The 59,882-nt window shown below is 48.2% G+C and overlaps 3 protein-coding genes and 1 long non-coding RNA gene across 6 annotated transcripts; all 4 read right to left on the minus strand.

Annotated features, from left to right (window-relative positions):
• Window positions 1-11,111: 11,111 nt before the first annotated feature.
• On the minus strand, window positions 11,112-15,153 carry LOC132591393 (uncharacterized). 2 transcript variants are annotated; one of them, XR_009556950.1, is made up of 4 exons: window positions 14,429-15,153; window positions 13,720-13,807; window positions 12,880-12,994; window positions 11,112-12,267 (listed from the first exon to the last, which is right to left on the minus strand). It is a non-coding gene; the product is annotated as an uncharacterized LOC132591393 (long non-coding RNA). The 2 variants fall into 2 exon arrangements; XR_009556951.1 differs by lacking the exon at window positions 11,112-12,267 and having other exon boundaries at window positions 12,822-12,994.
• A 5,468-nt stretch (window positions 15,154-20,621) lies between these two features.
• Window positions 20,622-27,128, minus strand: LOC132591379 (cation channel sperm-associated protein 1-like). Its single transcript, XM_060269846.1, has 8 exons — window positions 25,510-27,128; window positions 24,865-24,978; window positions 24,213-24,372; window positions 23,813-23,904; window positions 23,236-23,379; window positions 22,801-22,864; window positions 21,142-21,214; window positions 20,622-20,627 (listed from the first exon to the last, which is right to left on the minus strand). The coding sequence occupies exons 1-8, from the start codon at window positions 25,817-25,819 to the stop codon at window positions 20,622-20,624; spliced, it is 963 nt and encodes a 320-aa protein (XP_060125829.1). The 5' UTR covers window positions 25,820-27,128.
• Window positions 27,129-27,299: 171 nt separating this feature from the next.
• Window positions 27,300-42,626, minus strand: TSGA10IP (testis specific 10 interacting protein). Its single transcript, XM_060269953.1, has 8 exons — window positions 42,447-42,626; window positions 39,584-39,745; window positions 37,285-38,017; window positions 35,723-35,942; window positions 34,345-34,512; window positions 32,781-32,880; window positions 32,006-32,130; window positions 27,300-30,100 (listed from the first exon to the last, which is right to left on the minus strand). The coding sequence occupies exons 1-8, from the start codon at window positions 42,594-42,596 to the stop codon at window positions 30,055-30,057; spliced, it is 1,704 nt and encodes a 567-aa protein (XP_060125936.1). The 5' UTR covers window positions 42,597-42,626; the 3' UTR covers window positions 27,300-30,054.
• On the minus strand, window positions 37,976-50,695 carry ZDHHC24 (zinc finger DHHC-type containing 24). 2 transcript variants are annotated; one of them, XM_060269952.1, is made up of 4 exons: window positions 50,380-50,695; window positions 48,433-48,710; window positions 47,140-47,452; window positions 37,976-38,021 (listed from the first exon to the last, which is right to left on the minus strand). In XM_060269952.1, the coding sequence occupies exons 1-3, from the start codon at window positions 50,658-50,660 to the stop codon at window positions 47,142-47,144; spliced, it is 870 nt and encodes a 289-aa protein (XP_060125935.1). In that variant the 5' UTR covers window positions 50,661-50,695; the 3' UTR covers window positions 37,976-38,021; window positions 47,140-47,141. The 2 variants fall into 2 exon arrangements, with proteins under 2 accessions (XP_060125935.1, XP_034953689.2); XM_035097798.2 differs by lacking the exon at window positions 37,976-38,021 and adding an exon at window positions 44,196-45,797.
• Between the last annotated feature and the right edge of the window lie 9,187 nt (window positions 50,696-59,882).

Here is a 59,882-nt window from a genome sequence, read left to right on the forward strand (position 1 = left end):
GCGTCATTCGTCTGTGCTTCCTCTTGTGATGATGGCGGCCCTGCTTTGCTAGAGTTAGAGAGGGAGGAAGAATCGTTTGAGGGTGAGGGCAGCGGAGGCAGCTATTCCCCTCACCCAGTTTCTCAGACCGCATGAGGTTGTCCCCTGCAACAAGGGCCTGAGTAGCTCAGTTGGATAGAGCGTGGTGCTGACAATGCCAAGGTTGCAGGTTTGATCCTTGTATGCAACAGCGGCATATTCCTGCATTGCAGAGGGTTGGACTAGATCAGGGTCCCCAAACTTACGGCGCTTCGGGCCGGTCCCTGCAGTGCTGATGCTGCGGTGGGCCGGAGTGCAGGAGAGTGTGCGGGAGCGCACGCCCATACACGTGCATAAACGCTATTTCCAGCGCACTTCCAGGTCGCAGGAGCACCAGAAATAGCTGAAGTGTATGTGCACGGGCATCCTCCCACCCGGGTAAACCTTGCCGACCTCTGATCAAGAGTTTCATGCTGTACGCATGAAAGCACCCGAGACCTGGAGAGAAGCTTTTGTAACTCTGATTCTAAAACCAGAGGCAGATAGAACTCAGATGAAGAATTACCACCCAATCTCCCTTTTAAATGTGGATTATAAAATTTTTGCAAGTATTCTGGCCTCAAGGTTTAAAAGGGTGTTAAACGATTAAATACACCAAGATCAGGCGGGTTTTTTGCCCGCAAAACATATGAAAGATAACATAAGAAATGTGGTTGATGTGCTGGAAAGGCTGGAGGTAAAAATAAATACCAAAGCAGTATTAATTTTTATTGATGCAGAGAAAGCTTTTGATAATGTTTCTTGGAGTTTTATGATATATTTTTTTGGGGGAAAGATGGGGGTGGGGGAGGGGTTTATTAGTGGTATAAAGGCGATTTATTCTGAACAGAAAGTGAAAATTATTGTGAACAATGTGGTACCAGAGGAAATTAGAATAGAAAAGGGAATCAGGCAAGGGTGCCCACTTTCCCCTCTACTTTGCATAACAGTCCTGGAGGCAGGGGCGTACCCAGCACCCGGCAGGTTAGGGCTCCTGCCCCCCTCTAGAAGCAATAAAATTAAAATAAAATAAACACCCGACACGGCAGCTTGCCGACCAGCTCCCTGAAAAGCAGCTCCTGCCCCTCCCTCCCCGCCTGACTGTCAGGCAATGCAGCGGCTTGAGTCGGGAGAAGCAGCCTCCAGGGGCGTAGCCAGGATCAAAACTAGGGGGGGGCAAGCCATGGTCGTTCAGGGGCGGGGCCAAGGCACGGAAGGGGAGGGGCCACGAAGTGGGCGGGGCTAAAGGGCCAGCGGGCCTGATGACATCGTGGCAGCGGCAGCAGCGGCCACCTTGTGCTTCTGGGGCTGGTAGCGTTGGCGGCTACCCTGCTTGGCTGGAGAGGACAGGAGGGTCGGGCAGGCGAGAGGGGGTGGCAGGGCGGGCGAGGGCGAGGCAAGACACGGCCGCAGCCACGACGGCTCCGAGGTGTTGCTGCATATCAGCATAATATTTCAACCATGGTTCAAGCCCCACCTTAGGAAAAAAATCCTGCATTGCAGGGGGTTGGACTAGATGACCCTTGTGGTCCCTTCCGACTACAATTCTACGATTCTATTGATATATTACCATACCATATGCATCGTTCTGCTTTCTTGAATTGTCCTACTCCTAGGCATAGCAGCCAACTCCTAGAGGCCTAGGTGCCTCCCCCCCCCCCAATTACTGGTAAATACCGTATTTGAAAGAGTCATCCCCCCATGTTGATGGGCTTTCTATTTGGGGCTTATCTGCCTCCCCCCGTATTTTATTAAGGATGGAAGAGGGAGGGAAGGAAGGAAGGAAGAAATAGAGAGAGAGATAACTCATATTTGTGGGTGTCTCTGGATGACGCTGTGATGCTTGAACTCTGCATGTACAGGAGCCTTGTAAGCATCTTTCTCTCTGCTTGATTTACAGCAGGCACGTCCAACAGGTAGATTGTGATCTACCAGTAGATCACTGGATGTCTGTGGTAGATCACTGGTAGGTCACTGGCACCCCTAAAAAAAGCTCACCCAAAATTTTCCTCCTCCCTCAAAAAAGTTGAACTATGACCTGAAGCCCTAAACAAAAATGGGCCTCCCTCCCTCCTAAAAGAAGCTCAACAAGTTTGACCTAAACCCCAAAAAACAGGGCTTCCCTTCCTTTAAAAAAAACTCAGCAGCTTTGACCTGAACCCCCCAAAAGGGGGTAGATCACCCCCAGTTTTAAACTCTGAGTAGATCAGAGTCTCTTGGGAGGTGGCCACCCCTGATTTACAGTATACAGATGCAGGAGGAGGGGCAGACTGGAACACCAATGCTTTTTATAAACATCACTGTGTCTGTCAAAGCTACAGCCTCCCCCCTTTCTTATTCACTTCTTTTTAGCCTTGCAGAGCCACCTTAGTCAAATTGAATCCTCTGAGTCTGCACCCTCATTAAATCGCCAATAGAACTCTTAATGCTCCTGAATGCTCATTAACAACTCCCATTTAAGAACAATAGGGTGAAATGGTCAGCTATCGAATCTTGCCTGGGGATATATGCTCCATTGTCTTAACTGCTTAACTACTGGTAGCCACTTTGCTTTATTTATTTGATGTGTTTTTGTTACTGCTGTGTCCCCCCCCCCCCAGCAAGCGGAGACTTAGCTGCTCTTGCTAAAGCAAAGCCCTTTCCACTTCAGTTTTTGGAGGGGAAAAGTGCTGGTTATGGTCTGTAAAATACATTAATTTTTTTGCTTCTAGGGGGGGGCAGCTGCCCCCTCCTGCCCCCCCTGCCTACACCCATGGCAGCCTCGGCAAAGCTGCTGTTCTCCCTTCGGCTCCTTCCCTATCTCGCAGCCCCAGCGGGGCTCCTTCCCTCCCAGCAAAGTGGCTTCCCCTCCCCCTCCCCACCCGGCAAGGCAGCGGCTGGAGTTGTGAGCAGCAGCCTCAGCAAAGCTGTTCCTCTCCCTCCCTGACTCGCTGTCAAACTGAAGGAGGTTTTCCTGCAAGCTCTTCCTTCCTTCTTCTTCTTCCTCCTTTTTAGTTCACTTTGGTCTGGCAAATTGTGAAAATTATTACTGTATGATAAATGGCCTCAAAAGTTTTGCTTTTTAAAATATCTTTTTTGCAGCAGCTCCTCCTGTGCCCAGCCCATTGTTGTTCCTTTGAGCTCAACAGCCACATAAAGAAGGAGCTGTGAGCTCAAATCCAATTCACACCCCAAGTAGATTTGCCTGGGGGCGGGGATTTAATTTGCATCTTGCAAATCCCTGACATTCTTTTGTTTCAAAGGAAGAACCTGTGTATTTCAGTTCTTCACCTCAAAGAAATGCAAGCCCCTCTCTTGAGCTGGTTTAGGTATCCAAAGCTTGCCAAATTATAGCAAACTGTTATTGTCCTTTCTTAAGTGCTCCGCTGGTTCCTGGTTTATGCCTTCTGGGCTGTAGCTCAGTATAGATCAACTGCCTTGCATTGCCCTAGGACGGTTCAGTTGCAGGCATGTCCAGGTAGAGTCAGAAACTCTGGAAAGCTGCTGCCAGTCAGTGTAGACAATACTAAACAAGATTGACCAATTGACTTAGTATAAAGCAACTATAAACAAGCAGCTAAGCAGTTTACATCAAATAATAGGATGAATGGTTGACTCCGTGGATCATGTACCTGTGAGTACCATATTTGCAGTTTTTGTTGTTGTTGTTTAGTCGTTTAGTCGTGTCCGACTCTTCGTGACCCCATGGACCATAGCACGCCAGGCACTCCTGTCTTGCACTGCCTCCCGCAATTTGGTCAAACTCATGTTCGTAGCTTCGAGAACACTGTCCAACCATCTTGTCCTCTGTCGTCCCCTTCTCCTAGTGCCCTCAATCTTTCCCAACATCAGGGTCTTTTCCAAGGATTCTTCTCTTCTCATGAGGTGGCCAAAGTATTGGAGCCTGAGCTTCATGATCTGTCCTTCCAGGGAGCACTCAGGGCTGATTTCCTTAAGAATGGATAGGTTTGATCTTCTTGCAGTCCATGGGACTCTCAAGAGTCTCCTCCAGCACCATAATTCAAAAGCATCAATTCTTCGGCGATCAGCCTTCTTTATGGTCCAGCTCTCACTTCCATACATCACTACTGGGAAAACCATAGCTTTAACTATACGGACCTTTGTCGGCAAGGTGATGTCTCTGCTTTTTAAGATGCTGTCTAGGTTTGTCATTGCTTTTCTCCCATGAAGCAGGCGTCTTTTAATTTCGTGACTGCTGTCACCATCTGCAGTGATCAAGGAGCCCAAGAAAGTAAAATCTCTCACTGCCTCCATTTCTTCCCCTTCTATTTGCCAGGAGGTGATGGGACCAGTGGCCATGATCTTGGTTTTTTTGATGTTGAGCTTCAGACCATATTTTGCGCTCTCCTCTTTCACCCTCATTAAAAGGTTCTTTAATTCCTCCTCGCTTTCTGCCATCAAGGTTGTGTCATCAGTTTATCAGGTAGTAATTGACAGCATGTACATGGAACAAAACTGAAAGGCTATGTTGCTGAAGGTTGGGTCTATGAGAGCATACTTATTGCTATGGCAGCAAAGCACATTATTGGCGGGGCGGGGGAGTGACCAATATGATCCAGGGGTTGGAGCAATTCCCCTATGAGGAAATGTTACAAAACCTGGGGCATTATAACTTTTAGAAAAAAGGCAAGTAATTGGGGGTGGGAATGAGAGATTTTTATCCTTCTCATAATACTAGAACCAGGGAATATCCAATTAAGTGGATGTGAAATTCAATCTATTTCAGCATTTTAACTTTTTGTATGTTTTAAAGTGGGGGGGGATCAAGTTTTGTAAGAACAGAAGGCACCCCACCTATCAAGTCTTTGCTGGAGAGAAAATATGTCTGAAGATCTGCATATGACCTTCTCCACCTGCCCCCCCTTCTTATTTCTCTTCTTCCCAGGAGGGGTGAGGGGTTAAAATTAGGAGCTGGGTTTGATTTGATCACTGGCAGTTTATTAATCTTTAAATCCTACCTAAGATAAAATGAATCAGCCCTATAGATAGGCATAGATAGATCCCCAGCCAAGCTCTCCTGGGCAGCCCCATTGCCACTGCAGAGCACTCCTTCAGCTCACCAGGTCTCACCTGGTGAATGGGGCTTGGGCTAGAGGGTGGTTTGGCAGGGCACATACCAAACTTTCTGTGGGATGGCCGCCCCTGGAGCCCTTTCCAGTGACTGCCACAGAGAAGCCTGTTTGTATATTTCTTGGAGTATTTTAATCATAGGATCACAGAACTAGATGGTTGGAAGGGACCCCCGAGGGTCCTCTAGACCAACCCCCTCCAGTGCAGGAATCACAGCACAAGCATCTCTCCCAAAACAAGTTTGCTCTATCTTTCCTGTGAACAGCCCTTCAGATACAACAGAATCATTCACATAGTTGGAAGGGAACCACCAGGATCATCTAGTCCAACCCCCTGCAATGCAGGAATATTTTGCCCAACATGGGGCTTGAAACCACAACATTAAGAGTCTCATGCTTTACTGACTGAGGTTTGTTTATGTTTCCTGTTTTATTTTCCCAAGCAGAGATTATGTGTAAGCGTGGTGTCAGCTCCCTAAAAAAATGTCAGTTTCACCTGGGCTCCGTAGCCCCGCCCACATTCCCACTTTGTGGCCCCTCCCCTCCCCTGTCTTGGCCCCGCCCCTGAATGACCATGGCTTGCCCCCCCCTAGTTTTGATCCTGGGTACGCCCCTGCCTGGAGGTCTTGCTGAACATGATTAGGAATGAGGAGGAGGTGAAAGGGATAGGAGTGGGATCAAAACAGTACAAATTAAAAGCCTTTGCAGATGACCTAGTATTGACATTACAAGACCCGGAGACCAGTGCAGTGAAAGCACTGGAAATAATTCAGGAGTTCGGACAGCTTGCAGGGTTTAAGCGTACAGCATGAAACTCTTGATCAGGGGTCAGCAAGGTTTACCCGGGTGGGAGAATGCCCGTGCGCATGCACATAAGCTATTTCTGGTGCTCCTGTGACCTGGAAGTGCGCCGGAAATAGCGTTTATGCGCGCGTATGGGCATGCGCTCCCACAGCATCGGCGCTGCAGGCACCGAACCAAAGTTTTGGCAAAAAAATTAACACCAGAAGAAATAAAGAGTTTACAGAATACCACAGGTTTGACATTTGTTAAAAAGGTGAAATATCTGGGAGTGAATATGACTGAGAAAAATATAAATGTATTTAAAAACAATTATCAAAAATTGTGGAGTGAAATTAAGAGAGATTTGGAAACATGGTCAAATTTGAAATTATCCTTATTGGGCCAAATAGCTGTGATAAAAATGAATGTATTGCCAAATATGTTGTTTCTATTTCAGGTATTACCTATTGTTGATAATTTAGGCTGTTTTAAAGAATGGCAAAGGGCGTTATCAAAATTTATATGGCAGGGGAAAAAACAAAGAATTAAATATAAATTGTTAACGGATGCTAAGGAGAGAGGAGGTTTTTCCCTGCCGGATTTAAAGTTATATTTTGAAGCCGCAGCATTTGCTGGATGAAAGAATTGTTTTTACTTGAGAATGTCGATGTATTGGATTTGGAAGGTCAAGATAACGCATTTGGTTGGCATGCATATTTGTGGTATGATAAAGTCAAGGTTCATAAAGGATTCAAATGTCATATTATCAGAAAGTCATTGTATAATGTATGGATTAGATACAAGGATTTATTAGAAAGGAAAACACCCAGGTGGATTTCACCTTTTGAGGCCAAGGCACAGAAAAAATTGAATATGGAAACCAAGTGGTTAAAGTACAAAGATATATTGATGGAAGAACTTTTAACTTTAACTTTAAAGTTAAAAACTTATGAACAGTTAAAAAGCAATGTAAATGATTGGTTACAGTATTATCAAATAAATGAAATGTATAAATTTGATTTAAAAAGTAGTTTTTCAAATAAAAAAGTCAAAATTGGAAACGGAGTTGTTAGAATCTAAAACTAAGAATCTTTCAAAGATGTATAATTTATTGTTGGAATGGCATACGAAAGACGAACAAAAGAAATCTGTAATGATCAAATGGGCAAATGATGTGGGTCGCAATATTATGATAGAGGATTGGGAAAGGTTGTGGAAGAAGAATATGAAGTTTACCGCGTGTAACACTTTAAGAGAAAATATGATGAAAATGATGTATAGATGGTATCTTACACCCGTAAAATTAGCTAAGATTTACCACAAGAATGATAACAAATGTTAGAAATGTAAGAAGCAAGAAGGAACCTTTTTCCATATGTGATAAAAGTAAAGATCTTCTGGGAAAAGATTTATAATGAAATGAAAAAAGTGTTGAAAAACACTTTTGGTAAGAAACCAGAAGCTTTTTTACTTGGGATAGTTAGAGAGGAAATACGTAAGAAAGATGTTACGTTTTTTCTGTATGCCACAACAGCAGCGAGAATATTATTGGTTAGGAATTGGAAGAATGAAGATCTACCTACAGTGGATGAGTGGCAGTCGAAGATGATCGAATTTATGGAACTAGCTGAACTGAGCAGGAGACTCCGTGACCAGAGGTGGAAGAAGATTGGAAGAAATTTAAAATTTATTTGAAAAATAATTGCAATATTGAAAATGTTTAAGATTTGGAAGTACATAGAGGTTGTAGAAAAGAATTTGTTGATATTTTTTATTTTTTAATATAGTAAGATTCAGATATAAGTGTTAATCAAGACTTGAACGGATTATGAAATGTGAAATAAAAGTAAAAATAGGTTATGTATGTAAAAACAAGATTTAGAAATTACTAAAGATGATATATAATGAAACGCAGCTAGGAGGGACATGAGGAAGTCAACAATGTCAGAGATTTAGATATATAAACAGGATTATATTTTTTTGTTTCTTTTTTTGTTGTTTTTTATTGTTTTTAATTTTGAATGTTATTCTTTTTGTATGCCTGTATTCTGTGCATTTTTTTTGTACCCCATATGGGGTATTTCCCATGTGGTTTGTTTTTATGTGCTTTTGTTTTTCTGTTATATATATATATTCATGCTGTACCAGCATGACGGCCTCGGTCCAGTATACCTGAAGGAGTGTCTCCACCTCCATCGTTCTTCCCGGACACTGAGGTCCAGCTCTGAGGGCCTTCTGGCGGTTCCCTCGATGCGAGAAGCCAAGTTGCAGGGAATCAGACAGAGGGCCTTCTCGGTAGTGGCACCCGCCCTGTGGAATGCCCTCCCATCAGATGTCAAAGAGAAAAACAACTCCCAGACTTTTAGAAGACATCTGGAGGCAGCCCTGTTTAAGGAAGCTTTTAATATCTGAAAGACTATCGTATTTTAATATTACCGGTATGTTGGAAGCCTCACAGAGTGCCTGGGGAAACCCAGCCTCGGCCACAGATCTCCTGCCCCTCTCCACATTTTATTTTCACCTTTTTTTCCAACTGACCTTTTCTACATCCGGACAGATACCATGTAAGAATCCAAAACCAATAACAGAAAAGCAAGCCAATCCCTCTGCAAAAAGTGTTTGATCTTCCTCCAGAAACTGGTTGGCAACACAGTACCATACTCCTAATCCTCCAAATCGGACGCTCCTTTTTTTTGGTCCCAAATTCTCACACGTGCGTGTGAACACAAGACCGAAAGATGCTCGTCTTTTGGTCTTGTGAAAACTGGGGCTTTAAAGCAGAGGCGCCACCAACTCCTAGGGGCCCAGGTCCCCCACCTAATAAAAGCCACATTTGGACTTCATTTTGCAAGGAATTTGTAACAGGGTTGTTGGAGGGCAAGAGAGCTGGGATTGGGCACAAACCTCCAACGTTGTTTCTTACAGCCCTTGAGATTGGAGTAAGTCCTAGAGCTCTGCTAGGACAAGAGAGGAAGTGGCTCCTGGCTACTTACCATTTTTTTAGAATTAAACCAGGAGTGCTTAATTCAGATTATTGTTGTTGTCATCATCAGTGTTTGATTTTTTTAAGGGAGGGATAGGTGTCAGTACACAAAATGAAGTTGTTACAGAAAGTGACACATTTTAACCTTGGGGGGGGAATAAGGTGCCGGTAGTGCGTACCATTGAGTACCCTCAGGGGAAAAAAGTTGTTGTTGTTGTTGTTGTTGTTGTTGTTGTTGTTGTTGTTGTTGTTAATGCACCCTTTACCCCAAGGTTCCAGGGCAGGTTATAATTAAAACATAATATTTAAAAGCAATTTAAAGTAACTTAGGTTGATCTCTTCTGTGAACTGCCCTGAGACCTCCAGGTATAGGGCGGTATATAAATAATAATAATAGTAATAATAATAATAATGTCACAGAAATTAGGCAGGCCCTAAAAATTTGCTCAAGCAGGCAAATGCATAATTTTGCAACCGGTAGCTGTTGCTTTGGTGCGAGCTGGAAGGCACCCATATGCCTACAAACTTGGGCTTGGGGAGAGTTGGGTTCATGTCCCTTTTTAGCTTTAAGAATTCAGAGCAGCCCTGGCCAAGTCGCAGTTTCTGAGACCAGTCAACCTCACAGAGCTGTTTTGGGGATAAAAAGTGGGTTGGGTTGGGGGGGGGGATAACCCTTCATCAGTACCAGGGACGTCTATTGCTAAGATTGGGCGCAGGGTTTATCTGCCCCCAAATATGTTATTCAAGTTGGCACCGCTGCTTCAAAGCGTGACATCGCCTGTCATCGTAGGGATGCCAGGTGACTGACAGGTGGCTCCTGCAGCTGGCCTGCCAGGGTTTGGGGAGCTAAGGATCGGGGCCCTGACTAGAAAAGGCTCCCCACTCTTGATGCAGACAACCCTGGGCTCCATGTCCGGTGGTCCGATTCGGTAGAAAAAGCAGCGATGCTGGCTCACCCCATTTTGAAGGAAGTTAAGTAATAATACACATGGCCATCTAAAAATGGGTCTGGTGGGGAGGCCCACAGCACTAATGTTAAGTCTAAATGCACCCCTGGAATCGCCCCCTCACTTTTGGCTCTCGGTCCTGTGTTTACGGCTTTGGATCCTTGCCTTGACCTCTTGCTGCCTCTGCTGCTCCTGCTGCTGTATCTCCTGGACCCTTTCATGAAGGGCGACATGGGGCTGACGGCCAGGACCGTGGAATACTGTGGGTGGGGTGAGGGTAACTGCCCAGGCCCAAAGCTGGAAGTCCCAGGCACTCCAGTGCCCGGACCCTGGGCTTGGCCCTGCTCCTGGGTCAGCATTTTCTCCATCTGAGGCACAGAGGACATGGCGGGCACGGTGAGGTAATTCATGGTGGCGAATTGAAGGAGCCCTCGCGGCTCAGACGCGCCTGCCTAGAAGTGTCCTCCCAGTCTGCTTCTCCAGGCTGCGCTGTGGTGAACCTGGAACATGGAAGGCCCCAGGCTTCCGAATGAGGAGCCTTGGCAGCTCTTTGTGATGCCATCGTGAGGCAAAGAAGGGATGCAAAGGCAGTCAGAAGCAGCGGTGTTAGCAGACAGCCTATGGAGCCTAAGGCCCAGGTCTGTGGGGCAGGCCGCAGATCCCCTGCCCCTCTCCACATTTTATTTTTACATTCCCCCCCCCCCAAACTGACCATGTAAGGAATCATAACCAATAACAGAAAAGCAAACCAATCCCACTACAAGAAGGTGGGGAAAGTTTCAGAAACTGGTTGGCAACACAGTACTGTACTCATGCCCTCCAACGTCATGGGGACCAAAATCGGGGTGCTCCTTTTTTGGTCCCAAGCTCTTGCGCCTGCATGCGAGCACGAAACTAAATGATGCTTGTTTTGTGATCTTGTGGGACAAAACACAAGCAGCTTTCATTCTGGCATGAGTGCTCCATCCACTTTTGCCCTTGGCTCTACTTACCTGTGTATGTGGCCCCTGGAATGTTACCTAGAAGGGAAACATACGCAATACAGCAGTGGAGCCTCCCGCCCAATCAGCGGCAGCTACGACAGAACGCCGTGTGCCCAATGAGGAAGCTTTGAGAGGATGCAAGCCGCGGCGAGTATAGAGTGGCGGCCAATCATATGTGTGTATGTTTCTGGCGCACTCAAAGCACAGCCTTTGATAATTTGCTCACTGGCCATATTTATTAAGTACTGTATCACACAGAGATTTCTGCCTTTTGTCCAAGGGTCTCAAGGCTGTAGTACACAACACACTGTTTTGAACACATGACAGTATCCAAATGAAAGGGAGTTTGCACACTCGGCACACATTTCTCCAGCACACTGGGAAGGACAAGTTAAATACAGTAGAAGCTTCATCTTCACAAGGAACAATCAACATGTGAAATTAATAATAGGAGGCAATGTCTTTTTGGAACACCAAGAGATCACAGTGAAAGTTACCGTATTTATCCATCTATAAGACACCCCCATCTATAAGACACCCCCTTCTTTGGGGACTCAGATTTAAGAAAATGGGAAGGAGGAGATTTATCCGTGTATAAGATGCCCTCTAATTTTTGACATTATTTTTTAGGGAAAAGCCTAGTCTTGTACACGGAAAAATACGGTAGCTGCAGAGGGGCAGATGAACATTTGTCGGTCTGTCGGTCTGTTTGTCACTTTGTTGTTAAATTTGTGTTGCACATTTTCCACGAAGTGGTGCTCAAGGAAGCTGACAGTGAAATCAAGTAAAATACAAAATAACAAAAACAAGCAGGTTAAGCAAATCAATAAGCACAAAGTGCTGGCAAATTGCAGCATGCACAATGGACATAAGAGCCAGCTTGTGAAGCTAAAGACCTGTCTGAATAAAAATGTTTTTGTCCATTGGTGAAAATTCATCATTTCACACCCACACCATACATTTAGAACATCCCTAGCCCTCCAATAATCCTATGAACTGTAATATGCTAAGGGTGCTGAAAACTATTCTGTGAGGAGTAAACTTCACTTCCCATTACCCTCCCTTTTATGGGGGAAAGGCACAACTGTTAAAGTGGTACAAAATATGATTTAAATATATGGTGTAAGTCTAACCTTAAAATATGCCTCCCTTGCTAAGGAAGCTCCCTTGCTTGAGGAGCTTCCTACAGTCCTCTGAGGGGCAAAGTCAAGCATTCTAAACAGATTCTGCAACTTATTTAGGTCAAACCCAGCAAATATAGTTGTACTCAACAGAGAGGTGGAAATTCATTTAATAAACATAACATAATGTATAAAACAAGTGAGAAATCAATAAAATGTCAAGCTAGGTTGACCCTTTAACTGAAGCCTCCAGGAGCAGGTGAAGTCTAGTTTGGGAACACCATGCAAACATCTTCATTTGGAAATGAAATCATGTTCAGCTGTCTGTAAATGGAAGTTAAAGAAAGGAGTCAGATCCTATGATTATTTATTACACTTTATCCCACTCATTCCAGCATGATATAATGGTTAGGGTGTTGGACTAAGGTTTGAGAAACCAGGATTAAAATCCTCATCAAAATATTACCACTGGTGCAAAAAAGATTGGCAACTTTGGTCTATGTTCTCACTGCGAAGGTAGGAAGTTGTTGCCCTTCATTCCCAATTCATTCATAACTCCCATCATTCCCAATTCATTGGCCATGCTGGCTGGGGCTGATGGGAGCTGGAGTCCAGTAACAGCTGGAGGGCCCACACATATCTCCCATCCCTGCTTTAAGAAATGGATATATTTCATTCTCTCCAGCCCCACGGAACAATGAAAAGACCAAGAGGTTAAGCTTGATCTCATTGAGCTCCTTTGAGGAAAGAAAGAGCATCTCTTCATTGGAGGCAAGCCTGAGAAAATGTCTTAAGAGTGATTAATTTCAGTGGACTCTCTTCTCCAGTCCTTTTTGTCCAGCTTAGGGAGGGAGGGACGATACTCTGGCAGGGCCCTCTATTGCATGGGGAATACCAGCACCTTTTATTCTATTGGGGGGATAGCACTGTTCCTACCTCAAAGAAAGTGTCTAAGATCTTGTCAGTGGTGTATGCCTGAGACTGGAACTGCTGCTGGTTTGTCTCAATTGCTGTCATTAGTCGAAAGTAGAAGTAGAGATATTCCCACTCTCTAGACAAAGAAGAAAATATCATTGGGGGTACCAAACAGCTTGGGACATCAGTACTGATTAGAGCATCTCCCCAGTACAGTATTAACTATTTCAGGCCCTAATCAGTGGAGGAGGCCCTGTTGGAGCAAGTGCTACCTAGCTGGTGGTCACTTGTGGCAGCGCCTTCTCAGAGGTGATTCCCTACTTGTGGAATGCTGTTCCTGGTTGAGAGGCATCTGTCCACCTCATAATTAACATTTAGGAGAGATGTTAAACTGTTACATAAATAATAATAATGATAATAATAATAATGTTTATTCTACTGCTAAATTATTTTGTTCTGCTGCTTTTGGTTGTCTGAGGGGAAGGTCTTCCTTATTACTACAGTGGTACCTCTAGTTACGAACTTACAGTAATTCGTTCCAGAGGACCCTTCTTAACCTGAAACTGTTCTTAACTAGAGGCGTGCTTTCGCTAATGGGGCCTCTTGCTGCCTCTGCACCGCCGGCACACGATTTCCGTTCTCATCCTGGGGCAAAGTTCTCAACTCGAGGTTAACTCTTCCAGGTTAGTGGAGTTTGTAACCTGAAGCGTTTGTAACCTGAGGGGTTTGTAACTTGAGGTACCACTGTACTGATATTTTTAAGCCTCTGTGGAACCCCGTTTTCTTTTCTTCCACTGAAGAGCAAGCTAAAAAATGTTGCAAATAGAACATTTTCATCTATTGGCTGCTGCGCCTCCTCACCTGTCCATCAACTCGAGGCTGCCATATTTTCCCATGACCGTCCGTCTGAATAATTCCTCCTCCTTTTCCTCTTTTGCTTGGGGCTTATCTGCAGAAGGGCATAAGGAGACTTGCCAGCATGCATAGCTTGGCTTCAATGTTAAGAACCATCTTCCTCCCTCTGAACAATCAGTGTTTGTCCTACTCAGAGTACTGTATATCCATTGAAATGAATGGACATAACTAACTTAGGCTCATTCATTTCAGGTTCAGTTGATGGTTCAGTTGATGAGTGGGGGACACAAAAAAGCCTGCATTTTGCAAGCATTGGCTGCTTGAAGGAAAAGTCCCTTTTGCAGATGATGCCTTCAAAAAAAAAAAAAAAAAAGACCAGCTGCTTGCTTTGGTTATGCATGCCTGCTCACTCAGCCAAACTGAGCCAAAGCCCACCCTGGTTCACCAGCATGGAAAGGACACCTAATGTGATTTCAGCTGATTGGCAAACAGGTATGGTTTGTGGGTGGGGAATGGCCTTGTGGGTCAAACTGGACCACCTGGTGGGCCAAAACACTCAAGGAGCAGGTGTGGCCTGCAGGGAAAGTCCGAGGGGCTGATAGAAATATTTGGAGGGCCACATTCGGCCCTGAGGTTCCTCAACCCTGCATTAAAGGTTCTAAGCTTGAGCCCAGTCTCAAAGCCTGCTGCCAATCTCCCCAAAGACTCTTCTTACCTGCTACTTTGGCAAAAGCATCCTCTGCCACACTGCTCTCCTTCAGTTCGACCCACTTCTGTCAATTGGAGAAAGAAATACAACTCAGTGATTGGCACACTCATTCTGGCAGTCCCAGCCACAGCTATTCCCTGCCAACCCCGAGTTTGCATGGGCATAACCAGGGGGAGGTTGCGGAGCTGCCCCCTCCCAAATCAAGTAAATCTCTCTCTATATAAAAATGTAAATAGGGCATGGGGGTGGGTGTCCACTTTTCACTGAAATCACTTGACCGATTGAGGAGAAATTTTGACACAACATCTGTCACGGTGGCCGGAGAAGGCTACTTCAGAGTAACGACTCTACACAGCTCTGCATTTTGTCTTTTATTGGTGCTGAGTATTTACAGTGCTAATGGCAGTGCTATTTACAAAGACACATCTGTTCAGCTTGAATCAGAACCTCCAAGTGGCTTTTGGCGCGTCTTGCGCCAGCATAACAACTTGGGGAGACCCATCCTCTTCCCCCGACGCTTTCTGCGAAGTTCCGGAGTTGGGGGGACTGGCCTGCCCCCCTTCCTTCCCCCTTCCTGTCCCACCTGGGACGATGGCTCTTCTACCCTGCCAGAGCCTTGGACACCACTTCCTGTTTCCCCACTTGAGCTGGAGCTTTCCCTCTTTTCAGCCTCGCTCGGGGCTGGGCTGGAACTCAGGAGGGGAGGGGCTTCGCGATATCCCTTGCCCCTCACATCCACCCCCCTCCCAGGCCCCCCTTCTCCCCTCCCTAGAGGCTGCACGGGTGTCGGTGGTGACTGAAAGCCTAAAAACTCCGTGCTGTCCGAGCCGGTTGGTGTGAACACCTCCCCCCAGTCCCGTTGGCCCCCTCCTTCCTCCTGGGAAGAGGGAAAGCCCAAAAAGTCCGTGGCCTCAGAGCTGGTGGGGGTGAAAATCTGCTGCCAGTCCACCTCTTCTCCTGACTGAATGGACCTCGGAGATGCCCATATCTCCTCCTCCGTGTCCTCAAACTCTGCTTCCCATCTCCATGGTGAACTGCTTTCCCCCTCCTGTGCTTCCTCCTCCTCCCACTCCCATTCCATGTGCCAGGGCTTGGGCCTGTGTGGGAAGAGGGCGTGGAATTCTTCCACTAAGAATTCCTCTTGTATCTGGGTGGCTGGGACCCATTCATTTTGGGATGGTGGGGCGTCCTCCCATGCCATGAGGTACTCCAGGCCCCCCACCCCCCTTCGTGAATCAAGGATGGCCGTTGCTTCATTGAGTGGCTCCCTGCCTCCACTCTCCCCCCCTCCCTCGGGGGTCTGTGCGCTGCCTCGGAACCTGCTACTTTCCCTGTACGGAGACAGCAGCAATCTATGAAACACTGGGTGCACCCTCATGTCCTCTGGCAGTGCCAGCCTGTATGCCACCGGGTTTACCTGCTGCGTGACCGTGAAGGGGCCCAACCTTCTGGGTGCCAGCTTCTTGCACCTCCCTCTGGTGGGAAGGCCCTCCGAGGACAACCAAACCTTGTCCCCCACCCTGATGGCCTCCCCCGGTCGCCTGTGGCGATCTGCCCCCTTCTTGTACGCTTCTTTGGCCCTCTCCAAGTGTTCTCTGAGCTGCTGGTGCACCGTCTCCAGTTCCTCTGCCCAATCCTCTGCCTGTGGGCCCTCCTCCTCCTCCTCCCCCTCCCTCTCCGGGAAGGATCTGAGGTCGCGTCCGTAGTTGGCCTTAAAGGGCGACACCCCTGTGGAGATGTGCACCGCATTGTTGTAGGCAAATTCTGCCAGTGGCAGGCGATCCACCCAGTCCGTTTGCCGCTGGCTGACGTAGCATCTCAGGTACTGCTGCAGAATTGCGTTGACCCTCTCCGCCTGTCCATTGGTCTGCGGGTGCCGAGCCGTCGACAAGCTGACCTCCACCTGCAGGAGGTTCATGAGCCGCCTCCAGAACCTGGAAACAAATTGGCGGCCTCGATCTGAGATAACTCTTAAAGGTAATCCATGCAGTCTGAATACGTGGTCAACAAACAGTTTGGCTGTCTCTTCTGCAGAGACCGCCCTGGCACACGGTATAAAATGGCACATTTTGGACATGAGGTCCACCACCACCAACACTGCGGTCTTGCCCCTGGACGACGGCAGGTCTGTGATGAAGTCCATGGACACTACTTCCCACGGCCTGTGCGGTGTGGCTAATGGCTCCAGCAACCCTGCTGGTGGTGCTCTGACCACCTTTGCTCGCTGGCATATGTCACAGCCCCTTACATAGTCCCGAACATCTTCCCGCACCCCTGGCCACCAGAAGTGTCTCATGACTAGGTGAGTGGTTTTGTCCCTTCCAAAATGACCCGCCGTCGGGTTGTCGTGCATCTGCTTGAGGACCTTACCTCTGAGCTGGTTGGTGGGCAGGTACAGGGCTCCCCTGTAAAAAAGCAACCCCCTCCTTTCCTCAAAGTCTTTTGCCTGCTCCCTCCCCCCTCGCAGCTCTCTGAAGATGCGGGTGGCAAACTCATCTGCTGCCGTCAGTGCTGTGACTTCTGCCTCGCTCACCACTGCTGCTCCGCAGGACCATGCGGACGGGGGGGAAATGTGCCTGGGTGCTGGGGGCAACTCCTCCTCCATGTACTCTGGCTTGCGGGATAGGGCATCCGCCCTGACATTCTGCTCCCCCGGTATGTAGTGGATGGAGAAGTTGAAGTGCGAGAAGAACTCTGCCCACCGTATCTGCCGCTGGTTGAACACCCTGGCCGTTCGCCAGAACTCCAGCTTCTTGTGGTCCGTGCACACCTGAATGGGGTGCTTGGCGCCCACCAGGAAGTGTCTCCAGTGCTGGAACGCAGAGTGGATCGCGAGAAGCTCCTTATCAAACACCGTGTAGTTGCGCTCCGGCTGGGTCAGCTTTCTGGAGAAGAAGGCACAGGGTCTCCACTCTCTGTTGGCGTCCAGTTGCAGCAAAATGGCGCCCACAGCTCTGTCTGAAGCATCTGTCTCCACGCGTAGGGGCGCATCCTGCACCACGTGGAACAAGTTCTGGTCTGAGGCGAACACCCTCTTGAGGCTTTCGAACGCTGCTCGCGCCTCTGGTGTCCATCTGAACTTCTGCTTGCCTCTCAGGCAGTCCGTGATGGGAGCCGTAACGCGAGAGAAGTTCTTGATGAACTTCCTGTAGAAGTTGGCAAAGCCTAGTAGGCGTTGGGCATCTTTGCGCGTCCTGGGGCAAGGTGCCAGTCCAGGATGGCCTGCACCTTGTCCTTGTCCATCGCTAGCCCCTTGTCTGACAGCTTGTAGCCCAGGAACTCTACTTCCCTGGTGTGAAACTTGCACTTCTCTAGCTTCACATACAGGTGGTTCTCCTTTAGGCGCTGCAACACCTCCCTGACATCCTTCACATGCTGCTCGGGGTCATTGGAGTATATAAGGATGTCATCTAGGAAGACCAAGCAGTTCTTGAAGAGGAGGGACCCCAGGACGTGGTGCATGAAGGCCTGGAAGCATGCTGAGCCTCCTTGCAAACCGAAGGGCATCACCAGATATTCAAAAGAGCCCAGAGGCGTGAACATCGTAGTCTTCCACTCATCGCCTTCCCGGATCCTGATCAAGTTGTACGCCCCCCTCAGATCGAGCTTGGTGAAGATCTTGCCCCTGCGTGCCGCTGTCAGCAGATCGTCCACTCTGGGCATTGGGAACGCCACCGGTTCCGTCATGCTATTGAGCCGTCTAAAATCCACCACCAGGCGGGGCTGTTGCGTGTCTTTCTTGTCCACCCAGAAGACCGGGTTGCCCCCTGCTGCCTTGCTTTCTCTGATGAACCCCCTCTTGAGGTTCTTGTCGATGAACTCCCGCAGATCCTCCAGTTCCTGATCTGACATGGAGTACAGCTTGGCTGGGGGTAGCGTGGCCCCCGGCACCAGGTTGATCTGACAGTCAAAGGACCTGTGTGGGGGTAGATGGTCGGACTCCGCTTCGCTGAAGACCTCCTGCAGGTCCCAGTACGGCTTGGGTATTGCCTCCCCCCCCTTGATGTGCATGGTGGCCACCGTGGCTATGGGAGGCCCCTCCCCTGGTTGGCGCTGCATGCAATGTTCTAGACAAAAGTCCGATCCAAACGTGATGCATCTCTGGTGCCAACTGATGGAGGGGTCATGGCGCGCCAGCCAGCTCATGCCCAAGACGATGGGGGGGGTCTGAGATGGTGGTGACGTTGAATGCCAGTGTCTCTGAGTGTCGTCCCACCGTCATTCTCATGGGGGGGGTCTGGTGGGTGATGGCCCCTCCCAGCAACTCCCTGCCGTCAATGGTGGAGACGTGCAGGGAAAAATCCAGCTGCAGAAGTTGGATCTGGTGTGCTTCTGCAAAGGTTCTCGAGAAGAAGTTCGCCGACGCCCCCGAATCGATTAACGCGAGGACCGTCAGGGGATAGCCATTTGGGAGTGTTAGCGTCACTTCTAGAACCACCCCTGCTCTGGGGGGTGGTGGTCTGGCGCTGCTCCTCGCTGTGCGGGTGGGCGGGTTGGGGCCGGTTTGTGCTAAATGTGCCTGGCTGCTGCCCCTTGTCTCCTGCAGCCAGGCTGTCTCGTTTCCCTGCTGTGGTGCTACATCAGTGGGGGAGGGCACAACCGTTCCCGCCTTTCCTTGCCACTCCCTGCGATGTGGGCAGTCTCTGACGCGATGCTGGGGGGAGTTGCAGAGAAAGCAATTCCTGCCTCTTCCCTCCTTGCGTCTTGGCGCCGCCGGGGTTTGAAAAGCCCGCGCGCGCGCTCCACCGATCTCCATCGGTTCCGGCTCTGAGCTCGGTCTGGGCGGGACTAGGGGTGGGCCCTGGGGTGGGGTTTGGTGAAGTGGTCTGTGCTGGGAGCGTGGGAACCAAGGCTTTGCTGCGCGCGTCGTTTGTTTGTCATTCCATCTGGATTCCTGTCTCACCCCCACCGCTAGCGCCGCTTTGCTTAACTCATCCATAGTCCGCGGTTTGGGACCTCTCGCCAGCTCATCCTTAACGTCTGAGTGCAACCCCAGGTAGAAGGCTGATTTCACTAGCTCACTGTGCAGATCCCACCCCAGTTTGTGCACTAGCATGGTGAACCTCGCCCAGTAGTCCCGAACTGTCGATTTTCCTTGTGTTAAGTTATGAAGCTCTTCTTTTGTGGCTTCCATTTCAGAGTCACTCGCATACATGATTTTTAAAGCTTCTAAGAATAGTTTTGCGTTCTTCATGCAATCATTTGTTTGCACGATGAGCGGCCTGACCCATTCTCTGGCGGCCCCCGTCAAATGCTCTATGATAAAGGAGACTCTGTGCACGTCATCTGGGAATTCTGCCGCATGCAGTTCCAGCGCATAATTTATTTCTGTCTCAAAGCCTAGGTACTCTCTCGGGTCGCCGCTAAACTTGGTGACTAGGGTCTGTCCCCTCCTCACTTGGACTAGCTGGGGCTGGGGCGCCCCCCCACCTCTCACAGCTTTTTCCTCATCCAGCTTTTTCTGTAACTCCACCACCATCACCCTTAGTTGCTTCTCAGTTTCATCTTTCGCTCTCACCTGCTCTGCCAGCTTGTTCAGCTCCTCCCGCGTTCCTCGCGCTTCCTCCTGAGTGGCAAGTAATTGCTGGTGTTGCCTGCGCTGTCAGGTTCTGTAATTTCTGTAATTCCTGTGCTGCGGCTTCGGCCTCCAGCCTCCACTGCTCAGCGTCTTGCGCGCTCATCGCGGCCGCTCCAAAGTAGCCAGAAAGACTTGGAGGTTGCTGTCACGGTGGCCGGAGAAGGCTACTTCAGAGTAACGACTCTACACAGCTCTGCATTTTGTCTTTTATTGGTGCTGAGTATTTACAGTGCTAATGGCAGTGCTATTTACAAAGACACATCTGTTCAGCTTGAATCAGAACCTCCAAGTGGCTTTTGGCGCGTCTTGCGCCAGCATAACAACTTGGGGAGACCCATCCTCTTCCCCCGACGCTTTCTGCGAAGTACCGGAGTTGGGGGGACTGGCCTGCCCCCCTTCCTTCCCCCTTCCTGTCCCACCTGGGACGATGGCTCTTCTACCCTGCCAGAGCCTTGGACACCACTTCCTGTTTCCCCACTTGAGCTGGAGCTTTCCCTCTTTTCAGCCTCACTCGGGGCTGGGCTGGAACTCAGGAGGGGAGGGGCTTCGCGATATCCCTTGCCCCTCACAACATCACATGCCAATGTCCGAAGGACCTTAGAAAGTTACCTAAGACACACGTCACACCTGGGCGAAGTAAAAACCACATAAAAACCCTGTTCCAGAACACACAACTCACCCAAAAGTGCATGCTGGGGAAAAGAACGGAGAAGCAGCGTCTCCATTGGCTGCAGACAATCGGTGACATCACAAAATTCCACAACAACCAACTGAATTCCACAACAACCAACTGGGCCCAGCATTGCCCAACAGACTGAATAGGTCGCAGCATTGCCCAGACCGGAGAACTGCACCATTGCCCAGACCGGAAAACTGACTAGGCCGCAGCCAACAACAAACTAAATATGGGCCTTTTAGAGGGCCATGCCTTTGGGTAGGATAAATGTGTCGGGGCGGGGTGGGGGATTTTACAGAACACGCGTGGGTAGGGGAGTCTGGGTTGGGACAGGGCAAAATTTTACAGAACACACGTATTGTCAAAAGAAATCTGCTAGAAAGAGCCAGACAGAGGATGATAACAGGTGGGTGTCCTGCCCCACCCATCAGAAATCCTGGGTACACCAATGGGAGCTGTGCTGACCTTTTGCCTCTTGAGCTCTAGACGCTTCACCAAAGCCATCTGGAAGTTGTCAACCAGGACCGCAATCACCAGGCTGCAAGAGAAAGGGAGAGAGGGCAGCAACGGGGCTGTGACTGTTCTATCTTCCTCAATTTACTAATTGCTTCCTCAAAGAGCGATGAAAATGTACATAAACCATCGCTTTCATAAAAGTTAAAACAAGCAGATATACAAAATCAGTTAAAAATACATCGCATATATAGGAACGATTACAAATCCAATACAGAGCCCAACAGCGTCTCAAGGCTTTAACAGCAATCGTTGCTATTCAGAGCCGGCCCACCCATGAGACTGGGTGAGGCAGTTGCCCATAGCTGCCAAGTTATCCCTTTTTTAAAGGGAAATTCCATTATGCTGAATAGGCTTCCTCGCGAGAAAAGGGAAAACTTGGCAGCTATGCAGTTGCCTCAGTTGGGACAGGCAGCAGATCCAGCACACCGCTTGCCTCCTCCTCTTCTGCAGTCCCGTGCTGCCACTACCTCCTCTTCCTTTTCCTCTACTGCCACCTGCTCCTCTCTGGCCTCCTTTTACTTTTCCACTGCCTTCAGGGCAGCAGGACTTCCCTGGGCGGGCTGCTTCTAGTCGCCTCAGGTGGTAGAGGAAGCGGTGGCAGGGGAGCATCATTTTCTGCTGTGCCTCAAGCAGCAAAAATGTCCTGGGCTGGCCCTGCAGTTATTTAGTCTTTTCTTGGGTGTCTCGGGGTTTAGTTTATCTAAAACTTTTTACTTTCGCTTTAAGCTTTTACCTTTGTGCATTTTGGAATCCACCCCACACGGTCCCCGTTCTGGTGTGATCAGTCAGAGCTCAATGTATTTAGGAAACAGCTAATCCCATTAAGAGTGTCTGGCTAAGACCCAAGTTCAAATGTGCTCAGTTGTGAAGCTCGCCAGGAGTATGGCAGATTTATTGGTATTTACCTTATTGGTATTTACCTATTTTATTCTGCTATGTTGTTTATTTTTATTCTTGATATACACAATCTTTTTATTATCCAATTACCTTGCGATTCAAAATCTACTCTATTTCCTATTGCCTACTTTCCCTTTCCCTATTTCTTAATCTATCTTTCTTCACTTTCCTATTCTTTATTAACTTTCTTTCATATATAATTCTACGCTTTCCTATTCTTTATTAGCTTTCTGGATAGAGCCTCCTCTTACTAATACTGTTAATTTTGCCATTGTCATGAACTCACAAATTTTTGATCTCCATTCCGACAATACAGGTACAGTATTGTTGATGTTTTTCAATTATTAGTGATTAATATTATTGCCACTGCTGTCCCATAACGAAATAAATTCCTTTTGGGATGTCATCCGTTAGTAAGCCCAGTAAGTATGCCTCTGGTTTTTGTGAATTGTCGTTTTAAATATATATATTTTAATTCTTCATGAATCTTAACCCAGAACTGCTAACAGGGATATTGTGAGGATAAAATTCCGGGGTGGTGGTGGTGTGGGCGGGCGGGCGGGCAGGCGGGTGGGCAGTGAACAATGTATGCTACCTTGAGCACCTTGGAGGAAAAGCATGATATAAATGTGATAAATCAACAAACCTTCCCTTGACCTCCCATCCAAGGTCCTCTCCAGTAAGTCAAAAGCCTGAGGAGCCTAGACTTACTTGAGAAGCAAGAAGTACTCCACAAGGATGTAGATGATCAGGAAGATGATGATGTACCAGGAACCTGGAAAGAAATACATATGGGGTCTGTGGGTGATGCTGCTGCCTACGGGTGGGGTTTTCAGGAAATCTCCAAGTTTAACATATTGGCATGGATCCCCCCCCCCCAAATTCCCATCTTGCTCTTCAATCTTGACACGAGGCTGGGTGGGTTGTATTTTTTTAAACTGATTGTGCTTAAAACTGTGCTACGTTCTATGCCAGGCCTCCCCAAACTTCGGCCCTCCAGATGTTTTGGACTACAATTCCCATCTTCCCCGACCACTGGTCCTGTTAGCTAGGGATCATGGGAGTTGTAGGCCAAAACATCTGGAGGGCCGCAGTTTGGGGGTGCCTGTTCTATGCACCCCCCTGACAAGCATCCTCTTCCCTCACCTGCTTCTTGACATTTAAGGTAGATGAGGGACCAGTCATCCAAAGTGAAGAGCTGGAAAAGTGTGAAGATGGTGTTGAAGAGGTCTCCGAAGTGTTTTTCGTCAGCTTCATTGAACATGTCACGCAGCACCACGGAAGACATGACTGACGGGTGGAAGGCAGGGGCTAAGGAACGAAATAATCAGCCTTGGAAATGCAGGATTTTTGGGAGAACACCATCCCTTTGCCTCTTCCAAGGTTTCGTAATTAACCTGCGGAATTCACTCATCATAGGATGACATGACAGAAATCAGTGACAGTAAAATTTTGGGGAGTGGAAGAAGGCAGATCTCAGTGTTGCCCTTGTTAGAGCTCAGCAGGGAGGAGGAGGAGGAGGAGGAGGAGGAGGAGGAGGAGGAGGAGGAGGAGGAGGAGGAGGAGGAGGAGGAGGACAAAACTAGAATTAATGGCCTCTGTCTCTCATTGGCTCTGGCGCCACCTACTGCTGGCCTCCCTGCCTTCTGTCCTACCAGTCCCAATTGGCCCCAGCTGCACCTGGAATCTTCCCTCTCCATTCTGCTCTTTCCCGGGAGGATACAAAGGAAAGAGAACATGAGCAGAATAATGGCTCCGATGGCCTGGGAGGACAACACAAAAGTGCTTGCGACGTCCTGGAGGTTCTCCATCATTCTACATGGAAAAGCAAACAAAGAAATAGAGAGTTAGGTAGGGTTGTAAGGTCAGTTGCTGCCAACCCTTCTGCCCCACACCCCACCTTCTAAAACCTGGGAAGTTGCTTTGGGTTCCAGATGACCCATTTTACTGAGCAAATTACAGTTCCAAATATTCTTTGTGGACAGTGATAGAAGAATGATTTCAAGGTACCGGACAGGAGGGTCCTAGTATGTGCTGGAAGCCCTCTTGTGCAATATTGACTATGGAGGCGCCAAGGAGCTCTTCTATTCCCCTCCCCCCCAACTCGAACTGTTGGCGCTTACCGGAAGGTGAGCAGGAAGCGAATGGCGCGGATAGCACGGACGGCCTTGCAGATTTTGAGGACCCGGAAGATACTGAGTGAGTTGCCGCTTCTGCCTATTCTGTTGGTGAGGAGCAAGGGAAGCAGAAAATCCACCACCGTGATGCACATAATGAAGAAATCTGGTGAGGGGAAGAAGAGGAAACATAGGAATTAAGGCAGACCCACATGAAACGGTGCTTCAGGCTGTCAGCTGAGCTGGCAAATGTATCATGGAAGCAGCGTTAAGCTTATACAACTAGTATAACATTACGGGCATTCCAGAGAAAACAACAACACATAGCTGATTTCTACCCCTGAATCTTGTGTTCGCTTGGTACCAACCTCCTCATCATTTGAGAAGGGTCTGCTGTTAGTTCTGCACATGTTGCTATTCTCAGGCAGTCTGCTAATTAAATTGTTTGCCCTGGAATCCCTTGGTATCAGCCAGGGCTTTTTCTCTCAGCTTCAACCTGCCAAAACTCAGTTCCGGCACCTCTCAGGTGGGCGCCATTGCCATGCTAAGAGAACAAGGGAGGCGTCCATGGTGGGTCCCGGCACCTCTTTTTCTAGAAACACAGCACTGGCGTCAGCGCCTGTCTATACCCCCTTGACCACACTGCAAAAAGACCCACCAATGTCATTCCACGGGTCGCGGAAATAGTCGAAGCCCAACGCAATGAGCTTGAGGACGGCCTCGAACACGTAGATAGAAAGGAAGGCAGGATCCATGGCAGCAAAGAACCATTCTGGTGCAAGAGAGGAGAGAAAGAGAGAACCATTGATTGTGAGAAAGCCACTCTCCTCCATGATGAAAGCTGCTGTGATCTGTGGAGATAAAGAGGGTGGGTAGCCTAAGCGGGGAGTGGGGGCAGTAGTCCCTGGTTGAATCTCCACAGGAGATAAAGGTGTGGGTGCAGGACCACAGATAATGCCCCTAAAGGCAAGGCCAAACTCTGAAGTGGTCTCAGCAAGGTTCTGAAGCAATTGGCTGGTTTCTATCGGGGATAGGTAATCACTGACTAGTGTTGCTTCCTGAAAGGGCCAGTGCCTTATTCTGCAGATACAAGGCCCTCGGGTCAATATGGCTTCCAACTGTGGGGATCTCTCCTGAGGGCCAGCTGTCAGAGTCTGGGAGGAGAGAAGTTCTCCTTGGGGCAGGACTGAACCCTCTGGCCTTATTGAAACCAAAGCATGCTCTGGCCACTACCCAGCATTCAGAAGAAGTCTACGGAGCAGGATTATTTATGAAGAAAGAAATGCTTCTCCTGCGGGCTGACCTCCCCGAATTTCGACCACCGCAAACGTTTGAGCCACCAGTATTATGCAGTTGATGGCAACCACAGAGCAGATTAGGAAGTCAAAGATGGAAGACTGAGTCAAGTCGTAGATGATCTTATGCAGCAAGACGAGTTTTGGGTGGATCTTCTGCCAGGCATACGCCACCATCTCTCTCAGCGTCATTCGTCTGTGCTTCCTCTTGTGGTGATGGCGGCCCTGCTTTGCTAGAGTTAGAGAGGGAGGAAGAATCGTTTGAGGGTGAGGGCAGCGGAGGCAGCTATTCCCCTCACCCAGTTTCTCAGACCGCATGAGGTTGTCCCCTACAACAAGGGCCTGGGTAGCTCAGTTGGATAGAGCGTGGTGCTGACAATGCCAAGGTTGCAGGTTTGATTATTGTATGCAACAGCGGCATATTCCTGCATTGCAGAGGGTTGGACTAGATCGGGGTCCCCAAACTTATGGCGCTTCGGGCCGGTGCCTGCAGCGCCGATGCCACAGCAGGCGGGAGAGCACGCAGGAGCGCACGCCCATACGCCTGTGTACACGCTATATCTGGCGCATGTCCGGGTCTCAGGAGCACCGGAAATAGCTTGTGCGCATGCGCATGGGCCTCCTCCCACCCGGAAGTGCTCCAGAAATGACGCTTGCGCATTCGCGCAGGCGATTTCTGGTGCTCTGCGACCCGGAAGTGGGCAGCCGCTCCGCGCCACGCCTGTGAGAGCAGGCGGCAGAAGCGGGCGGTGGCAGCAGACAGCAGGCCAGATAAATGAGGCTTTCGGGCCATATCCGGTCCCCGGGCCGTTGTTTGGGGATGCCTGGACTAGATGATCCTCAGGGTCACTTCCAACTGTACACTTCTATGATTATATGATTCCATGATTCCAAGGAACTTTGGAGAATCCAGAAGAGAAAGGAAATGGGGGAGATATTTGCTACGTTTGCTTATTCATCCCTTGCCCAGAGCAGAAATTACCTAGTCAGCATTATCAGTAATGGAATAATATAATGGTAATGAGATTGATTTTGTAATTACATGATGTAAGTGTTCACCATAGCAAGCAGGGATACGGATAATGCAGTTTTTGTCAGGAGCCAAACTGCAGTGTAACAGAATCATAGAATTGTAGTTGGAAGGGACCACGAGAGTCATCTAGTCCAACCCCCCTGCAATGCAGGAATCTCTCTGCCCAGCATGGGGCTTGAACCCACAACCCTGAGATCAAGAGAAGGTGTAGGCAACCTAAGACCCATCATGGGCCACAAGCCGCCTACGGAGAGATCTCCCCTGGAGTGAACCGGCCCAGGCAAGGTAAACCTTACTGACCCCTGATCAAGAGTTTCATGCTGTACCAGCATGACGGCCTCGGTCCAGTATACCTGAAGGAGCGTCTCCACCCCCATCGTTCTGCCCGGACACTGAGGTCTAGCTCTGAGGGCCTTCGGGTGGTTCCCTCACTGCAAGAAGCCAAGTTACAGGGAACCAAGCAGAGGGCCTTCTCAGTAGTGGCACCCGCCCTGTGGAATGCCCTCCCACCAAATGTGAAAAACAACTACCAGACTTTTAGAAGACATCTGAAGGCAGCCCTGTTTAAGGAAGCTTTTAATATCTGAAAGAATATTGTATTTTAATATTTTGTTGGAAGCTGCCCAGAGTGGCTGGGGAAACCCAGCCAGATTGGGCGGGGTACAAATAAATTATTATTATTATTATTATTATTATTATTATTATTATTATTATTACTGTATTATTATTATTATTATTATTATTATTATTATTATTATTATTATTATTATACCAACTGAGCTTTCCCGCTGAATGTCCCACAGTTCCAAGTAATCATTCCCGGAGTTAGGCTGAGCTCCTCCTCCTCCTCCAGAGGAGACCGTATTAAGTACAGTGATTTATTTTACTGAAATTGGGAATGCTTAAATGCATGAATGTGTGTTTAATTCTGGAATGTTTCCCACATTTCCGGTGGCGCTCATTGGGAGAAAGGCTGAAGAAAAGAGAGAACTCTCTAAATGCAACACACCCTCTAACATTTCTCCGACAAAAATAGGGACATCCTATTATTATTATACCCCACCCATCTGCCTGGGTTGCCCCAACCACTGTAGGCAGCTTCCAACATATATAAAAACATAATGAAACATTGAACATTAAAAATCTTCCCTATACAGGGTTGCCTTCAGATGTCTTCTAAAGGCTGCATATTTACTTATCTCCTTGGCATGGGGGTTGCATAACTCCATACCCGCCAACATTTCTCCAATGAAAATAGGGACGTCCTAAGGAATAGAGGATCAAATTTGAACCTGGAACAGCTTCTGTAAATCCGAGGCTGTCCCTGGAAAATAGGGACACCTGCAGGGTCTGATATGCAATAGAGGAGAAGAGTGCTAATGTTTGTCTGTGAATGAATGTGACAAAAACAAGTACAGAATCTGGTGTTCTCCCAAAGAGGCCGTAAGGAGAAGTGGAAACCTCTTGGAAGGAGCTGCATGGGTTAGCTGGGTAATGTACAGAAGGCTGAGTGCAAGGATTGGAAAGACAGACAGACCGAGTTAGTTTGAATATTTACGGAAGAATCTTCAACTACGGTATTTACTTAAATCTAATGTTCACCTTCTTTGGCCAAATTACATTGCAAATACTAAGGTGTGCATTAGATTCAATGGCACATTTACATTCACCAGCAAATAGATACAGTAGATAGATAGACAGATAGATAGATAGACAGATAGACAGATAGATAGATAGATAGATAGATAGATAGATAGATAGATAGATAGATAGATACAAACACACACACACACACACACACACACACATGGTTTCAAAGTTCTGAAAACTGAGGTGCACATTAGATTCGACAGTGTGTTAAGACTCAAATAAACGTTATGGGGGGGGGGAACAATTCCCATGCTTGGATAAGTATGTGAATGTAAATATATTCTTCCTTAGCTACGGTGTTCTGCAAGTGAAAGCTTTGAATATTTTAACCTTGTTTTAATTTCAATAAAAGAGTCAGATCTGGCTTCCTAGCGGCAATTTAGCTACTCTGCCAATAGATCAATCCCCATGTAAACTTCCCCTCCAACCATCCTGCCAGGGTTTTTTGGAGCTAAGGAGCTGGAGCTCTGACTAGAAAAGGCTCCCCACTCCTGACAGAGAGACGGAGTTTGATGGCCAGGGGTCCGGTTCGGTATAAAGCACATGGCCATCTAAAAATGGTCCGGGGGGTGGGAAGGTCTGCTGCACCTATGTAAAGTCAAACTGCACCCCTGGAATCGCCCCCTCACTTTTGACTCTCATCCCTCCAGGTGTAGATTTGGAACTTCTCCTCGACCTGCTGCTCTGATTGCTAAATCTTCTCCGGTGGCGTTTAGACCCTCTCATGGAGTGCGACATGGAGCTGACGGCCAGGACTGTGGAAACCTCAGGGTGGGGTGAGGGTCCAAGGCCGGAAAGGTCAGTCCCAGGCACTCCGGCTTGGCCCTTCTCCTGGGTCGGAAACTGCATCACTTTCTCCATCTGAGGCACAGAGGACATGGAGGGCACAGTGAGGTATCGGTAATCCATGGTGGCGAATTGAAGGAGCCCTCACAGCTCAGATGCGCCTGCCTAGAAATGTCCTCCCAGTCTGCTTCTCCAGTCTGGGCTGTGGCGAACCTGGAACACGGAAGGCCCCAGGCTTCCGAATGAGGAGCCTTGGCAGCTCTTTGTGATGCCATTGTGAGGCAAGGCAGAGGATGCTAAGGATGTCAAGAGGCGGTAATGTTGGAAGACAACCTATGGAGCCCAAGGCCCCGGCCACAGATCTCCTGCCCCTCTCCACATTTTATTTTTAGCTTTTCTTTTTAGACCATGTAAGGAATCATAACCAATAACAGAAAACAAACCAATCCCACTACAAGAAGGTGGGGAAAGTTTCAGAAACTGGTTGTATGGTTGTACTGTATGATTACAGTAGTGTAATCATACCCTCCAACATCATGGGGACCAAAATAGGGATGCTCCTTTCTTGGTCCCAAGCTCTTGCGCCTGCATGCGAGCACAAAACTAAATGATGCTTGTTTTGTGATCTTGTGGGACAAAACACAAGCAGCTTTCATTCTGGCACTCTGGCATGAGTGCTCCATCCACTTCTGCCCTTGGCCCTACTTACCATAGGCATGTGGCCCCTGGAATGTTACCTAGAAGGGAAAGTGACCCTCGAGCTGAAAAGGATTCCCCACCTTTCATCACAACCAAGAGCCATTTTCAACTGCCCAGGACACCCCCCTCAGAGCAGGCTGAGTCTTTCTTGTCTCCAAAGCTAGTTTTATTTCTAGGTGCCTCATGACTACAGGTCCAGAAGGTGCAGATCTGGCTGCAAGGTTCCCTCTTTCTTTCTTTCTTTCTTTCTTTCTTTCTTTCTTTCTTTCTTTCTTTCTTTCTTTCTTTCTTTCTTTCTTTCTTTCTTTCTTTCTTCCTTCCTTCCTTCCTTCCTTCCTTCCTTTCTTTCTCCCTCTCTCTCTTCTCTGGCTGCCAGGCTTTGCTTTCAGGTCGATTCTGGGAGATCTTCTGGAGACTCTGTCCTCCTACGCCTGAAACATACCACAGGTCTGAGAAGGTCCTGGGCAAGGCATCAGGTGTGCATTGCCAAAAAATAATTAAAAAAACAAGATGAAAGAGGGTGCCGATGCACATAAAATTTGCATGAGCTAATTTTGCAGATAACTCGCATGCAGAAATAATTTCTATAGTGTGAACAGAAACACAATATACCTCGCCACTGGGGGGGAATAGGACAGCGAGAAGGTGATCTGTGTGCCTGCTCGTGAGAACAAAAGAAGGGTCAGCTGCTGGATCAGGCCATTGGATCATCTAACCCAACTCTCTGTTCTCACAATGGCCAACCAGATGCCCACTACAGTGGACCATCTGGATACGAATTTACGGTAATTCATTCTGGGGGTCCGTGCACACCACAAAAAATCCATATCCAGAGGTTTGCCGCTTTCGCAACCCGAAGTTTACGTTACTCAAGAGCAACGTAACCCGAGGGTTTACTGTATATAGAAAGGCCAGAACTGCTGTCCAGGTACTAATGTTTGATGGGCAACCTTTCATGGCCCCAGCTTTTTAAACCAACCTTGGCTTAAAGCATGGACTGTTTTTAATCTAGACATCGACCGTGCAACCTTTCCAACAGAGGGGAGAGGGGGCTGTCCTCTGCAAAGCAGGACCCATGGCCTCCTGAAAGAAGGGCTTTCCAGGGACCTCCATGCATGCACACACACCAATCCACTCCCCATGCCTGCACACTCCTCGCATCCCACCCAGGCAGTGATGTAGCACGGGGTGGAGGGTGGTGACACAGTGGCAGTTGCCCTGGGCGCAAAATTGTTAGGGGCGCCCACTGTCAATACCCGGTGCTGCCTCAACATAGCTGCACGCTTCTGACACTCAGCTCCATTGAAAACGGCTACTCCATGTGAACCAGGAAGTAATTTCTCCAGACAACAGAGTGACTCTTCTTATCTCTCCTGGGTGATGCAGACGCTGTTAGGCAGTTGAATGTGCATGTGCAGTACTCTGTTTCCCTCCCTCCCAACCGCACTCTGTGCGGCCCCCAGGCACTGGCAACCCTTGCTACGCCACTGTACCCAGGCCACCCAAATAAGCTTTGCAGGTGGCAGCAGGCAAGGATCCCTTTGCCTTACCACTTATTTCATTTACATGGCATGTGTGCTGGAAAGCAAAAGCTGAGGCGGCAGCCACCCCACTGCCTACTCTCCATAATGCCTCTGGGCCTTTACGGGACACAGGCCCATGTAAAATATATAAATCAATAGCTTGCAATTGACATCAGCCCCAGTGGGCACACCAGCATTTCATAGAATCAGAATTGTAGAGTTGGGTGGGACCCTAAAGATATTCTAGTCCAACCCCCTGCAATGCAGGAGTGGCAGCTAAAGAATCCCCGACAATTGAGCCTCTGTTTAAAAACCTCTGATGGAGGAGAGCCCACCACCTTCCAGGGGAGTCCATTCCGCTGTCAAACAGCTCTTCCTATCAGAAAGTTCTTCCAGAGGTTTAGTCGGAATCTCCTTTCTTGTAACTTGAAGCCATTGCTTTGAGTTCTGCTCTCTCTTGGTGCCCAATAAAAAATCTGGAGATTAAATGGAGCTCCCGATTCTTTCTTTGCAAGCGGGTTTCACGGGCGTCTGGGATGGGCTGCACTAGGGAGTCCCAGCAGGCCATCCCGGGTGCATAAGCTCCTCTTCTTTAGGGAACGGCTGCATTGCAGGGGGTTGCCCTAGATGACCCCAGGGATCCCTACCGACTCTACAATTCTATGATTCTAACAGTGCTAGAGCCCTTGCTTGGCATGCAGAAAAGACCCCATGTCCCTAATGGTTTCCAAATGGACAAGGGGGAAATATCTGTTTTCACTCAGGGGAAGAAGGCCTCCGGCCAGCCACCCTCTTCCTCTCAACCTTCCTTACATGGCTTTGCCCGAGGACTTGCGAGCAGATTGCCGCACCGCATGCTTCCACAGCATTTCTTCGTCGATCCCCAGCGCAGCCAGGACCTGGGAGAAACGGCGCTCCACAGCCTGGCGGGCGTTGGCCTGGCAGGGAGAGAGGCTTGAGTGGAGAAGCAGACAGGCCAAAGGCAGCGTAGTTTTTTAAAAACCCCATACAAATGGCCCTACTGCCACACGCCGTGCTCTCTCGCTCTCTCTGCTGTCATTCTGCTGGCTCTGCCAGAACAAAGGCAACAAGTCTTTCCCTTTACAGTTAAAGGCCAGGAGGCAACTTTGATCGCCTTGCAAGGAACTGATCTTTCGGTGTGGCCAGCACCTTCCCTCTGGAAGTCCCTGCCCATTGACATTTGTTCTGTTTATAGTCAGCTCTTCCTCCCAAAGGTGCCCATGGCAGCAAACACAGCAAAGCAGGCGAGGCCTTGTTGGCACGGATCTGTGACAGGGCCTTTTCGGTGGCAGCTCCTGTTTGCGAAATGCCCTCCGTGGCAACGTGTGCCGGTCTAAGAGCATTTCTGCTTACGTAGGGCTGAAAGATACTGTTCCCGGGAACCCTGAGATCAGTGCTTGAAATAATATTTTTAGAATTTTGCTTTAAGGTTTTCCGCATTGATAAATCAAGGCCGAGTGGACAACTCAAAGCTGTGTCTCCTCGCACTGAACCGGACATTCAAGCTGCTATGCTATATAACCCATTGCTTCCCCTCCCCTCCACCCCAGCCCCCTGCCCGTGTCACCTGCATGACTCTCTCAAACAAGAAAGGTCTGCTCTCCACGCGGTCTTGCATCTCCTGCAGCTGCAATGTGTACTCTTCCATGCGCTGCTTCTCCTGCCTCCTGCACACCAAAGTGAGAGGTTGGTAGGTCTTTGCTGTATAGTTCCTCTTCTGATCCCTCTACCCCAACCTGTAAATAACCAGGCCTGCTTCCCCTGTAAGTAAGCAGAACACCTGCTTTGTGTGAATTATAGAGTTGGAATGGACCACGTGAATCATCTAGGCCAGCCCCCTGCAATGCATGAATCTTTTGCCCAACATCGGGCTTGAACCCATGACCCTGAGATTATAAATCTGATGTTCTACCACTGAGCTATCTGGGCAACTCAGGTTCAATCCACCTCTAGATTGAAAAAGTCAGATAGTGGCAGAAAGGGGGAGGGAGCTGTTGCCAGGAAGAATATTCCAGGAATGCGGCCCTCCAGGCTTTTCTGCCTGGCCCTCGGGATCCTCCCAAGGCCACACCCCCTCAACCAAGTCACACACCCTCAGCAGCTCTGCTCTGTTGCCTTCCTTAAGTACTTTCCTCCGGCAGGAACGTGCTCTTGAACTCAATCTTCCCAGAAACCAGTGCCATTACTTTCTGAAGGTGAACTTTGAATCCCCACTACTCTATCATGCTGAAGAGCAGAATTGCTCCTTCCAGCTTTATGAAGATTGCTGTGTAATAATTTTGGCAGTCCTCGATACAACCCTAGTTGGCAGCCGAGTGCAAGCCAGAAAGCAGGCTGTGTACACCTTTAAAGCACATCCACCCGCCTCAAGAATTCTGGGCACTGTAGCTCTGCGAGGGGTAAACTACAGTTCCCAGGGTTCTTTGGGGATGGTGAAGGTGCTCCGAATGTGCTTTCTGTGGGACGTAATCCATTCGAGCAGTCAAATACAACATTCCTTGTTTCCCTAGAGTGGACACAGGCAGGGGGATGTTATGCCAGCCAGTATAACTGGTCTGGAGCATCCTCCCCCTACATGTGACCAGACAGCTTGGCGTGACCCTGGCCGACTCCATAAAATAGTCGAGTCACGCAGCCATCTTTCTCTTGATGCCATTTTCTTCTCTTAATGTATTTTGCTGTCTGCTGGCTCTCAGCCAGCAGTATATGGCCTCAATCTCCATATGGGATGAACTCACACTTTGTTCTGTAATTACAAGATAAAGCCTGCCTTCCGGGATTATACTGTGAAATGAATGTGAGTAAACTTCTTGTTACTTTTAAAACTCTTGTGTCTTGATTCTTTTAAGAGAGACCAAAGGGGATTTGCCAGGAATAATCCAATCTGGGCAAGCGAGACTAGATTGCTTAACTAAAGAGATTCAAATGAATCTGCAAACTAGTTTACTGCTGTATTGGTGGGAATCTGCTCTGCTACATGACTCACTAGCGTGAGTGAAGGATAATATTTAATCGATATATACTTTCCTACTATCCTTAACAGTCCCACACTTTCAAGGTATGGTGCATATCCAGCCCCTGTTCTGCCCCACAGCCCAGAGGGACTTTGCAGAAACCTCACGGCAGGTTACCTGAGCATCTCCCGTTTTCTCTGCAATGACACGGAGGGGTGGTCCATGGTCTGGTAGGTCGCCAAGCACTTGGCCACTTCCCGCTGCACTTGCTGCTCCTTCGCCCTGCGCAGCTCGGCTCGCCGCTTCTCCCTCCGTTCCCGCCTCTCCCACTCCAGCAAGAGCATCCTAACAAAAAGAGGCCAACCTTGGGCACGGGGAAGGCTCTAGAGGTGAGGTGAGGCAGGCTGGCATTGTGTTCAAGTGCAGGTCAGGAATTTAGGTTGGATAAAGAGGATTGAAGGGCTCTATCGCCCGAGCACAGCAAAACCACTTTTAAAAAAGAGGCTGACTTTTTTAGCAGGGGGAGGAAAGCGACGGAGAAATGGATTGCAAAGGGTGAGGGCAATGAATAATGAAGATGTGTAAATGCTCTGCAAGCAAACTGGGATGAGTGCCATGCTGGATGAATGCTGACTGTGGTATAATCCTGCCACAAACAGGAGGAATGCTCAGTAAGGACTGGATGAATGGACACTCGGTAAACACGGTGTCTCAAGGATGAGCCATTCTGTCTATTGCAGTCTCTCATTTTTCCTACCTGAAGTTCCGTTCTCCACTTTTCCACATCAGTTTGTGATTTTTGTTTTTAAAAAGGGGTCCTCGTGAAGATTCACCAGTATTTTAGTATGATTTCACCCCCTTAATATACACACACCATCGTACCTTGGAAGTCGAACGGAATCTGTTCCAGAAGCCTGTTTGACTTCCAAAACGTTTAGAAACCAAGGCGCGGCTTCCGATTGGCTGCAGGAATCCCCTGCAGCCAATCGGAACCCGTGTTGGACTTTTGGCTTCCTAAGAACGTTCACAAACCAGAATACTCGCTTCCGGGTTTGTGGCGTTTGGGAGCCAAAACATTCGACTCGCAAGGCGTTTGACTTCCGAGGTACGACTGTACCTGCTTGTTTTGCTTAATATATGCATTTTTGCAAAGCAATTCTCCCCAATAAAATCACATTTTTGTCTTATTTTCACTAAGATAGACATTTTTATGCACACTGTATGTTAGTGTGTGCATTTCTCTACACATTACTTGGCTGCAGAAGTGAATTGCAAAATTTAGGGAAGTGAGTATTTCAAAGGTGTGTTGTTTCCTGTTTCAGAAATGGCGAATTAGGTTCCTCTTTAAACACAAAATAAATTTAATTTCTCCCCCATCCCTAGCTTTCACTTAGCAAAAGTCAGCTTTTGGGTTTTTTGTTTTGTTTTAATGCTTAGCTGAAAATTTTGCAACCTACCCCCCAAGCAACCCCCTGGGCCTTTGTCATTGGACTGCGGGAAATAATAGCACAAAGATTTTGGAACCGCCACCCCCCTCCCCAGGTGCCCTGCTTACCTGTTGGCCTCTTGCCGCTTGTCAGAGGTCTTGGTGTGCATCACTGGAGCAACCATGGGGGGACCAAAGTCTGGGCAAGAATGGGCCCTCCAGTGAATCCCATACAACCGCCGGACCTCGTAATACGGGTCTCCTGTGTCCTGCTTGTCCTCTTCTCCAGAGAATTGCTGGGAGCTGCCCATGGAGTGAAGTCGGAAAGGCTTACAGATGGTCAGCTTTGCTGGGCGGAGGAGAGCAAAGAGGCATTAACGTGACCTGTCCCAACCCGCCTGCCCGCATATCATCACTTCACAACGCATTGATTAATGTAAATTATGTTTTATTGAAACTATGACAACTGAAACAGAAACAAACATCCAAACAGGAACTGCACCGTTTACAAGGATACATCGGATTACGAGTAAACTTTAAATGGCAATGATTGCTCTTATAATCCATTCTATTGAAAAATAGAAAAAAGGGAGAAAAGGCAAAGAAAGGAAAACAGAGAGTGGAGGAGAGAGAAGAGAAAAAGAGGCCAGCACACATTAGGGGGAAAGGCAGGCTATAAATGTAATAATAGTAATAATAATGTTATAGGAATTTTAAGGTCTCAGATATAGATTAAATGTTCATAAATGCACATATATCTGAATACATGAAGCATGTATCTGAAATGGTATAGGAGAACAATCTTGAAGCCATTTTGAATCTCTCAATGACCTCAAATATTCCTCTGCAGTACAGGAGGCAAATGGGGAAAGCCTTCCCATTGTCTTTTTGCTTGCAAATCCTGTTTTAAAGGCACATTTGTGTATGAATAGGGTAAGCCTGTGATCTGGATTCAGGAACTAAAGCATTAACCATTGTAAAAGAATGGTCAGGCTGCCCAGGTAATGCAATCAGTGACCATTATTAGCATAGCTGCCAAGTTTTCCCTTTTCTCACGAGGAAGCCTATTCAGCATAAGGGAATTTCCCTTAAAAAAGGGGATAACTTGGCAGCTATGATTATTAGGTATCCTGGCAAACAGGATTTCTGCTGTAGACTGCCTCCTCTGCTGTAGACCACCTCCTTCTGTGATGTATGTATTGTTTTTGGGGGGTGGTGGTCTTGGGCTACAGGGTGGGCAATTTCAAAAGTCTATATATGCATAGCTGCCAAGTTTTCCCTTTTCTCATGAGGAAGCCTATTCAGCATAAGGGAATTTCCCTTAAAAAAAGGGATAACTTGGCAGCTATGCTATATATGGGCTTGCGCACCCTTGTTCAGGGTTCTCCTCCCTCCTGCATGTGGTGAGTGGGGACCCTGTTGCAACAGTTCCCTGAATAAAGATCAGGCTTGCTAGCCTCTTTGCTTTTCATTTTACTCGGCTGTTATTTTCTCCTACAGATAGGGAACCACTTAAGAACTCTATGTGGGCTCTGGAATAACCCATAAGGGAAAAGGAGCTGGGTTTTCCCCCCTTATAACAGCAACAACTCACTTGACCAACTGAGTCGGACTTAGTTGGATACCATCTTTAATCTTGACCTTATCCCCCCCCCCAACTTGCCCATTATCAATGAATTACTGCTCCCCACCTTGCTCCTTCCTCTGCTCCAGTTGCTCTTGGAAGCGCCTCTGGAGACTCTTGAAATTGGGGATCCTGCGGTTGATGATGGGCTGGAAGGTCAGCTGTTCTTCCTTGTTGGCCTGGGCCCGGCCCTTGGCTTTCCTCGCCTCCCTCTGGGGAGCAGGCTCCTCGGGCTCTGTGGCCAGGCAGAGGAGCTCCGCTCGGAGTTTCTCTTCCAGCCGCTTGAGCGAGAACTGCTTGTTGCTCCTGGGGCCCTGATCCTCTAGCCTCAGGAGCTGCTGGGTGAGATGCAGCCAGCGCTGGCGTTCCTGGCGCATCTGCCGCTTCCGAGCCTCCTGCCGGGCGTCCATCTTCCAGTAGAGAGGCAAGAGGGAGCTCCCGGGAGGCGGGCCCACTTGTCGGTGGCACTTCTGGCACGTGGGCCAGGGATCCTCAGGAACGGCATTCGAGGGCTTGGGGTCTTTTGAGTAATGGCCGCCTTTAGGGCTGCCGGCTCTCGGGCTTCCCGGCTCTGGTGTGCAGGGAGGCTCACGGAAGGTGGTGACAGAAGTCTGAGGGGACCTCTTCTTCTTGGGTTTCTCCAGGAGCCGGTCTTGGAACATGGCCTGGCCATTGACAGAGATGCTTTCCCACATCCAGTGGAAGGGGAAGGAACCCGGTCGAGATTGCTTGGCAGATGCGGGAACTGGTGTCGGGCTTGGCGAGGCATTGCTGACATCTGGTGTGGGAGGTACTGGGGGCTGCCTAGGGGGGATGCAACACTCAGATTGGACACAACCCTGGTCTCCCCACCTCCCAGTTTTGGAACTCTGCTTCCCAACTTTGATTTGGATAGTCAAAACGCTTCCAGACTGGCAGCTTTTAGCTCTATTTAGCGCTATCCAGCCATTGCTCCTCCACTGTCAAATAGCACACAGAATCACAACAGGTTTTTCATTGGCATTCTCTTTTGGGGGGGCGCATCCTGCTACATTCCAATCACATTAGTGGGTGTGACACAACCACGGAGGCAGGTGCTATTGAAGGACTTTGGCTCAGTGGCAAAGAGAATTTAAAAGAACTGCAGTACAATTGCAGCATTTGATGCACATTTCACTCATGAACCTCAGTTGGTGGGAGCATGGAGCTGATAATGCCAAGGTTGCAAGTTTGATCCCTGTACGGGACAGCTATATGTCCCTGTGTTGCAGGGGATTGGACTAGATGATCCTCAGGGTCCCTTCCAACTCTACAATTCTATGATTCTATGTCATGGACTGGTTGGGTGCAGAGGAATGGTGGGAGGAACCAGCTGGGGAACCACTCAGAGAAGAAGCCTCACAGCCTGTGGAGTGATGATGGGATGATGTTGAGTGGTTGGAGGGAGAGGACTGGGAAGAGGAGTTGCTGGAAGCTGGAGAGGTAACAGGGCTTAGTGAGCAGGGAGAGTCTGTGGCAGAGAGAAGTCCAGCATCAGAGACAGAAGCTGAAGCAGGAGAGGAGGGAGGTGATGAGACAGAGATGAGTCCTGCTGAAGAAGGATCACAGGTGTCTCCCCCTCCTGATGTGACAATCTCTCTTCCCCACTTGTTTCCCAGAACCTGGAGAGGCATGAAAAGGGCAGAGGAGAGGTTGGCTGCCTACAGCAGCAGTCTCAGATTGCTTGGGGAAAGCCCTGCAGTGGAGGGGGAAGGCTGTGAGGAGGCATAGTCTCGGCAACTGATTTTCATGGAGGAAGACCACTGGGAATGTGCTGCTCTGATTATTAGGCCTGACACTCAACCCCAAGTCTTGGGGGAATCATGTTTTTGCTAATAAAGAGTTAACTACATCTTCGAACTGTGTAAATTGTAAAAATGCTGCTTTCAAAACTTGACCTCTCTGTAAGACCTCAGACTGGGCAGGTTGTTTATTTTAAAGCGATAAGCACAAACAAATCCTGCTCTGAATCAGGTACCTTTCCCTTGAATTACAACCCATTCCTTACTTAGGATTCCTCCAAAGTACCCTGGGAACAGTAGCTTATTAAAGGCGCTGAGAGTTGTGTTAGAAGACCCCTCACATCACCCTTCACAAACTACAGTTACGGGATTTTGGGGGGGGAAGCCACGATTGTTATATCATTTACCTTCCTGTCGGAGCAGTACCTATTTATCTACTTGCACTTTGACATGCTTTTGAACTGCTAGGTTGGCAGGAGCAGGGACGGAGCAATGGGAGCTCACCCTGTCGCGGGGATTCGAACCGCCAACCTTCTGATCGGCAAGTATAGGAGTGCTTTAAACGTGTGCTGTGGATGGGACCCTCCTTAGGCCCACAGCAACAACTTGCCTGCTCAGTTCTTGCTCCGGTTCTATGTCTGAGATGCTGTTGGCATTTGGGGCTGTTTCCTCAGGCTCCCAGCAGGGCTTCCTTGCGGGGTGAGGGCCTCTCTTCTTTGCCCGCTTCATACAGATCAACATCCCATCACCAGCATCCAGGTAGTCCTCCTGAGTCACACAGAGACATTTTATAGCACCAAGGCTGGCTCCAGAGTCATGCATTTGGGCACCAGGACCCTGAGTCCAGCAGAGGGCCTACCGTCTAAACCAAACCACAGTTTCCACTTTGCACAGAGACGATCGGTTGGAAAGTAAGAGATCCCTCAGTTTGCTCTTCTGGGTTGGGGTGGGGAGCCAAGAATGTCATACCTGAGGGCCCACCCAAAAACCTAGGAGCCAGGAAACACTGGTAAAATGCAGTGTTTTTCCAGTGGTGGTTTTACCACTGCTTTACCACTGGAATGACTGCAGTGATTCTAGTGGTACCATCCGGGCAGGACTTTGGGGCAGATGCCCAAGAACCCACTCAGCAGAATGAGGCCTCCTAAATCAGGGGTCCCCAAACTTACATTGCCAAGGGCCGGTGCCGCCAGCACCAATCGCGCTGTGGGCCAGAGCATGTGGGAGCGTGCACCCATACTTGTGTGCACACACGATTTCCAGCACACTTCCGGGTCATCGGAACACCAGAAATAGCTTATGCGCATGCACATGGGCCTCCTCCAACCCAGAAGCGGCAACCCGGAAGTGGGCAGCTGCACTCTTAAGAGCAGGCGGCAGCAGTGGGTGGCGGGGGGCCACATAAAAGAGCCTCGTGGGCCGCATCCGGCCCCCGTGCCTTAGTTTGGGGAAGCCTGTCCTAAATACAGCAGTAGGATGTATCATTTTACAGGGTGGAACTTACTTTTTGTTAACTTCTTCAGTGAGGAGCCTTAAAAATACCTTTTTGGGTGTGAGGAATTCAAAATCTGCTATTATTTTTGTGTCTGGAGCTTGGTAAGTCTACATTTTATGAAGCATAGAATAAATTGAAACAAAAAACAAAAAGATTTCCTTCCAGTAGCACCTTAGATACCAATGACAAACTTAGTTGGTCTCCAAGGTGCTACTGGAAGGAATTTTTTTAATTGTTTGTTTCGACTACGTCAGACCAACACGGCTACCTACCTGTAAATAGAATAAATTGCTTTAGGAAAACCAATGAATTTTAATTTTACCTTCTGAAAATGTCAGACATGCTAAATAATAATAATAATAAATAAAAACAATATTAATATATAATATACAACTGCAAGTACTTGGCAATCTTTTGTCATGATTTCTATGCAATTTCACACACATTTTACATACCAATCCAAACTAAATTAAATCAGTATAACCAAGCAATATATTTTGAATTCCCAAGTCATGTTACAACTTTTTAGCACCTCTCCTTTTGGGAATTGGTAAGCTGACAAATTCAGCATGCCCTAATTGCAGCAGGGACTGCCTTACTGCATTTCAAAGTAAATTAAGCAATGTGCATCGTGCTTTTGCTTTGACCTGTGCGATTTACTGACTGGCATACTGCGAAACTGAGGCTTAAAAATATATTTAGGCATATGTGTTCACTTGAATTCTGCACCCTTTCTCTTCTCGCCATACAACTTCTGGTACGTTACAAAATCAAGTCCAAGGGGAACGATTCCAGTGCAGACCAACTGAGAATTTCCCATCATTCACCTGGGCCCCATCACTCTCTGGCTAGGAGCAGGAAATCCTCTGGCTTCCAAGGGCCACAAGCAGCAATGGGTGGGTGTCTGAGAGCTGCATGCCAGTGGCATGGCCACACCTGACGATTGGTGTGGCCTTGGTGCACACATTCACATTACAGTGGTACCTCGGTTTACAAACACAATTGGTTCCGGAAGTCTGTACTTAACCTGAAGTGAACTTTCCCATTGAAAGTAATGGAAAATGGATTAATCCGTTCCAGACGGTCCATGGAGTACTTAAACTGAAGCGTACTTAACCTGAAACGAACTTTCCCATTGAAAGTAATGGAAAGTGGATTAATCCGTTCCAGACGGTCCACGGAGTACTTAAACTGAAGCGTACTTAACCTGAAGCGAACTTTCCCATTGAAAGTAATGGAAGGTGGATTAATCCGTTCCAGACGGTCCACGGAGTACTTAAACTGAAGCATACTTAACCTGAAACGAACTTTCCCATTGGAAGTAATGGAAAGTGGATTAATCCATTCCAGAGGGTCCACGGAGTACTTAAACTGAAGCGTACTTAACCTGAAGCGAACTATCCCATTGAAAGTAATGGAAAGTGGATTAATCCGTTCCAGACGGTCCACGGAGTACTTAAACTGAAGCGTACTTAACCTGAAGCAAACTTTCCCATTGAAAGTAATGGAAAGTGGATTAATCCGTTCCAGACGGGTCCGCGGAGTACTGAAACTGAAAATACTCAAACCGAGGCATACTTAAACCGAGGTATGGCTGTACTTCTCTGGTTTTCAAAGGCTTACACATCCCTATGAGGCAGACACACACACACACACCCAGTAGCAAGGGAAACATGCTTGGAAAGTATATGAGGTGCACAGAAGCATTTTGGCCATGCTGATATTGCTGAACTAAAACATCTATAGTCCCAGGCCTTTGGCCATGCTTCATAGGGCTGATGATGGGCATTGTAGTTTAACTACGGACGGCCAAATTTTCCTCACACCAAATATCACTGGAGAAACCGTGACTTCACCTCTTTGTTTGTACAGTGCCTGAGGAGCATCTTAAAACAGTGCTAATCTTGTTGTGTGTGCAAAGTATGGCCTCCGCTTATGTGAGCAAGAAACCCCCGTTGCCCTCTCCAAGCTAACCTGCTGTGGAGGGGAGCTCTCCGATATCAGGCCCAAAAGCCGCACCCGCCCCTTTGGCTCATAGATGGTGCCGGCGATCCGGTTAACAGGGTCCACTGAGGGCTTGACACAGGCATTGGTCAGCACTGAGTGGCGATGAGGGTTCAACATGGTGCCCACGACAACATGGAAGGAGACGCATCAGCTTTCCAGTTACCATAGCAACCGGCCCACTTCCAGAACAGCTAGAGTGGCAAGCTTCCAGAACAATGCATGGCTCTCCCCAGCCAGGGGTTTTCATATTTATTTATTTCATTAAAGTTATACACCGCTCGATTGTAAAAACAAAACAAACAAAAAAACACCACCTCAGAGCAGTTTACAAAAGATAAAACAGGAAAATCAGGAAAAATTCACAACCCTACTCCAGACCCTCCTATTGTCCCTATTTTCCAGGGACAGTTCCAGATTTATAGAAGCCGTCCCAGTTTCTGATTTGATCCCAGAATGTCCTGGTTTTCCTTAAGATGTCCCTATTTTCATCAGAGAACGTTGAGGGGTATGGTAGGACGTCCCTATTTTCATCAGTGGGTACGGAGTTATGTGACCTCTGAGCCAAGATACCATGTTTCCCCTATTTTAAGACGTAGTCATAAAATAAGCAATAGCAGGATTTTTAAGCATTCAAGGAATATAAGCCAGAGGGGGAGGAAGAGACTCGGAGGAGGAGAGAAATCAGAGGGAGGAACAATGGGAAAGCTCGGGAGGAGGGGGGAGGGATGCAGGCAGATGCTCAGAGATGTTGCAGAGCCAGGGCACCGACCGCTCAGGGAGGAAGCTGAAAGGGCATCACTCCTTCCGGCGCAAGAAGTAAGGAGTGCCGCAACGCAGGTCAAGGGAGCAGCGTTTTGGGGTGCCCAGACTACTTTGTTGGCATAGGAACAGACGTACGCCATTGCCGGATTCTGATTCGGGATGAGAGGTCATGTTTTAAGCTGTCTCTACACTGTAAATAAATAGCACAATAAACGTCCTTGAAGACAAGCTGGACTCAGGCGGAGTTACTCTAGAGTAGCCACGACGACCCTCTGACAGTGAGGTAAGGCGATCTCGCAGGTAAACTGGTCCCAAGTTGTTAAAGGCTTGATATAGTGATAATAATATATTGAACTTGGCTTAGTAGCAAACCAGCAAGTAGCGCAGATGTCTTGAGCACAGGTGTTCTAGGCTGACAAGGCCTCACTCCTGTCAGCAGCCGTGCTGCAGCAGACTGCACTACCTGCAGCTTCCACATCAAGCGCAAGGGAAGCTCCCACATGGAGTGCATAGCGGTAATCCAGTCTTGAAGTAACCAACACATGAATTACTCTGGCAAGGCTTTCCCGGTCCACGGCAACCCATGCTGGGCTTTCATTTAAAGCTTGCCTTTCCACCCCAGAGCCTGTTTGCAACAGCCTTCGAGCGACTTGACATGGCAGAAGTACGGTAATATATTGGGGTTCTTGGCTTCCACACCGTCTGAGAAGCACTGTTCTCAATCACTGTAATGTAGCTGGCCACTTCCGGAAACAGTGTGTGGAGTTAGATCAGGCGTGGAGAACCTGAGCGTCCCCCACCCCGATGCTGCTGTACTACAACTCCCATCATTCCTGACATTAGCCATGCTGGCAGGGGCTGATGGGAATTATAGAATCCAACATCTGAAAGGCAACAGGTTCCCATCTCTGAGCTAGATGAACCTTTCAAGAAAGGCAATGCCACTTGAGAGTGTGTGTTTATGTATTTATATATACAGTATCTAAAAAACTGTAGTCACAAGATAATTGTGTTATCATTTTAAATAGCATTTTAATGTATAAAGGTGCATTTACATCTAAAGGTAGGCCCAATGTCAGATGAAAAGCTGAAACAGAAGAGAATAGCAGTTTTCCCCAAACTAACCCAGGGAACTCACAGCTAAAACAGGATTAAAACCCACATCTCCATTACTCATGGCCACAAGGAAAGGTGGGTATCTCAAGAGCCCAGCATTCTTGCCCTCCTCTCTGGGGGGCTGTTTGCACTGGTGGCTGATTTACTATTGAAAGTACCTAGAAATTAAAACCACCTACAAGCAGTGTGGGCTGACAACTTTTCTGGAATGCAGCTCGGATTTCCGTCATTGCCTTTTCGCTGTCCTCTCAAAACAGCTGCAATTCAGGGAAGCACAATAGATCCATAAGAAGGAACAGTACTGTTTCTGTCTAATGTTGCCAACCTATAATGCCTGCTCAGCATCGAATGAGATGCCTCCAAACCACCATCTCCTGCAAAGGATGCCCTGACACCCCACCTCTCAGGGCACAGGGAGTGCCCACATCATCCAGAAGCTCAATGGTAGAGCCCTGTTTTGCATGCATAAGGTCCCAGGTTCAATTCTCAGCCTCTGCAGCTGAAGCATCCATGTAGCTGGTCTGGAAATTGCCACTATCCATCAGAGCCGTCAATACTAGGCTAGGTGAACCAACTCTCCAACTCCAAATAAGGCCGTTTAACGCACCCTACATTACTGGAAACATTATTCGAAAACAGGCCAGGAATCTTGTTTCTTTGATCTGCCCACTCCATCTTGTGGGCTTGCAGCAGTGCAGACCTCTAGGCAGGCAACATTTTGTAAGGATTCAGTGGGTAATAAGGCCAAAGCACAAAAGCAGAGCTAAGATGTGGAAGGATCCTAAGCATTGCAAGGCGGCTGGCAGAATTCTAAAGGAAAGGGATAAATATCGCCAGAATTCCTTCACTCATCTCTTGCTCGCTTTTGGCAGAAGCAAGTTCCCTATGTCAATGAGATACCAACCTCACAAATGCCAAGAAGAGAGTGACAGGTAAAGCCATCGCACCTACTACAATTTTTTGTGTTGTGTTTCCACCGCAATTCTTGCCTAGTTTTTCTTAGCTTCTCCCTGCGCCTTCCAGTCTGAGAGAGTAAGGAAGGGGTGTGTGACATTTCACAGCTGTGGATTGAAATAAGCTGGTGGAAAAGCACCATGCAAATCTGAAAGGCAGTGAATAAATTTGGTCCCAGCAACCTCAGCCACCAGGTGGAACTTAGGCCAGCAGGATGGCTAAGCTCCCACGGAGACCTCCTTCCAGACCACTGAAGTGAACCATTTGGGGCCCCTCAAAAGCATCCCGTGTGTGCCAAAAGCCACTAAATCAGATGGAAGTATATGTCACCAGCACCCCAAAAGGAAAAAGCTATTGATGACAGGGGAGCAAAACATTTGAGAATTCATCTCTCAGCTCATCTGCTTTGGAGGAGAGCAGAGGTGTAGCTAATCGTTCTCCCCTCACAGGGTCCTCGACTCCCCTTGCAAAACACAGAATGGAAACCTGGAAGGAGAGAAAGAGAAAGAGAGAAAGAGAGATTGTCATGGTCTGCTATCAGGCTGCAGTAGAGAGAAAGAGAAATAGGGCTACTATCAGTTCTGTTGGGAAATGCAGTAATCCCTGGCTCTTCCCCTCCTTGGACTCTTTCCATTCCAGATGGTCATTTTGAGAACCTTGTAAGTGAAATAATTAACAACAACTAAGAAATAGTGTCCAGGTTTTCTTTTTTCCTTCCCCCCCCCCCCCGCTTTTCCTTTTATGTCAAGACTGCCTTAAGCTTGAAGACAAGGGTTGTCTTATTATTAATCTTTTCAATCCACTCTGGGAGCCTCTCTCAGCTGAAGAGCAGGTCAAAATGCTTCAGATTAACAAAAAGTAACCCAGGTGGCGCTGTGGGTTAAACCACAGAGCCTAGGGCTTGCTGATCAGAAGGTCAGCGGTTCGAATCCCTGTGACGGGGTGAGCTCCCATTGCTTGGTCCCAGCTCCTGCCAACCTAGCAGTTCGAAAGCACGTCAAAGTGCAAGTAGATAAATAGGAACCGCTACAGCGGGAAGGTAAACGGCGTTTCCATGTGCTGCTCTGGTTTGCCAGAAGCGGCTTTGTCATGCTGGCCACATGACCTGGAAGCTATACGCCGGCTCCCTCGGCCAATAATGCGAGATGAGCGCGCAACCCCAGAGTCGGTCACGACTGGACCTAATGGTCAGGGGTCCCTTTACCTTTACCTTTACCCAGAATGGATGAGTAGTGTGTGGGTCATTATTAGCATTCCTTCATAGTAATTATAAGTGGTCATTTTTCTGCAGATAATATTTTACTGTATTTCTGCTGCTCCTGTAAATTGCACAAGAAGAGCTCTTCTTGGAGTCAAGGTGGGGGAGAGACCAAGTGTGTGGCTATATCAAATACTGGAGAAAGAAGATTTGAGAAAAGTAGCCTTGTGTGTTCTGAGCTTCCAAGACTCACAGGCCTTGCAGTGATTGTGCCTTAGGACTGCCTTAGGACTGCCTTAGGACTGCTGCCGTTTCCTAACATTTCCACACACCCCACCATTTGCAAATAAACCAGGGTCCACTGGCTTACAACGTTCCCCCCCAAACCTGCCTTACAGGGTTATTGTAAGGATTACAACTAAGTAAGTTATGTGCAGTGGTTTGAACATGCGAAAGCGCTGGACAAACCTCTGGTCCATGGGGTCATGAAGAGTCGGACACGACTAAACAACAACAACAAGCATTATTATTGTTAAAAAAAAATATTTTGCCCACTGATTGCTTTTTTCTGGTCAACCTTGCATAAGAAGTGCATTTATACATAGTCCCAACCTGCACCCTGGAACCCACCTTTAGAGGTCACGGGATTTGGGGAGTGGCTCAGATGGGGGGCACTTAGTTCGGAAGGTGATCCCGTCCCCCGGCAAAGGGGAAGCAATGAAAGGCATGAACCACACCAGGTGCCCCTGATCCCCCAGCACTTCCCGAAGGTTGTCTTGCCAGCCCAAGTCGTACTGACGATCTCCTTCGAACCATTCATTGGTCGTCTGCCCACGCAGGGCCAGCAGGCTGTGAAAGAGCAGGAAGCCCGTGCAGAAGAGGAAGCCAACAATGCAGACGTCAGTCACAAAAGCAAATATGAAGATTGTGATGTTCACCTGCCCTACAAGAGAGATCCAAGAGCTACGTTAGTTACGAAAAGGAGAGAGAGGAAGATGGGACCCCAAGAGCCCTCCATCTGCTTTGCTGGAAAACCAGCAACTTTTGTCTCTGCCTCTCCTCAAAATCGTTCCATTCCAGCTTCTCCAAGAAATGCCTCTTTTCGCTCCCCACTTCCCAATGCGGAAGGGATGCCTTATCTTTCGAGGAAGAGACCTTATTGAGTGGTAAAGTATCTGTTTTGAATGCAGAAGGTCCCAGGACAGGTAGAATCATAGAATTGTGGAGTTGGAAGAGACCACAAGAGCCATCTAGTATGGGGCTCGAACCCATGACCCTGATATTAAGTATCTCATCCTCTACCGATTGAGGTAAGCCTGGGCTTGAATTAAACCCTGTCCACAGATACAGGAACCCACCCACCCCCACTTGTGCACCTACAACCACGTATAGTGGCACTGGGAAAGAAGTAATTTAATTCATACCAGGAAATGGAGGAAGAGAGCTGGAGAGTACTCATGGCTCGTGAGGAGACCCTCCCCAGAGCCTGAACAGGACAAGGCAGTGGAAGCCCCAAAGAGACCAGAGGCACACTGAGGCTTTGTTTAGGCTGCTCAGCCTCTCCGCCTAACAGCTGATACATGCAGTACACAGAAGCAGCCTTTCTGCACATCCTCTAGCCTTCTGCCAGCCCCAGAGCTTCAACTCCAGTTGCGGATATTTTTGGTACAGTATTTTTGATCTGGATTGGAGAGAGAGGCACCAAGGGTGTTTCAAGGGTGTTTAGGGGGCGCTCCCCACTTACATGATTTTCCCGTATGCGTGCGGGGCGCTGGAACGTAACCCCCGCGTAAGAGGGGAGTTGCCTGTACTCTCAAAAGCAGGGCTGGTACTATTAAGAGTGGTGCAGAGGCCTATTTCGTCAGTTTCCAGCATGCAACCGTAGGCCTGTGATGGAGTCTGTACGGCGCCAATGAATCTTACCCATCAGTAACATAAGCCAGGGAAGTAGTAGCAGCAGCATCGCCTGAACAGAGGTGCCCTCCTGGAGCAGCGATAGGACCACATCAGCATTGATCATGCAGCCGTACAGCAAGGCGACAGAGCCATGTAGCAGCAGGCAAAGGAAGTAGCGGTAGTTCTGGTATCCCAAGCACTGGCCGAGCAAAGTGCAATGGTGGTCGCGCCGCAGGATGCAAATGTTGCAGGAGAAACAGTGGCTGCAGCGGGGAGGGACGTGAGATTGGCAGGAGTAGCAGTAACTGAAAGAGAGAGAGAGGAGGGACGGTGAGGTTTGTACTGGGCTCATGTTATGCCACTCACTCAGACCAGCAGCAGAGGATATGATTTACATGCAAATGGTCCCATGTTCAATCCCTGGCATCTGGAGGAAGGGGTGGGGGAACCTCGCTTAAATCCCAGATGAACCATTGCCCATCAGTTTGTTTGAAACTGGGTTAAACTACCGTAGTGGTTTGACTTGGCATAAAGCAGCTTCCAATGTTGCTTTTTTATTCTTAACAACTCTGGTTAAATGCCTTTTGGCAGTTCGGCCCCTCGGGGAAAAGATCACACAGCAAGTGGGAGACGAACCCAGCCCCAACCATTGGCCACAGAAGGAGCAACTGTGGGGACGGTGCTTCTCTCCTCCATTGCAGGAAATAATACTCTGCTCCAAATACAGGCTTCCCTGGGACTGTCAAGCAGCCAGAGGATTAAAGGCTGCCAGCTTGTGTCACAGGTATGTGAGGGAGTATTCTTTCAACCAGTTATAAATGACCCTGATCAACTGATTGAAAAGTGGAGCATAAAACTGATGAAACAAATAAATACATGAAAGGGGGCAACATATATATATATATATATATATATATATATATATATATATATATAATGCAAAGAACCTGTGGGGACAGGAAGCATGCCTTTCCCCCTAACCATAAGTTAAGGTCTACTAAATTCAATGGGGATTAGTCCCATTTATTTCTACCTGATATGCTTTCATTTGTTTATATGTTAATTTCTACATTGCCCTATTAAGAAGAAAACCTTCTCAAGGCAGCATACTTAATAAAATCAACCTAAGAGACGAAATTCAAAGACAAACAGAGGCAAATATCAGAGGAACAAAAAAATAGGGCACATGACAGGTTAAGCTCTTGTTAATAACATGTTTTAACCTGGCATCTAAAATCAGGCACAAAAACCTTCCTAGCATACAAATGCAGTGAATTGCACAATGTAAGTGCTGCTGCAGTTAATACCCAATTCTTTGTGGCCACTGAGGAATTCATTCTACGATATTCCTCTTTTGCTTGTACAGTATACTCATTCATTTTTTAATCTTACATATTAAATCCATTTCTCTAAATGCCCCTTGGTTGTTTTCTCTCTCTCTCACACACACACTTGCCTCCATCGTCTTAATGAAGCAGGATCTTGCTTACAAAAAAAACAAAAAAATGTGCTGCAAGCCTGCAATACATTTAGGAATGCCAGTAGCTGCCAGGTTAAGATATGAGCTTCAGTACTGTTTACTCTGGCAGAGCATCTAACACAGAGTTGTCTACCCCGAAATTCTCAGGGGTCTTTCCCATTATCTGCTACCTGGTTCCCTTTTTAAGTGATGGGACCTCCTGTCTGGCAGCTGCGATTTCTCCTCGATTCCTTTCCCTTTAATGCACCCCAAACCTCACTGGCGCTGTTGCTCTCCTCAGGGCTTTTCCTCCCCTGAAAAAAAGCTTTGGTAAAATAAAAACCAACGAGAAGTGTGCCTCTGAGCATGTGCCGAGCGCCAGGCCAAGGCGCTTTTCCTAGCCTATCAAAAGCGCCTTCCCAACCCTTTTCCCGCCACTTCCCCAAACCCCGCCTCCACACCCCCACACCCTTTTCTGATTGGCTGCCGTCCGCTGAAGCAACCATCCTACTCACTCCCATCCTTGCCCCGCCCCCGCCAGCATAACGCCGCGCGTGCTGGGCGAGGCTGTGACGAAACGGCGTGCGTTCTCGAGCACGTTCCCCAGCAGGAAAAGCAGCGATGCCAGTGATGCAAATGGGAATGCTTCTGTCCTACGGGCCTCGCTCCCGCGCTCGCCGGCGCCTCCGCGTTGCCGAAGCAGCAGCACCGCGATCACCTCCAAGGCGAGCGCGCCCACCAGCGCCGCCCCCACGCACACGGGCAGCACCCTCCGCTCCCAACCGCTGCCGGCCATAGCGGCGCACGCGCGACACCGGAAGAAGCCTTCTCCGCCAATCCAAAGAGCGAGCGGACACTCGGTGCCGCCTTTAGAAGTGTGATTGGCGAGTCGGCTAGCCAATCCATCTGCCACGTGAGGCGGCCCACGCGTTGTGTTTACCTCACAGCGATTCCTCTCCGTCAGTGGGGAGCTTGATTTACTTACCTTGCAATGTGACTATAGTCGCCTATTTAATAAATATTTAGTAGGTCGGCTCAGAAGCCCCACGGAGTCAAAACATTAGCAACTTAAGCTGCTGCACACCATACATCTAAGGGCCTCCACCCTGAGGTTACCAGATTATTTTCAATAAATCCGGGGCCACTTTTTAAAAAATGATTTTTTTATAAAAAAACCCCACCAAGTTATTAAAAAAAAATCAAGAAAAAAAATCAACACCACAGATCAAAGTTTGCAGAGCTGGCAAGTAGGTCCTCTCTGCGAGTGGGCGGACGGCACCCACTGGGGACCCCGAGATGCCGCCGAGCCTTCTGCTCTCGCTGCGGGGCTGCCCCAAAGCTCCCAGCCACCGCCGGCTGAAGTGATCCAGAGCTCCCTGCCGTAGCCAGATCGAGCCCAAAGCTTTTGCACGAACACGCACACCCCGCACCGCTTCTTTCTCTTTTCTCCCCAGCCCAGGCTCCCCTTCCCCGAGGCTGGAAGGTAGCGCCAGTTCAGAGTCAGTGTGGAGTCCGTGTCAGGACTTCGCAATCCCCAGTCAAACACTGGACGAAAGGGAGCTGGCAATACAATTCACTGGGATTTCCCTTTTTTTCTTTTAAGGGCGATTTCACTCGCCCCCCCCTCCTTTCCCCCTGTCTCTCTTCCTTTTTCTCCCCATTGCTTTCAGCGCGACCAGCTTTGCTCTTGATCTCCGTTCACGGGGCGGCAGCAGCAGCGTCGACGAGAGAAGAAAATCAAGGAAGGGGGGGGGGAGCGAAGCTTGAAGAAGGGTTGGAACTTAGAGGCCAGGATGCCATTCAGGGAGATGGAAATGAGGCCGACGGAGAGAAAGGGGGCTTTTCTTTCTGATTTTCCCTTTCGCGCGTGTGCCTGTGCTAATACAAGGTGGCAAACAGGTAATGGAAACGATCGACTGATTTGGCTTTCTTCATAGCTCCCCCCCCCCCCCACAGTGAGCAGTGGTCTGCATTAAGAGAGTCTGAGAAGTGTTGGATAAAGGAGACAGCTGATTTAAAAGATTTAGAAAATAAGGCACTCATTTTCTGCACCACTGCTCTTGTATAGCAAAAGTATCTTTCCCATCCGCCCCAAATTTGTTTTAATGCATTTCACTTTATCTATAATTGCACTACATAAATGGCTTTTTCGTTATTAATTAATTTTCTCTATACAGGAAAGTTTAAAAAAAATATTTGAACATTGATGTTACTCATAATGTATGTTCTCATGTCATCTAATAAATTGATGTATGGGGAAATGAAGTATTTTAGGAGTAGCTTAAGTTGTGTGGTTGCTTTCTTTATGCATTAACCTGCCTTTCATGGCCCTTTTCGGTCCTTAAAGACATTCAATTTGGTTTTAAGCTACATCTTCAGCCCTTTGAGGACACTGGTACTTGACTATACTGAGTGCCAACTACTTCGAACTTAAAAATGGAAATCGTAATGCTGGTGGTCAACAAAAGAGGTTTAAAGATTGTCTCAAGGCAAATCCAAAAAATGTAGTATAAACACTGTGACAACTGGGAAACGAGCCTGTGAGCACACCAGTTGGAGAACAGCCTTTACCAAAGGTGTCATGGGCTTTGAAGACACTCGAACTCAGGACGCAAGGGAGAAACGTGCTAAGAGGAAGGCACGCTTGGCAAATCCACACTGTGATCAACTGCCCGGAAGCCAATGTCCCCACTGTGAAAGGATGTGTGGATCCAGAATTAGCCTCCACAGTCACTTATGGACTCATGGTTAAAAGCGTGTTTATGGAAGACAATCTTACTCGGCTACGAGTGATCGCCAAAGAAGAAAAATACTGTACTGGAATACGCTCAAATAAAAATAGCGCCACAGCTGTCAACAGGGCTGACAATGATATGACACCAGTTCACAAATACAACTGTTTATTTCAATACTGTATGTCATTCACAAACTGTCAAAGTAACATATAACACTTCATTTAAAAGGGAACATCAACATAAGCTCAAGAATCGCCCAAAGCCAATAGTCTTTCTTCCCTGGAGGAAACGCTCCAGGCAGAACCATCAAGCTTCCCCTGTAATCATAAAATCACAATAGATAGACATCAGTAGGATAGACGGGATGGGCTGAGAAATACCGATAACAGTCATCCGCAAACCTTCCTCTCTTTGTCAACACCACTTAAGAACTTTGCATGTAAACATTGAAGTATTAATATCTGCCATAACAACTGTACTTTACCAAACATTTCTCACAACTACTCACCTGTAATCTCCAGAATCACCCCTCCTCTGACATATTCCTCTGTGCTGTAAGAAAAGTATAAAACTCTGTGGCTTCTTTTGTTTTCGGGTTCGTCTTCCTTCATACCACATTGGACGATTGGGAGTGGAAACCCCTGTTGCAACTGTGCTTATATTCTGGGAGACTTTCAGGAGGCAAGGGGGCATACTCTGGCCAGGTTTCAGGGGGTAAGGGGGCATGTTCTGGGAGGGTTTCAGGGGGTAAGGGGGCATATTCTGGGAGGGTTTCAGGGGGTAAGGGGGCATGTTCTGGGAGGGTTTCAAGGGGGTAAGGGGGCATGTTCGACAATGTTTTCAGGGGGTAAGGGGGCATGTTCTGGGAGAGTTTCAAGAGGCAAAGGGGCATACTCTGGCCAGGTTTCAGGGGGGTAAGGGGGCATGTTCTGGGAGGGTTTCAAGGGGGTAAGGGGGCATGTTCTGGGATGGTTTCAGGGGATAAGGGGGCATGTTCTGGGAGTTTCAGGAGGCAAAGGGGCATACTCTGGCCAGGTTTCAGGGGGGTAAGGGGGCATGTTCTGGCCAAGTTTCAGGGGGTAAGGGGGCATATTCTGGGAGGGGGTAAGGGGGCATATTCTGGGAGAGTTTCAGGAGGCAAAGAGGCATACTCTGGCCAGGTTTCAGGGGGTAAGGGGGCATGTTCTGGCCAAGTTTCAGGGGGTAAGGGGGCATGTTCTGGGAGAGTTTCAGGAGGCAAAGGGGCATACTCTGGCCAGGTTTCAGGGGGTAAGGGGGCATATTCTGGGAGGGTATTAGGGGGTAAGGGGGCATGTTCTGGGAGAGTTTCAGGAGGCAAAGAGGCATACTCTGGCCAGGTTTCAGGGGGTAAGGGGGCATGTTCTGGGAGAGTTTCAGGAGGCAAAGGGGCATACTCTGGCCAGGTTTCAGGGGGTAAGGGGGCATACTCTGGCCAGGTTTCAGGGGGTAAGGGGGCATGTTCTGGGAGAGTTTCAGGAGGCAAAGAGGCATACTCTGGCCAGGTTTCAGGGGGTAAGGGGGCATGTTCTGGCCAGGTTTCAGGGGGTAAGGGGGCATGTTCTGGGAGAGTTTCAGGAGGGAAAGCGGCATACTCCGCCCAGGTTTCAGAGGGGTAAGGGGGCATATTCTGGGAGGGTTTCAGGGGGTAAGGGGACATGTTCTGGGAGGGTTTCAAGGGGGTAAGGGGGCATGTTCTGGGAGGGTTTCAGGGGGTAAGGGGGCATGTTCTGGGATGGTTTCAGGGGATAAGGGGGCATGTTCTGGGAGTTTCAGGAGGCAAAGGGGCATACTCTGGCCAGGTTTCAGGGGGGTAAGAGGGCATGTTCTGGCCAAGTTTCAGGGGGTAAGGGGGCATATTCTGGGAGGGGGTAAGGGGGCATATTCTGGGAGAGTTTCAGGAGGCAAAGAGGCATACTCTGGCCAGGTTTCAGGGGGTAAGGGGGCATGTTCTGGGAGGGGGTAAGGGGGCATATTCTGGGAGAGTTTCAGGAGGCAAAGAGGCATACTCTGGCCAGGTTTCAGGGGGTAAGGGGGCATATTCTGGGAGGGTATTAGGGGGTAAGGGGGCATGTTCTGGGAGAGTTTCAGGAGGCAAAGAGGCATACTCTGGCCAGGTTTTAGGGGGTAAGGGGGCATGTTCTGGGAGAGTTTCAGGAGGCAAAGAGGCATACTCTGGCCAGGTTTCAGGGGGTAAGGGGGCATGTTCTGGCCAGGTTTCAGGGGGTAAGGGGGCATGTTCTGGGAGAGTTTCAGGAGGCAAAGCGGCATACTCTGCCCAGGTTTCAGAGGGGTAAGGGGGCATATTCTGGGAGGGTTTCAGGGGGTAAGGGGGCATGTTCTGGGAAGGTTTCAAGGGGGTAAGGGGCATGTTCTGGGAGGGTTTCAAGGGGGTAAGGGGGCATGTTCTGGGAGGGTTTCAGGGGGTAAGGGGGCATGTTCTGGGATGGTTTCAGGGGGTAAGGTGGCATGTTCTGGGAGTTTCAGGAGGCAAAGGGGCATACTCTGGCCAGGTTTCAGGGGGGTAAGGGGACATGTTCTGGCCAAGTTTCAGGGGGTAAGGGGGCATATTCTGGGAGGGGGTAAGGGGGCATATTCTGGGAGAGTTTCAGGGGGTAAGGGGACATGTTCTGGGAAGGTTTCAAGGGGGTAAGGGGGCATGTTCGGCAATGTTTTCAGGGGGTAAGGGGCATGTTCTGGGAGAGTTTCAGGGGGTAAGGGGACATATTCTGGGAGGGTTTCAGGGGGTAAGGGGGCATATTCTGGGAGAGTTTCAGGAGGCAGTGTTTCAGGGGCATACAGTACTCTGGCCAAGTTTCTGGGGGTAAGGGGGCATATTCTTGGAGAGAAAGGGGGTGCTGATAGGATCCTGCAATGCACTTCACTCCTTGGTGCGATTTCCTGTATAGCGGAAGCAACAAAGAAAAAAACCCACACCTTTTGATTATTTCTGTGGCTAAAATCTCTGGAGCTAGAAGCATGCCTGGATCCTAACTTTGCCTCTGTCTGCACCCGGCTTCCCAAATCTACCCCGACAATCTCCTGGACTTTTATTTTTATTACTGTATATATACCCTGCCCATCTGCTGGGTTTCCCCAGCTTTCTTTATGCCTTGGCTGCTGGTGGGGCAGCAAGGGCAGCAGAACCTCCAGCTGCCTGTCAAAAGAGGATCCCCACTTCTTCAGACATCCCTCTCTGTGGCCTGCAAGTGCATCTCCCTCTCAGTCCATGGAGGGGGAGCTCCAGAGCACCCACCAGCCCCAGTGATGCCCCCCTAAGAGACCTTGGGATTGCTCTCTTACCCATTGACACACACAAGTGGCTACCTTTGCTAGGACAGCCAGCCAGCTGGCTAGCCTGCCAAACTATGGTACCAAAGGAGAAATAATGGCTATTTATAACAATCCCCATAATTGTTATTTTCTCAAAAGTTGAGCTGAACTGGTGTGCTACCTGTCCCTCGCCCAGATGCAAATGTGGGGAGGTGACCGGGAAACACCAAAGTCAACATCTAGAATGCGAGGAAGAGGAAAGTCTTTCGCAGCTCCCACTGATGCCCTCTCTTACAATGGACAGGGGAACGTCTCACCCCCTGTTCCTAATCCGATTAAGGCTTTGTGACTCTGTGTCACTCACCAATTGGCTATGGAGAGCCCTGAGATGAACTGGGTTGCAGTGCATGAAAGTTTAACACTCATGTATCCATAGCAGTGACCGGAGAAGGAACGGCCGCTAGGAGGAGCGCAGAGAGAAGAAATGCCCTGGTGGATCTGCAGCAGCACAACCGGATGCCTTCCTCTGCCCCGGATGCAACAAAACATGTTTCTCCCCTATCAGCCTCTACGGCCGCAGCAGGCTACCTTTCAGCACTTTGACCTCACCCCAAAAGGACCTCACTCCTCCATTATTTGTTGTGCAGGGCAAATCTCTTAGGAACATCTTTTTTCTAGGGAAATGGCAGGTGGTGTGTTTCTATGGAAACCAGTAACCTCTCTCCCCTCCCTGTACCACTCAGGATCAGCTCACCTGCAGCCCAAGGCCTCCCCACAAGGCGACTTCTCTTCTTGCGGGCTCTGTCCCCTGGATGGTCTCAAACTGGGAGAAGACAAAAGGAGAGATGTCGGTTGGCCAAAATCAACTGTGTCTGTCAGAGCTGGTGGCCTGGAGGCACAATAGTGACCAAGGAGGAATGGGCAGCCCAAGAGCAGCTCAGAGTCAGCAGTTTTCAAATTTATTTCATTTATTTTCCTCACCCAGGAAGTGCGCTAAAGCACACTGACAAATGTAAATTTTCAGCACACAGTTTTAATACTGTTTGGTTGGGAAGCTTTTGGGAGTTTGTACAAATCTGAAGGAAGAAAAGAAAGTAAGACTACTTCTCTGAGCACCAGAAATAGTTAGGAGCGTAGCTGGAAAAGAAAGGAAAACAATGGCTAATTCTCAGCAAGTGCTTCGTAGATTAAGGTCAGTTTGTGTGTGTGTGTGTGTGTGTGTGTGTGTGTGTGTGTTTAAGTGATTTGCTTGTGCAATTTTCCGTTTTTTTTGCAAATTCGAGGGCTCAAAAGAAAATAATAATACATATGTGCCTATGCTCCATTTAGGAGCGCTAACTAGTTACTAGCATGACTGGAAAAGAAATGGAAGCAGTGGTGGATGTGGAAAGGTGAGCAGCGGAAAGTGACAAGTGACCCACCCAACCAATGGAACAACAATGGGATATCAGGCACTACTGATAACAGCAAGGGGGGGTGGGACACACACACACACATAACATCTTAGAAGGACAGGAAGAAACACCACCGACAGAATAATTGCTACACCCAGGAAGAACAAGGATAGTTTGAGTTCCTCACTTGCAGATTTATAAATCATTTAATGTGTCAACACAAATAGAAGTTATTAATATTGAATTTGTTGTATAAGGCATTATTTTTATGACCAGAATGTAACTGAAACGAATAAGATTTTGGAATGCAGAAATAAAGAAAATCCTCAAACCATCAAATCTAGCACACGGGGCCTGACTTTATCTAAATTATATAATTGGGTATTTGAATGATTGGTATTAATAATTGCATTATATATTGGTATTGCTATAATGAGGCTATTATTGGACTTCAAATTAAAACTAATAAAAATTATTTTTTAAAAATAATAATAATAATCCAATGAATACAGTATAGCGACATCGTACCATACCCTCCAACATTTCTCCAGTGAAAATAGGGATATCCTGAGGAAGAGTGGGATATTCAGAGATCAAATAAGAAACCGGGATGGCTTCTCTAAATCAAGGATGTCCTTGGAAAATAGGGACAAATGGGAGTCCGCAGCAGCTGTGGCCATTTGTTTAAACTTGTTAACGTTTTTGTGGTGTTTTATGATTTACTGTATGTTTTGTTGTACAGCACCTTGATATTTTGTAGGAGAGAGCAGTCTCAAACCATTTCAAATAAATAAATAAATAAAAGCTAATAATAAAAGTGCAATGAGTCTATTCTCTCACAACAGGAGCCGGGGGGGGGCACCGTTGCCTTCTGTGCCCGCTGGCCAAATGCTATCACCTGCAAAGGACCACAAAGAGAGAAGGTGGAGGCAGCAGGAGAAAAAGGAGTAAAAGAAGTGATAAACTTGCCAAGGAAGGCAAGATCTAGAGCCAAAGGATGCTAGAAAAGAGCTATGTTCTTCCTTAGCAATTCGGGGGCGGGGGGGGGGGGGAGAGACAGGGTCAGTCCCTGGAACCTCCTTGGAGAAGAAACATACATTCAGCCATTATTCTTCTTTCGGCTCTCTTTTCTTTTCACATCTCCCCAATGTTGAAATTAATACTATATGCTCCATGGGGCAGGAACCTGCCTCTCTCTGCCCGTTCCATATTCTGCTAAACTCCCTTGCCTACAGCCGGCTGTGGCGTTTGCTCACTCTTTGGGAATATGTTTGTACAGGTGGAGGAAAAAGGGTTAATAAACTGACCAATACGAAAGCCCAGAGGCAGAGCCTTTTTGTTTTAAGGCTCAGGCCAAGGGGGCTTTGGCAGTTGACAGTTGACAGTTGACAGTTGGGACAGTTGACAGTTGGGAGTTGTGGGGGTTGGTGACTGTGGAACTTTGTGGTGGGGAGGTAGAGGAGTTAGTGTGAGCTAAAGACAGAAATAAGACTGAGAGGATAAAGTGCAACAGTTTTTCAAAAATATGTAAAGCTTGTTGGTGTTTGAAATAAACTCTTAATATTCATTGTTAACTTTAATCCTGACTGAGACTCAGTGTTTTACTGGGGATCCTGGTTGGTGGCAGCGGAATAGTGGTGTACAGGTCAATAGTCCATGAAACGACCAGGGGCTCTGTACAGAACGCCACAAAATTGGTGGCAGAAGTGAGATAAATAAATCATCTGTGGTGGGATCAAGACACCTGTGAGGGGAAGGGTAGATCTGGGAATGGTTACCTTAGCCTGAGTGTGAAGACATACTGGTGTAGTTGTGGAAAACCCAAGGTGCGCAGCGAGGCCAAAATAATAAAGAGGAAAGATAACTTGAAGCTATTCTGGCAGAGGTTTTTAGACTTGTGGTTGGAAGAAGTGAGCTTGCAGGGTTAGTGTGAAGACCCAGTGCAGGACTTCGGGGCCAGAGTCTAAAAGGAAGCCTAGCCGGAGGGAATAGTAGTGAGGAAAATTTTCTCTTATCTGACTCTGATTTGCCGTCAAATCTCACTCACTCAAAATGCCACCCAAAAAGCCAATAAATCCTGCGAGGGAACCAACTTATGAAAGCTCTGAAGAGGAGGAAAATGGGAATCCTCAGAGAGAAGAGCAGAGTTTAGAGGGAATTTTTAATATTCCATCCGAGGCAGAAGAACCAAAACTCTCTTTAGAATTTGAAACGTGGAAATTGGAACAGGAATACAAATTTAAATTAGAAAGAGAGAAATTTAAGGCTGAGCAAGAAAGAGAGAAACTTAAAGCTGAACAGGAAAGAGAAAAACTTAAAGCTGAACAAGAAAGCGGAAGAGATCAGTGCCACCTGAGGGAAAATCAGATGCAATTTCAGTTAGAAATGCCGAAACTGGAATTGGCATCTGTGGAAAACCAAAATAATAATAATAGCACAAATGGCCAAAACCAGTTTCAAGTAGATCTCAAGCGTTTCCCTGAGTTTAAAGAGAAAGATAACCCAGGGGCTTTTATCATCTCTTTCAAAAGAGCATGTCCACGATTTCCAAGTAAAATATGAGGAGAAAATGATAATATTAAGAGCTAGGATTGGGGG

The sequence above is a fragment of the Zootoca vivipara genome, chromosome 17 (genome assembly GCF_963506605.1).
Source record: "Zootoca vivipara chromosome 17, rZooViv1.1, whole genome shotgun sequence".
In the NCBI taxonomy this organism is placed as follows: Eukaryota; Metazoa; Chordata; class Lepidosauria; order Squamata; family Lacertidae; genus Zootoca; species Zootoca vivipara.

Coding starts and splice junctions, on each gene's coding strand:
- LOC132591379 (XM_060269846.1), bottom strand. CDS start 25,819: ATGCGGTCTGAGAAACTGGGTGAGGGGAATAGCTGCCTCCGCTGCCCT. Junction 24,373..24,864: donor CGACCCGTGGAATGACATTG/GTGGGTCTTTTT, acceptor TCCCCTCACCAG/ATTTCTTCATTATGTGCATC. Junction 21,215..22,800: donor GAGTACTTCTTGCTTCTCAA/GTAAGTCTAGGC, acceptor TTTCTCTTGCAG/CCTGGTGATTGCGGTCCTGG.
- TSGA10IP (XM_060269953.1), bottom strand. CDS start 42,596: ATGTTGAACCCTCATCGCCACTCAGTGCTGACCAATGCCTGTGTCAAG. Junction 39,746..42,446: donor AGAGCTCCCCTCCACAGCAG/GTTAGCTTGGAG, acceptor TGTGTGACTCAG/GAGGACTACCTGGATGCTGG. Junction 34,513..35,722: donor AAGCGGCAAGAGGCCAACAG/GTAAGCAGGGCA, acceptor TCTTTTTGTTAG/GATGCTCTTGCTGGAGTGGG.
- ZDHHC24 (XM_060269952.1), bottom strand. CDS start 50,660: ATGGCCGGCAGCGGTTGGGAGCGGAGGGTGCTGCCCGTGTGCGTGGGG. Junction 48,711..50,379: donor GGGGCGGGGCAAGGATGGGA/GTGAGTAGGATG, acceptor TCTCTCTTTCAG/TTACTGCTACTCCTGCCAAT. Junction 47,453..48,432: donor CTGGCTTATGTTACTGATGG/GTAAGATTCATT, acceptor TCTCTCTTGTAG/GGCAGGTGAACATCACAATC.